The 67355-nt window shown below is 45.1% G+C and overlaps 1 protein-coding gene across 1 annotated transcript; it reads right to left on the bottom strand.

Moving 5' to 3' along the window:
• Positions 1-9039: 9039 nt before the first annotated feature.
• CASQ2 (calsequestrin 2) lies at positions 9040-49810 on the bottom strand. The gene is made up of 11 exons (XM_062595219.1): positions 49403-49810; positions 34250-34334; positions 32570-32670; positions 30030-30141; positions 28316-28389; positions 26336-26466; positions 22580-22625; positions 18991-19045; positions 17667-17767; positions 17211-17285; positions 9040-13202 (listed from the first exon to the last, which is right to left on the bottom strand). The coding sequence occupies exons 1-11, from the start codon at positions 49634-49636 to the stop codon at positions 13002-13004; spliced, it is 1215 nt and encodes a 404-aa protein (XP_062451203.1). The 5' UTR covers positions 49637-49810; the 3' UTR covers positions 9040-13001.
• Between the last annotated feature and the right edge of the window lie 17545 nt (positions 49811-67355).

The following is a 67355-nucleotide window of genomic DNA, read 5'->3' as shown; positions in this document are numbered from 1 at the left end:
CATCCTTTTGCATTCAGGCTGCTGCCTCAGATTGTGACCAAAAGTTGCTGTTTCTGCCAGCTGCCATTACTGGTGTGGATCTCCTTGGATTACTCTTCAGCCAGGTCCCCACAGCACCATTGGCACAATTGGTGTTACTTGGCTCTCTGCTTCCCTTTTGGAAAAAAAGACTATGTTTTTATTCCTGTAATGCAGGGAAACCCTCTGGGCAGCAGGCAGCCAGCCCTGCCGAGGAGGGAATCCTTCCCTCTGGCTGTGTCCTGGGCACCTTTCACCAGTGCTGAAATCGCTTGGGAGTGTCTCGCGCGTGCACACATGGATGCTGTGGTTCGCAACCTGCACAGATTTAACTGTGAAGGAATCTTATACTCTTCTGTGCCTGTTTCTTTAATTCAGTGTTGTTGTGTCTTGGGGAAGGGGATAGGAGCGAACTCCCCTCCCACACTCTTTTCTGATCACTGTGTAATACTCCTTTTTCTACACAAAGTGTGTATTGTAAGATGGGTTTTGCCAAGGTTTTCTAATTAATGGACACTAACTAGCATTTCTTTTTCTCTCTCTGCACATGTGACTTTAACTGCAGTGGTACATGATCTTTCTGTTCTTTTCTAATAGTGAACTTAAATAAGCAAATTCCTGGTGTCTGTGACATTAATGCACTGTGGGTCTAGCCTAGTAAATTGTTCTGTTCCAAGCTGGGTTCTCTTAAGTTATAGCTGAATGGATTTTTGTTGTTTTTAAACTGAAACATAAAACCATTTTACACTTTGCATATTTTGTACAGTAAAATTCTGGAAATAAACAGAAACCAGAAGTTCTGTTGTCCCACTCCTTCCTCTTATCCTTTCAAACAAAAATAAGTGTTTTTTCTGGCCTCTGAGCATTCCTTAGCTATGGCTGGGAGGGGCCCTGCAAACATACGGTTTCACCTTTTTGAGGCCAGCTCTGGCACCCTCATTCTAGACCTTTCTGATCTGCCCTGCCACAATAAAGTGAAAGCTCATTCATCACTCTTAAAGTAAGGCTAGGAGGTGAGTGCTTTGAACGCCCGAAATATCGAGTGATGGGGAGCAAATACAGCTGGTGAGGGTGTGGCGACAGGGCAGGAGTTGGAACAGGTTTTTCTACCTCCTGTATTCCTTCATAGTTTGCACACAAATTATGAAGTTCAGGATTAACTGCTGAATTCCTTATTTGGACCCGTTTTGGCGGGGGGAAGCAGGAGGAGTGGTGAGATGACGAAAAGTGAGCGCTTCTTGTTACTGTGGATTTGGGCCTGCGTTCTGTTAAAACAGCTTGAAGCGTTCACTCCTTGAAGGTGTTTGTGGGTTCTGCTTTTCCCCTCCGCAGCTGCTGTAACTAGAAAGTGGTGCCTCAGAGCAGCCGTGCCAGCCTGCTCCGCATCTGCCACTGGGCTGAGGAAGCCTTGGGAGCAGCCTTCCCTGGGCAGTCTTTGGTACTCACTCTTCAGGACTGCTGCAGGGCCTCATGCCCTTTTGATGGGAGTACCTCATTTCACAGCTCTGTCCTGCAAAGCAAGTCTCCTCCCTCGGTGGAGGGGAGCCCTCCGTGTCCTGGACTGCTGGAAAAATCCACAGGATGCTGCTGTGCAGTGAAAAATACAGTGCAACAGTTGGTGAGATAAGCAGTTCGTGCATAAACACTGCTGGAGAGAAACATCCAAATGACTAACTCTCAGCTTGGGAAATGAATGTATTTAGGCTAAAAAGCACTGAACTGAAGCCCGGTAGGAAGCAGGAAGGGTGGGATGGAGGTGTGCTCAGTCCTGCCTCCTGCCCTCCCTTGATCTCTTTCCTTTTGATCTATGTCCCTTATCCTGCTGTTCCTCTGGCGGTGCCCAGCGCTGCGGTCCTGCCCAGGGCTGCTTGTAGTGCAGCTCCTGGAGACTGAGCCTTTCCCTGGAGGGAAAGGAAACAACACTGCTACCACTCTCCGGTGCATGTGGTGGGTGTGTAGCCGTTGCTGGTACCCTCTTGCCCCACAGAAGACCTTACTTGCTGGACTGGAGCCCTGTAGGCAAAGACACTGTTGGAGCCAGTGGCAAGTGTGTCACAGAAAGGTATAAGAAACATGAATTTGGCACAAACAAAGCAACCAGCTCACCAACCTCAGTTTCATCCTAGGCTCTTAGCCTTGAGAATTCCATCTTTCCATTCAAGTTTGGCATGCTTCGTTTAATTTATGGCTTAATGGTGATGCCAAGTCAATACCTGAATCCCTGCTGCTGCTACTGTTCATAGTGCTTTCTCTTCTGCTGTGGGTTGTGGGAGCTGATGGAAAGAACAGGCTTTGCCAGAGGGACCAGTTCCTTGGCCTGTGGCTAGAGCTCAGGTATCTGCATTATAAGGGAACTGTAGCATGCAGCTCAGCAAAAGTAAGAGCTGAGGGTGCTGTTCTGGTTTGGCCAAATCTTCCGCAAGGGTCTTTGGGGCGTGGGGGAGCCTCAGGCACAATATTGTAACAGGATTAATTATTACTGACCCAGGCCTCTGACAAAATGAGAAAGGAGGCTTTGAGTAGTAACCAGCGCTTGGAGGAACTCATCATGCTGAACAAGAAGCAAGTGTCTTGCATTTGAGGGAGACAACAGACCAGGACCACTGGGGAAGCAGAAGCCTTGTCTATGATGCCTTCCCTGGCTATAAAGGCATAAGACTTTGGGGCTGCTCTGATGCAGGATAGAAACAATAGCTGAGGCAGAGAATTTGATGCTGAGCAGAGCTGACAGCTAAAGTATGGCTTAATACATAAGATCTATTGGCCACTGTTATGGAGGGTGAGAAAACATCAACTTAGAAGAATTTGGTGGGGAGGTATGGGGCAAAAGGGCTGCACACTGTCAATGTAGCAAATGAGTTGAGAAATGGATTTGTCACTTGTACAACTAGCACCAGAGCCTTGCAGGGGGAAGTAGTAATGCCTTGCCACCTCATAATGTTAGCTAAGCGAATAGTTTGATGAAACATCTAACTGGAGGTGAGCAGAACTTCAAATTCCCCAAACAACCTTTCAGCTTCTAGTGGTGCTGTGTATTGGCTCTGCTGTCCCAGCTCCAGATCTGGACCTGCAGGAGATGTGGGGTGTGATGGGACTCAAGGTCTCCAAGGGAGCAGCATGCAGCAAGCCAGGGGTGCAGGTGGGGTGGGTGCAGGGGGAATTGGATCTCTCAGCAGGACATGGTGCATCACAACAGCGTGAGAGAAGAGAAGACACATTGATAGATGGCCAAACTGAGCACTTTTTGATTTGTCTTTCGGCACCGCTTCTGAGTTTATTTTGGACCAGGAAGGTGGTGGGCTTAGGTTACAGTCCTTTCCTGTACTGACAGATAATCCACTGGTACAGGGGCATCTGTTCCCTTTTTACATGTGCATTCATGTGCCACCGAGTCAATAAGTGCTGAGAGAAGAGGGAGTAGTGAACATAACATGTTTGCAGAAGTTTGTAGGGATAGTTCGGTGTAGTGACTGCTTATGCATAACTAGAATAATCTTGTTCATAGATAATAATTTGCTTTGAAATGCTGTAGTTTTACAGCCCTGCTGTGAGCACATGGGTTGGTTTACACTGGCGTATTGCTAGTGAAATAGAGAAAGAGCACAGTTTTCCAAGTTTTCCTCATCCCCATGCCTGCTTCCACACTGCACTTGAAATGGATTGTCTCTGGACACTGTTGGTACAGTGATGCATGATCAGCTTGGGGCCTGCTGCAGATGGCCAGCTAACTCCAAAGCCCTGAGTTGATATTCTTTCTCCCAAAATTTAGAAGATGAATCTGATGGAGAAGCTCGCTTTTGTGCATGACTTGGGGCTTGCCTCAGTTTGAGCTCTACTAGTGTAAATAACCTGGGAAGCCAAGAACTGTCACATGACAGTCCCACTGCCAGCCTGCCTCTGAGAGCAAGCACGTGGGTTTTGCCCATGGGTGGAGCAGAACGATTGCTTCCTGGCAGGGCCGCAGCCAAGACAAAAGGTGCAATCATTCTTTGGCTTTCTTTGAGTAGCATTAAATATAGTTTAGAGGAAGAAGAAGGAATTTTTTAACTTTTGGGTGTGTATTTGGGTAGGTCAATGCAGCCACCTTACTCACGTATCAAAATATGGAGAAAGCAGCAAAACTAAGAGACAAAGATGATCACCAATGACTTTTCCAGAAATGCCACAGTTGGTTTAGATGAAGAGCTAGATGTAAAACTGTTCTCTGGCTTGCTAGGTTTGCTCTCTGCAAGGATCAGATGAAAGTTTTATGCAAAAGGTAATGATGAGAAAAGGAGGAGGCAATATTGAGTCAGTGAAAGAGACATGGGGGGTGGGGTTTTTTTGTTTGTTTTTGTTTTTGTTTTCAGAATCACTGAGGACTGTTTAGTCCAACTCTGCTGCAGCAGGGTCGGCTAAAGTAGGTTGCCCAGAACCATGTCCAGTTGGGTTTGGAACTTCTTCAAGGATGGAGACCACAGCCTCTGGGCCACCTATTCCCCTGTTTGACCACCCTCACAGTAAAACTTTTTTCTGATGTTTAAGTGGAGTTTCTTGCATTTCAGTTTGTACACATTGCCTTCATCCTGTTATTGAGCACCACTGAAAAGAATCTGGCCCTGTTCTCTCTACACCTTCCCTTCAGATATTCATCGATAAGATTCCCCTTCAGTCGTCTCTTTTCCAGGCTAAACAGTCCTAGCTCTCTCAGCCTCTCCTTATATGAGAGCTGCTCCAGTGTATTTATCATCTCTGTGAACCTTTTCTGGACTTACCCCAGTATGTCCATATCTGTCTTGTACTGAGGAACCCAGTATTGGGCACAGTTTTCCAGGTGTGAACTAACCAGGGTTGAGTAGAGGGGAAGGATCACCTGCCTTGACCTGCTGGCAATGCTCTCCCTGATGCAGCCCAGGGAGGCCTTCTCTGCCACAAGGGCAGATTGCTGGCCCATTTCAACTTATTGTCCAGCAGTGTTCCCAGGTCTTTCTTAGCAGAGCTGCTTTCCAGGAGGTCAGCCTCCAGCCTGTACTGTTCCATGGGGTTATTCCTTGTCAGATACAGGACTCTGTTCTTCCCTTTATTGAACTTCGTGAGGTTCCTCTCTGCCTGCTTCTTCAGCCTGTCAAGGCTGGAGCATCCTTAGCTACAGCATCCTTGGAAACATGAAGGCACAAAGATTTTTTAAAAAGTAAAAACATCATAGATTGCTCTAGGCATGAAGCTACTCTCTAAATTGCAATGCTTTAAATCTCTTTCCTAAAGGCAAAGAGCAGACTTCCAAATGCTTAGACTCCTGCAGTCTTGGTCTTCAGGTTTTTTCTACTAGAAAAGAAAATGTTCATGGAGAAAAGGAAGTGGAGTGAAATCATTTGATTCAACCTCTCTATAAGTTTTGAGAGAAAATCAAAGCTATTTAGCTGCTTAGAACTGTTTTCTTTGCAAGTCAGATGCTGTGGGTGCACTTCAAAAGAGGGAGTGAGAAGTGGTTATATCTGGCCCACAGATGTGAAGCAAATCTATAAATCTTCTAGCTCCTGTTTTGTTAAACTCATTTTTGAGTACTCATAATACCAGGATCCTACAGTTTATTATGATTTAGCTTTATAAGTGGTTGGGAGAAACTGGTTTAGTAATTCAGTAACTAGATTGTGGAAAGATATGAAAATTCTTTCAGTGATCTCGTTTTGTAGGCTAAAATATTCTTCAAACATTTAGGTTTTTTTGTCATTCAATAACTTCTTGCTCTTGTCACTAACAGAGACTAATTTTTGACATGTTGAATTCAAATTTAAAGCAAAAATCTATCAAGCAAATTTCAGGTCCACTCTGTGATTGAACATTGTTTTATTTCTAATTTTATTACTGAGGGAGGGATCTGATTCAAAAACCCAAGCAGAAGATGAAATGTTACCAAATCAGGCAGCCCATGGCAATTTAATTTGTTTGCCTGGCTTAAATCTGAAGAAGAGCTCAGTTAGGACAACCTTTCCTGTCTTTCCTGGCAGGTAGTTGGGTTTCCTACTGCTGTTCAAGTATGGGGTTATCCCTCCAGCGAAGTTAAGTTTGTTTAACCCTCTAGGCTTATTTCTTGTGTGTGAAGTTATGCTGCTTGTCCTGGGCTAGGCAGTGTGACATAATTGCTGGGGACAGTGGGGATTACTGGGAATGTTCTCTTTCTGCAGCAATGACCTAAATAACTGAGCCCAGCATTTCCCCATTCATACAGGGCTTGGTGGAAAGGTGATATTCATCATCTGGATTCTGGAACAACTGGAAAAGATGCCCACTCAAAAATCTCTTTTTTTTTTCCACAGAGTCCAGTCTGTAGTAGAGGCAACCCTCCTGAGAGTTTACATGGGAGAGGAGCAATAAAGGCCAACTAGCTCCAACCCGTATTGTACAGTCTATTTTAGGCTTGATTTGTGCTGCATTTCCCCTGATCTGAATGAGATTTCACAACGGGGCAAACTGAGCTGTTCCTTCCTCTAGCATGGAAATACTGCTCCTTATCGTGGGGGTGGAGAAAAGGAGCCATAGGTCCCAGTGGTCACACGAGATGGCTGCAGCAGGTCCCTGGGTGGAGGCGCAGAGGAGGCTGCAGTCCTTTCTGGGCAAGTCCCGGGTGGTGGCTGGGTGTTCGCCCTGGGGGATAAGCTCAAAGAGCAGAGGCAGGGGAGGGCCTTGTCCTTAAGACAGATTCGGCACCATATGCTAGGTGGCAGATTGAGGAGAAGAGAAAGATGGGCAAGGTAAACACACTTATATTAATATACAAAAAAAAGATGTTTCTCTTAAGGAGTTGAGTCAAGAGTCAGAACAAGTTCCAGTGAACAAATGCAGCAGTGGTTTTCTGAAAATCCTTGAGCAAAACTGTTATTCTGTACTTCATCTTTGAGTTGCATTTTTTATAAACATAACTATAATGCATAGCACAGTTTTGATTGGGGGTTTAAATGAGATTGTAGTTCTGTTAATATATGCACTTGGTCTTTCTGGAAGTGCAGTGGTGAAAGGTAAAAATGGAGGGTGCAAAAAGGGGAGCTGGTAAAGAACAGGAGGGTAATAGGTCGGGGGGGATAGAAAGAGGAAGAAAAGAAGATGAAAAAGCTGTATTTTCTTCTTGTTCTCTGTGGCATGGAGACCAAACCAGAAGTCCATTAACTACTCTGGTGGTGTCTTTCCTTACAGAGGCCTAGGTGAGGGAGGGCACGAGGAGGGGGCAGAAAAGGGCAGTGAGCACTAGAAGGATTTTTTGTTCCATCCCCAAAGTTCCTGGCAAAAGTTGCTTGCAATCTGACTCGACATGAGTCTTAAAGCTGCAGGGAAGCTCTGTAGCTTGGTTTATTTATTTTTTTTTCTTTTAGCATTTATTGCCTTTTAAACTTGACAGGGAGTGTTCTGCTGGAAGAGAGCTGGGCCAAAAGGGCTGGCTCTGCCCCTGCCCCGTGCTCTGAATTACTGCTAGACCTCTTCTGTCAAATGGATTTAAGGGTGATCACATTTCCAGCACTGGGTGGTGATGTTCAAGGCCTGCTTTGACCAGATGATGGTGGTACAAGGTGGGGGGAAAGGGGAGAAGGGGAAGAGGCAGGGGATGCTGCAGTGCAGTGAAGCACCCCACCTAGATACCTGCTTGTGTCGTGGATAGGGCACAGCCCTGTTGGCACAGCTTTGTAACCTAGGTTAATTAACCACCTCGCTCAACTCTATTGTGTCCAGCTTCTAGCAAATTAACGTTGTACTGCACAGCATAGACATACCTGAGATATAAAAGTAGCCAAGCACTGTGCCAGGAAGTAGTTCGCTTTGCCTCTAGAGGACCTTGGTGCTCGTTGCTTACTCTGATTTGCTCTTCGTCTACACACCCCCAAGATCTGAGGTGTCTGCACGCAAGTGCCACGTATTGGGCTTGTGCAGGCAGCCAAAGCTTTTATAGGTGATAGGGGAATCCAAACACAATTCTGGCCTGTTTTTGCAGGACTGCAAGGGGATCGATTGGTGGTAGGGAAGTGATACATTCCTGTCTAATTAATGATTTCCCTCAGAGTGAAAGACAACACTTTATGTTCTGTTTTGATGATGAATCAGTGAATCACTTCTTAGGTATGCTGTGCAGACAGACACAGACAAGCAGTCAGTATCCTTAGCTTTGTGTTCTTGTTGGCACCTTGCTGAGCAGCTCTGGTCTAGGATGGGAAATTGTTGAGATCTCTGGTGTTACTAAGTGGCTGTTTCTCCCCCTACTGTGCCTTAGGACATCACAACAGAGTCTCACCACCCCTACTCTCATAAACATCAGGAAAACTACTGAGCCTTAAAATAGGAAGTAATCTATGATTCACAGTGTGTTCCTTTGTCTCCCATTCTGGGGCTGTTTCTCGAAGGGTTCACAGAGCCTCTCCAGCAATGTCCTCAGGTCAGCTGCAAAGGGAAAAGCTTTCTCCTTCTTGCTTCTGTACAACAGCTATAAAACCAACCTGAAAGTATATGTTTCTTGGCACAGTACCCTTCCCCATGTTTGCTGAGTTAATAGTTAATGTCTGATTTAGCAGGGGAGTGATGAAAGGATAAAATTTGAACAACTGAGGAGTGGAGGGACAGCTTAAAACTTACAATTGTCTCACTGCAGCTGGAATAACTCAGGGAAAGGGAGAGTGGGAGCAGCCTCTTTTATGTCTGCTCTTACCTGAAAGTGTCAGGAGGTTTAACTGAGGATAATTCTGGTCTCCCGTGAATGGCATGGGATGGTGATGATCTTAAAGAATAGATGGAATCAGCCTGTGGTATGGCATGCCAAAGATTTCCTCTTCCTTGGCTCCCTGGCTGATGTCCGGGGACTGGGAGGAATATGAATTCACATTCTAGCAATGTGCCACTTGGGAGATGGGTCTTCACAGTCATCATGGGGCTGATAACACTAGATTTTTGGCTACTTCCTACTGAGCCTGAAGCAGTCTTAGATGGATGAGGGCAAAACATGATTCCATGTTTTTATTTATTTGTGTTAAGACCCACTTATTATGAATGCCTAATTAACACTTAAGATAAAAGAATTATTTATTAAGACCAGAAAAGTAGTAACAGACTTGCCTACAGAAACATTAAGTGCTCCCCACACATGCACACTTTTTAAAATAAAAAGTTATTTTGCTGGTTCCTCGTATAAATGTACTGACCTTTCACTCGTTGAATGAATTATAGGCAGGCTGACTTTGTTCTTCAGGGTGATCAGTGCCTTTCACTGCAGTTTGAAACTCTGGAGCCACTGCTGTCCCCCTTTGTGCCTGGTTTTGACAGAGGAACCCAGGGGGGCCCATGGCCTGGATCCTCCCAGCTCCTACCTTGGCCCCTGAGACCAACAGCAAAAGAGCCTTTTTTCTGGGAATAGGCAGGAGGGTGTCTCAGTCCATGTGAGCAACGTGTGATTCTGAACTTTGTATGTCCAACTAAGTCTGGACTCAGACTGTAAATGGAAAAGCACTGTGTCCCACCGGTAGCTCCCAAAGCGCTAGATATAGCAATGGTAAGACCGAAGATGCTAAGACTCATTAGTGCCTGTACAGAGCAACACAGTGGTTTTTATCAGTCACAACTCTGGATCCAGTGGTCCAGACCCAACTCTGATATCTCACTGGTCACATATTGAGAGATTATAACATAAAAGAAGAGAATGAAAGAAGACTGAGCATTTTTAGTCTTATAAGTAAAATATTTTAGCTTAATAGCTAAAGATAAAAAGATCTTATCCATGGACGGAGAACTAGAGGAAACTGTAATAGGGAAATGAGGGAAGGGAGAAAGGGGTTCTCATTGAAGGGCTGCGCTGGCACCATGGAGGAGTGGCAGCCGTGTGATTAGCCCTTTCTCCTATAATTCAAGAGAAACTTTCTACAAATCACTGACATCAGCCTGTCAGTCGCAGCAGGAGCTTAGACTCAGTGAGCCTCTGTGAGTTGGCCTAAGCATTACTGCCTTGATTTTTTTCCCCCTCAGATCGCTGTCACTTCCTACATTGAAATATATTTGTGCTTGTGAAATGCCTGTGCACTTGCACAGAGCTGTTGTGCCAGTTACTGAGTCTGTCTGTTCTGCTTGTGAGTGAGGCTACCAAGTGATGTCTCTCAGAGCACTTGGAGAGTGGCATATCAGGAAAAGACAGGAATCCAGAGCACAAGGGAAGCTATGCAGAAAGTACCCAGGCATTTGAGATGTGCAGAGATCCCACTGGGAAAGGCAGTAGAGCTTTGTTCATTTATTCTTCGTGTTTATAGAAATTCATGAGACTTGGAAATGACTGATCTTGGCCTACAGGGCCTATGCAGAATGCTAAGGAAGTTACTTATGCAGGGTTAAATCTTGCAAGTTTTACTCCTGGGAATAGCCCCAAGGTAAAGTTAAACAAATATCCTTCTCAGGGGAGTAACACAAGCAGTAATCATTACTTAACTCCAGCTGAGAGACTACTAAACTGCTAGTTTTGCCAGCTCACTCCTTAACCATTGTGCATAGATGAGGCCTTGAGTCTCCAGCTTGCTCTCCACACGGCACCCTGAGTCCTCCCTTTCTCCCAGAGCCAGAGGGCCTTCAGCAAGGAGGAAATGGCTGTAAAGAAAGAGCAAAAGGTCCTGTACACCCCTCCAACCAAGTGAGAGGGTTATGTGAAGGAAAGGAGAGGACTGCCAAGCTGAGAGCATGCTGCATCTTGAGCCTTCTGAAAATCTCCATGAGGTCCTCCAAGATGGAGGCCGAGCTGTTCATAATCCTAGTGCAAATATCCAGCCAGTGTCCCCAAACACACTTCATTCAAGTCTTCCACGCAGTGTTTATGCATCATAAAGAAGCAAGAAAGAGCAAATATATAAAAGATAATAGTTGACCTGGGGGCTTTGATGTCCTGATACAACCTGATCTTCTAAGAGCGTATGTCTGAAAAGTGCTGGTTAAACATTTGATATTCAAACTCCTCAAAGAGGAGCTACCATGGTCTATTGTCATATACCATATACCAGCCCTTTATGAACACAGTATTCATTTATGCACATACAGCTGCAGCGATATCTGCCTATGTTCATACCGGCACTTTCCACCAAAGGGTCATGACACAAGTAGAAGTATATCAGTACTTCAGCCTTTTTATACCAGTAGTCTTAAATTTATGCTTCAGTTATATGTAGAGACAAATAGACTGGCCAATAGGCAGAAAAAAAAAGATCTATAAAACTTTGCTTTGCATTTCATCCAATAAAGGAAATATATGGTGTATGTAAACCTTGTTTCTCATCAGGCTGATTCACATTCATACAGTAAGCTTTGATATTCCTGTCCCTTGCACTATTAATTCCACTAACATCACTTGTTATCTCTGACGTAAGCCAGTGTAAGAAAGACTAAAACAATGTTCCTTGTCTGTAGAAAGAGAAGACAAATATATCCTGCCTATGCTAACAAGTCTGAACAACTGGAAAAATGTATCTATAGATGTATTTATAGAGATAAAACTCTCTCCAAACTCTTCATTCATTGCACTATTGCCAAACTTAATAAGCTAAGACAATTGAAAGCTGCAGGCATAGGAACGCAAGGAGACCCAACACCGCTGAAGTGACTTGCGCGTGGATGGTGCTGCATTCACCAGGACTGAGTTGCTGATCCCTTGCATTATGAGTGACCCTTTTGACTGCAAACTAATGCCCTGAGCTCCTTTTCAGTTTGCAGTCAAAAGAGGCTTCTCACAGGCCACCATGGGACATCTGAGTCTCTAAGCAGGGACTAACTTTGCAGCTAAATACTTAAAAGCCAAACATCTTGAATCCTTTCTCTGCTCATTGTCCAGCTCACATTATCCAACATCTAATATGGTTGGATGGATATGCTGGTCATGGGAAAAGATGCAGTGTGAGATTTGGGTTAAAAGTCATCTAAAGCTGCAAGGTCATGTGGAATAGGATGACTTCAGGACAGGCCCCTGTGAATGTTTTCAGCAGCAGAGGTATGCACTCTTACATTTTCCTCTTCTACTATCTCATGCTCTCAGTGCACAACCTTTAATTTAGCTGGAGTTCACCTGAAAAAGGTAGGCCCAACTTAGATTTGGATGCAGATTGTTGGAACTGGGCTGGGATCTGGTCTGGTGCTTCTTGAAACTTTGGGGTTAAGAATCAACAGTTCACTTCAGCACAGTGATCTTCACCCTCAAGAATCTGGGCTTGGATCTGGATCTGCCTTTCCTGCAATTCAGGAACGTCCAAGCTGCAGTGTCCTATATCAGACTACACACTCTAACCCTATGTTTTGCCTGAGCTTTCAAGAAGACATTGTGCCAGATAGGCTCTATTTTTTTTTTGTTGTTTTTGTTTTGCACTGCTTTGCCAGACAAGAATATCCTGTTTTATAGAATAGCTGAAAATTTAATTAGTCTCTGTAAAGCCTTTGTCCCTTCCCAAACCTTTTTGCTACTTACAACATGGTAATGAGTAGCTATGGACTCCCACAGCAGAACTTTCAGGAGGATTCAGTGGTCTTGGCAGGGTAGCTGCAAAGCGTATTTTGTTTGATAAAAAGAACTAAACTTTACAGTGACCTTCTCTATGAATGAGATTTGGTCTTTGGATGTTAAGTAAGTGTTGGGCTGATGAGCATGGATAATATAAATTGGCTCAATGTGTTTCTCTGGCAGTGAGTGGGCAGGCACTTTTCCTCCCACCTTGGGGAGATTCGTGGGAGATTCCCTGCAAATTCTTACTGTCTGTATTAAGGAAGCATGATTTACAGTGGTGCTGGGTGCCTGCAGACGTCACCCACTGCAGGGGGCATCCTGGTCGCTCAAGCACCGCTGAGAATCAGGCTGTGGGGACTCCTAGCAAGGGCAAGGGAAGCAGGGCAGAGGGGGAAGGAGGAGCAGGGAGGTGCTTGCTGACACTCAAACACAGGTCTTCTGATGAAGTGACCTGCTGCAGTGGAGGCCTCTCAGCACCCACAAGTCAAACTGTACACAGTCAAAGCTAATCATCGTCATCATCGTCATCGTCATCGTCATCATCATCATCGTCGTCATTGTCATCATCATCATCGTTATCGTCATCATCATCGTCATCATCTTCAGTATTTATCTTCCCAGAAAGCACATCCTCTATCCAGTCTTCCAGCTCTTCAGCTGTGGGCAGGTCATCGTCATCTCTGATCTCCATCCAGACACTGTCAGCCTGGAAGGACAGGTGACAGAGGGGATTAGCCACGCTCAGAGACATGAGCCGTAGATCAGATTTGCTGCTATTGTGAAGGGAAGGAATGGACCTTGGGTGGGATGTGTGGATGGTGGTGGCTAGCTTACCTCTCTGACACTGCCTGGGGACAGGATCAGCCAAAATATCTCACCACCGCTGCTGGGTTCACCACTTGCCTCTAAAGTGCTGGTGTTTCTGAGGAGGAGCAGTGGGATGGGTTTATGCATCTATGGGAGCGTGTGGTGCTGTTTATCCCTATGGCCTGTGTATACGTTGCATTTTCCTCATCCTGTTTGACCAGTTCTGCTGACCCCAAATCTATACATAAAGGTTATGCCACTTTCCCTCGCATAGCCCCAGTACACAGCCTTTCCCTCTTCCACCTCATAGCCCTTCTTGGGTCTGTTCCTGTGGACCTGCTCACCCTGCCTCTTTGAATAGCAACTTTGCCTCAGAATAATGCTGTGGACTCTCTATATGTGCAGGTAGTTTCTTCACTTGTAAACCTTTCCCCATGTCATTTTAACCATGCTTTGCCTGAAGACTGGCTACAAACCTCTGTACCCTGGTCTATGGGGCCTCTCTGTTCTTTCTCTCCAGCCATCTGCACAAGGCAATGAGGGAGGTATTAATTCAGGAGCAAGATGCTATCTAAAATAATACAGTTAGCCATGGACAGAAAGCATTGCATAGTCTCTCTTATCTGAGACCTGGAGATGAAGGTTTTCTCTCTCCTTTGCTACAAGTTCCTTGGGTAAACCTCTGGGGAAGACCCTTTCTTTTCACTGGTGCCTTTCTGTAAAACAGGATCAGCATCCTATTTCACAGAGGTGCTGTGAGGTTATCTTGGGCAGCATTTGATGTTGCAAAACTAAGTGCTATTCCTATATCAGAAGATAACTATGGGCTTTACTATGGGCTTTGACAAACTCACGACATATCTTTCCCTGTCTTTGGTGCCTAATTCTCTCTCGTTTTCTTTCTTTCTTTTTTTTTTTTTTTTTTTTTTTTGGATGGTTTGCTAAAAAGCTAGGCCATATTTCTGCTCAAATGAAGAGCAGAAATTATGCTCTTATGTTTCCTCTTATGCCCCTTATGTTTCCTTTCTAAAACACAAAACTACAGCAAAAACAGGCATAGAAGGGCATAAAGCTCTTACTTCATGCAAATGATCCTGTGTTGACTGCAGGACAGTTTGTGTAGCAAAAAATGACACTTTTGAATAAGGGGAATAGGACTGGGCTCATTGCACAAAGAAAAGATGCTATGTGAATAAAGCAGCAATATTTTGCAATGTATCATGGCACTAGTCCTGAGCCACTACAATGTGATGGGCCAGTGGGAGGCCTCTGGGAGCTCAGTGGTATTTGCGTTGGCAGCTTTTTAGAGAAGCAATGGGGTCACAGAGGTTATGTCCACTGAAGCCAACAGGAGCGTTTATCTGTACACTGCTGTGTTAAGTCCCACTTTGTAACTGTCTACCTCAGCTGAATTCAGTGATGTAACACTGAAATAACAAAATGAGCTCAATGTTTGTTTTAGATATCACCAGTCAACCTACAACTTTCTTAGATCTCTCTCTTGAGGAATAAAAAGCAGCCTAAGAGGAAAGACAGAAAAACTACAAACATTATAATCAACAGCCTGAAACTTTTATTATATCAAATCTAGATAATCCATAAGTTTTTACAGGTCTCTCAGTGGTTGTTGGATAGTATGGCCTATGTTCATGTATAATATCTCTTTGTGTATGATTTTCCTACTACCTTCATTTGACTTCCATGAATTTCCATTCATAGCTATTCAATGTAACTTTGACATGACTTTAAGCATGGCCAGCTGCAGTAAATACAATGAAGAGAGATTACTAGCCATGGGCTAGTAATGACAGCAACAAGCTACAAGATTTGGGCTCTGTTTCTGGCTTGTCCATTCATCTCTTATACTATTTTAGGTGGTGCATGCTATCTTTTAGTCTCTCTTAACAATTCTGTTAACAAATCTTAACCCACTCAGTCCCCAGTCTCTAGGTATCTATCCAATTGTTTGATGGATGCTGGTCTATTATGTATGAAACACCAGCTACGTCCAGCCAGGTCTGTACCTACTCTGTAACTCCTGAGCGAACCGATGCTGTTCCCTTTCTCTGCACTCAAATGTGCCAAGCAGGATCCAGGGCCATCAATTTCTTAATAACACCATTACTTTGCCTTGCCTACCACATCTCACTTTTTATGGGCGCTATTGCTTCTGCTTTGTTGCCGTCCTGCAGCACTTGTCAAGTAATAGGACGTACAATCTCTACTACTTGTCCAACATACAGGAATTTCACTCTCCCTTTGTATGGGAACAAGGATGTGGATTACTCTGGGTCACAGAGCAGGGTCAGTGGCAGGGCCAGGACTAGCATCCAGCCCCTGCTCGTTGCCCCAACTCTGTCAAGTCCCTCCCTGCTCTCTCCTAATTGAATTATCTGTCTCTGTATCGATGAAATTTCACACATGAAGAAGTCAGTACCCTCAATACCAAATTAAGACTAATTCTGTGATGGAAACAATTCTAGTTCCAGAGACACTCTCCATTTCCAGATAGATTAATTTTAAGCCACAGTTTAAAGTATCCAATATTTAATCATTAAAAATAAACTAAAGTGGTAAATAAGCCAGGCTGGAGCACGTGTTACATGTGCTCTGATCAGCTTGGCAGTTACTGTCAGAAGGAGGAAAAATGGTTTTCTTTGCAGCAAAGCATAGCGGGATGTTGCTTGGTGGATGAACTGTACCTTCTGTGGTAATGTGGTAGCACAACTCAGAGCTGCCTGCCTGGGGGAAAATCCCAGATGCTGGGCAGGGGGCTGTGTTTTGGCTAGTGGTGGAGGCCAGAGCTGTGCTCTTGCCTGTGTTTGCATGGTGGGCTCCATGCAAGGGTGCGCAGGAACATCCCCATCCCCTCTTCCTGCTTCCTCCCTGTGGCCAAACATCATGTGGCACTGGCTTTGGTGTGGGCACAGGGAGGTGGGGCCCCCCCATCAAGTTAGTGCTGCTGAGGGGGTCAGAGCCTCTGATGATGCTGTTGGGTGATGTGAAGGGGAATTATGACTCAGGGCTGGCTGTAGGCTAGACTGTGTCTGCGAACCTTCCCAGCAGGGCCTACGAAGCACCGAGGAGCCTTGCACCTCCTTGCTGCCCTTGTCCAAGGTCTTCTGGTCCCCGAGCATGTTGGCAACCGACCTTTTATGTGGCAAGGAAGTAGCCTCAGTTTCAGGCTACAGGAGGTGCAGCTTGTGCAAGGGAAGTGGCAGCAGTGGTTCAATGGAATGAAAGCTTAGAAGATCCCCCAGCTACCCTCTTTGCCTCAGGACAATCCCTCAGTTTTGAGTTTATGCTGTCTTCTTATTAAGGCTGTTTATTTATTTATTTATTTATTTTAAATCTGTGCAGTTGCTCCTCGTCATCTGTTGGGACCATCTTTCACTCCTACACTCAAGCTGTGTCACTCTGCTTCTGCTGCAAAAACATCCTACTCCTTCTTGATTTTTCTTTCCCTAAATGCAACTCCCCCCCGCTACACACACACAAACACTTTCTTGCCTCAAACCCAACCAGGCTCCAGTTGAAGCAAACCCTTTCTGCGAGGCACAAAGGTGCACACCGAGTGAGGGTGTGGAAATGGGAGACTTTGAAATGAAAACCAGGCAAAGTTCTGAAGTTCAGACCACAGGGGCCAATATTGTCCTAGGCAGAAGAGTGGTTTGTGTGTGACTCAGCAGCAAAAACATGCTCAGACTGAAACCTTGAAGCCTGCTGTTGGAGATGTTTGCACATGGGAATGGTGAGCTCTTGATAATTTCCCCTGAGGAAAAAGCATGGTATACTTACACAGTAAAAATCCTAGTGACCTCAGTGGACTTGCTTTCTATCTTACACCCCATCCTTTCTAGCACTCTAATCTTACAATCACTGGATTTTCTGGGCTTGTGCTACTCACATCTGTGACGTTCACCACCCCAATCTGTGGTCTGAACAGGTCAATCTTGAAAGTCTTCTCCCAGTAAGTGATCAGCTGCAGTAATGAAAAACAAAGCTCAGGCAAGGATCTTTGCAAAACCTCTTTATATTCATTTACCCCGCCAGACTGTAGTGAAGAGACTGTGTATTGATTAAATCTGCAGGAGAGAGTCAGACCTCAAACTCGGGCTGCCTCACACAGCAGAGAAAAATACCACACCCTTGCCAAGACAGCCAAGTAGGAGAGCATCCTCTTTCTCCAGTGCTAGTGTGAAAAATGTGGCTGGGAGGCAGACTCTGCATGAGTAGCCCTCAGTTTGATCCCCTGAGACCCAGCTTCCCTTCCTTTATATTCTGTGCACAGCCTGGGGCAATGCTGGTGCTCTCACACATCCACACACAAACCCAAGAAAGGAAACAAGACTCTGCCACTCACCAGTGGAAAGTCATCGGGGTCAATCCACACAATGCTCAGATCGGGATTATCCGTGTTGTCCCTGGCAACCTGCTTCAGAATTTCCAGGAACTCAAAGCCATCTGAAATGATATATGAACTGCTTCATCCCTCTCCTAAAAATATGTTGGCATTTGCACTCCTGGGATTTTCAAAATCTCTCACAAAACAGGAATTGTTTAATTTAATTCAATTCTTTTTCTTCTGATCATTATGCTTTTAATTTCTAGCACCCTCCAAGGATACTGAAATTAGTTACACATGGATTAAGTCTCATAATCCTTCTACAAAGTGGAACAATGTCACTATTTTCTTTCAGCAAGGCAGGAAAGGAGTCCCTGAGAGGCTGAAGCATTTCCATGTCCTGGAGAGGATTTAGCAGCACCATTTCCCTTGCTTTTCAGGAATTGTTGCCCACAAGTTTTCTAAGTGCACACAAATCCAGCCCCAAGCACATTCCCGGAGCCACACAGCAGAGTCAAGGAGCAAATCTTGGCACTCGGGTCCCTGCTTCTTCACTCTGTGCCATAAAACGTATAACTTGCCATGCAGAATAAACCAAAGGTCTGCACTGGACACTGTTTCAGCAAAAGCTGGGGCTAGTACGAAAAGCTGCTAAGGAAATGCAGGGCAGTGATGAATTACTCCCTGGTGCCAGGCTGGGTTGGAAAGGGCTTTTCATTTTTTTTTTATTTTTTTTTCCAGCTGACCATCAATTTAAACCCCAAGCTGATGATTCTGCCCATGCATTTGACTCCTGAGCAATGCAACTGCAAGCGCAAACGATCCTGAGCAGCCTCACTTCCTGTCCTGGCAGGCGCTGGCTTCCCTTTCTATGCCAGGGCATAGGGTTCCTGGCAGGAGACAGGGCTGCCTGACTGGTCCAACAGGTTCCCAGCTGCTGGACTGGATTTGCTCTGGAAAGGGCATGTTAGGAGTGCTGAACAGAAAGGCAATAGGCAGCCTTCCATCTCAAAAGGCTTCCCCATGGCTGGGCTACCAGCAGAACAGCCTTCACATGGGAAAGACACAGTCCCTGGAAGGAGGAGTCAGGGCAGAGTCAGCAGTGGAGGATGAGATACCTGTGGGAGCACGAGGGATGTATTCATGAGGAAGGTAACTCACACATGGAGGAGCAAAGCAGGGAGAACATCATGTGAGCAGGGTCAAGAAGGGGAAATCTGGGGGGCTGCAAAAAGGACTTGTATGCAAGGTTCCCACTGAGCAGCCACAATGCAAATAAAGCCCATCAGACTGTGCTTCCCTTGAGTGACAGGGTCATGCAAGGAGGAAAATGGCCTCTTACCTGGATCATCTTCTTCAGCAAAGGCCACAATGTGGATTCCTTCCATGTCATCCTCCTGGAAGCAATAACATGATTACTGACAGGCCAGGAGAGAGAGGATAGGGGCCCAGCTGCTACTGGAGACCAGCAGAAGTGGGATACCTTCAGAAGAACTGTTTAGTCATAAAGGGAAGCTTGACTGGAGCCCCACTGAAACACCGAGAAAGATTGCTGAGGTAGGACTGAGCTGTAGAGGTAGCAGGTGCTGAACAGGGTGGTTTGGGTGGCATTGTTGAGTCCTGCAGCTCAAAACAAGTTGACACTGCAGCTGTGAAGGAGACAGAGCCTCTCATGGTGTGGTTGGGCAAAAGCTTGCTTCTGAAAGAGGCCACAAGACCTCCAGTTTGGGGGGGTATGGGCTCACCGCCATGGCTTGAGGCCATATATCCCCAGTTAACAGATGCTAGGAGCCAGTTCATAGGGAGACAAATATCTTCTACTTTGTTCAGACCCCAAACACGTTCCTTTAAGGTCAGTAAATGGGGTTTGCTCACCATACCAGAGGAGAGCTGGCTTACTTGAGCATCTTTGGAATGTGAAAGGTCTGGTCCAGGCAGGGGTCTCTGTGAGCAGTGAGGGGAATCGACTGGGAGAGGATGTCTCTGTGCAAATGCCATGGGGCTCAAGTGAGTGCAGGGAAGAGACAACAGCCTGGTGGCTCAGAGGAGCTGGACTGCTTTTCTCCATGAGCCACATGATTGTGGGCTGGGGTAATGATATTGGCAAAGGTCAATGGATCTGCCAGATGGGTTATCATCTGCCTGCTACGAATGTCATCACAGAATTATCCCACAGAACAGCTTCACATCCCACGTCCGCTGCTGGTCCCTGTTTCCATTTCAATTGGTTTTAACGTGAGAAAAAAATCCCATCTAAATGCTAATTTCTTTTCCCTTTTGAGCCCAGAGGTAACAAAGCCACCATCAAAAACAGAAAGGAAAAAAACCCTAAAGATTAAGTGGAAAACATTATCTTTAGAAACAACAGTGGATGTGGGGCCTTCACAGGTGTCTTTGGGAATACATTTTCACAGGGACATTATAGGCAAATTTACTCCAGGATTTAGATCACTTATAGCTGGCACAATCTATAGTTTTGCTTTTTCTCCATATTTGCCTGCAGCACTGTCAGACAGGAAAATACAAAACTGGGGCTAGATTCAGACCTCCAATGCAGCGGTTTAAATGCAGTGATGTCACCGGCGATATTCTCCATCTGCAGTGGGATTAGAATCAAACCTGCTGTCGGTTGTATGTAAGAATCTCCTGATCTTAATAGGACGATCCTTGTATTCTCAGAGTATTTGTTAAGCAAACACTCCATCATTCACAATTCATACTTTTCCTGAGGTTATTTTAGAATATATTTCGTATGAAATCAAAACCATTATGTGTATGAATTCTGGGTCCCACTGAAGCTCATGAAAAAAAATTTCAAGGACTTCAATGGATCTTGGAAGCCATCTTCTACATCGAAAATGTATTTCAAAATAAAATGAGAAAGCTATTGTGCCCAAGAAACTCTTAACTCCTGATTCAGTTGTATTAAAGATTCCCAAGGTTTGGGGGGCCTCTGAGGCCCACAGCATCTCAGGTTATGCAACGAGGCAACTGAATGCTATTAAAAATCTTGTACTGAGCTTTCTGGAGGAATAACTGCATCATCTTTAATGTCCTTAAAGCACCTGTTCAGTTTGTTTTTCAGCATTCTGCTGGCACTTGAAGAAGTTCTCTGACCTGCTGTTAACATTGTACTCATTTGCACTGAAGGAATTATTTGTAATACATGATTTTTCTTTAATTTTCACCTTTCCACTCTTTCCCTGCACTTGCAGACCAGGAGAACCTCTCATGATCTGTTCCAAATTGCTGATTAATTCTACAGAATCTCCAGCGTGTGGGTTGCTCACACTGTGAGAAGTGCAATCAATGCACCATTTGCTCCATAGTACATATAATTAATGGAATTGCCTGCCCTTGTTTGGATTTTGAATTGTACAATTGCTCCTGTACAGTTTCGATTAATCATCTGTTCAGTACAAGAACAATTACTCCCCCAGCACACAGGCTGCTGAAGTCACCCTACCACCAACTTGGATATTTCTGAGAAAATCCTTCCCAAAGATGCTGAACATAGTCACATAGTGGTTGCCAGACAGACTTAACAACAGATACATTTGGACCAGCTAGGGTAGTTACTTAATTGAGAATAGCTTCTCCTTTTCCATTGTTTGGAATAGCCAGTTCTTGGGAATCAGAGAATCACAGAATGGTTGAGGTTGGAAGGGACCTCTGGAGATCATCTAGTCCAACCTCCCTGCTCAAGCAGGGTCACCTAGAGAATGTTAGACAGGGTTGCATCCAGGTGGGCCTTGAATAGCTCCAGAGAAGGAGACTCCACAACCCCTCTGGGCAACCTGTGCCAGGGCTCTGTCACTCTCACAGTGAAGAATTTCCCCCTCACATTCAGGTAGAACTTCCTGTGCTTCAATTTCTGCCCATTGCCTCTTGTCCTGTCACATGCGACAACTGAAAAGAGTTTGTCCCCATCCCCTTGACACCCTCCCTTTAGGTACTTATACACATTGATAAGATCCCCCCTCAGTCTTCTCTTCCCCAGGCCCAGCTCTTGCAGCTGTTCCTCACAGGGCAGATGCTCCAGCCGTCTAATCATCTTTGTAGCCTTTCACGGGAGTCTCTCCAGTAGCTCCATGTCTCTCTTGTACTGGGGAGCCCAGAACTGGACGCAGTACCGATGTGTGGTACTGCATTGGTGAGATGAGGCCTCACCAGGGCTGAGTAGAGGGGCATGATCACCTCCCTTGACCTGCTGGCAACTCTTCCTAATGCACCCCAGGATACCATTGGCCTTCCTGTCCACAAGGGCACATTGCTGGCTCATGGTCAACTTGTCATCCACCAGCATTCCCAGGTCCTTCTCTGCAGAGCTGACTTCCAGCAGGTCAGCCCCCAACCTGTACTGGTGCATGGGGTTATTCCTCCCTAGTTGCAGGACCCTACACTAGCCCTTGTTGAACTTCCTGAGGTTCCTCTCTGCCCAGCTCTTCAGGTTGTCCAGATCTTTCTGAATGGCACACAGTCCTCAGGTGTATCAGCCACTCCTCCCAGTTTTGGAATTAGCACTGTTTATAGTGCTGGAAAATTACTTTTCTAACCTAATTCTTCCCTCTCCATTTCTGCCCACAGTTGGAAGTGAAATATGACTGCTGGGGTCACCTGGCATACTTTGCTAACTTTCAGTTCTCTCTGAGGAGCACCTAGGGTCCCGCTTAGCTGTCCGTTCTTGCTCAGCAAAGCATTTAAGCATATAGTTTGAATTCAGATGATGGACATCATAACCAAGGCTTTCCCTTCTTCCTAAAGCAGCCAGCGTGTCTATAATACTGCAGATGCTTTGTGAGGAAGAAAAGTTGGTGTTTCTGCCTAGTCAAGTGTTGGAGCTTTTATGAGGCAGTTTAGTAGCCAGAAAGGATTTGTGTCTTGTTATAAGTTTGCAAAAGACAAAAGGCTTCCCACCCTCATGTGCTTACCCAGGTCTCAAACATGTCTTCTGGGCGCAGCTTCCGCAAGGTGGCCCTAGAAAGAAGAAAGGACACATTTTGAGGATGTGGACAGGAATCCGCTGTGACAGGAAAAGGTCACTGTGGCACATTTGATTAGTGACTGGCGTCAGGTCCATAAGCCAGCACATTTTGAATACAAGCTTAGGGGCACACTAGATCAAAATAGTCTTTCATTTACAGTGATAAAACTCTGCCCTTGCCCCCACTAGAGCCATTGCAGCTGTTATTTGTGCCTCAGAAGATGAGATGGCCCTCTGTGCTAGAATATTTGGTGAATTATCCCCACAATTTGCAGTTTGTTCCACCATGTGGAGATGAGAGCATGAGATGGCCCATTCAGGCTGTGAGCAAGTAAAGTTTTGTATTGTAGTCCCTGGGCTATTCATGCTCTTGCTCGCCTGCTGGGCTTTGTTCTCTTTTCCTAGTTTTATCCCAGCATAATTCCACCTTAAAAAGCCTTCAAAATTCTGCTGAAACAAAGAAGGCAGAATAACCTCTGGCAGGAAAATTTAAATCATAAGGTTAGACAAAGCAAATTTTGGGGATCATTCACAAAAGGCAAAAGAAAAAAAAAGAAAGAAAGAAAGAAAAAAAAAAAGGAGTAGTAAATGTTTTCAACCACATCAGAAGCAGGAAGTCTGTCAGAGTCTGTCAGGCTGAGAGGTGTCTCAGGTGTTAAAGGAGCACCTAAGGAATAGAAGACCATAGCAGAAAAGAAAAAGTAACTCTTTGCATCTCTGCTTGCTGTAACACAAGGTGCCTGGGGAGGTTCCCCCACCAGAGCAGTTCTTCATAGCAGACAGGTCTAGAGAATTGTTGCAAAGAAAGACAAGTATCAGTAGATGAGGTTTCAGAACAAATTGGTAAAATGAACAGTAGTGAATTGCCAAGACCAGATGGCATTAACCCACGGGTTCCAACAGAAATCAAATATGAAACTGATGCTGTGATAAGGTGGTAATCTGTCGGCTCAGTATGCCTTGCTACCAGAAGGGCAGACACAAGGAATGCCGATCGCATTTTCAAAGGTTCCAAAAGGATGCGAGGAATCACAGACCAGGAAGGGTGACTTTCATGTGAGCAAACTGGTAGAAACTATCAGCAAGAATAGAATTAGTACAGATTTGAAGAAACATAAGAAGATAAAAGACTACGTGACCTTTTAGAGGAATGTCATGCTTCACAGATCCACCTAAGTTTTTGGAGCAAGTCAACCAGTGAATAAAGGTATTCTGGTCAACACAGTTTACTGCATTTAAAGAAGCATTTGACAAAGTCACTCACTAAAGGCTATTGAAGAAACTAAGTCGCAATGACATAAGAGGAGGGGCCCTCCTGTGGATTAATGACATTAGAAGATAGTAAATGAAAGATAGAAAAGAAAGGGCAGTTTTCACTGTGGAGAGTATTAACTAGTAAAAATTCATAGCATATGCTTCGGCATGATCATACGCACAACATATTCTTACATAGTCTGAAAAAGGTGGTGAATAGTAAGATGAAAAATTTGCTGATTGTACACAATTATTCAGATGGTCAGCAGCATCTTAAGAGTTGCAGAGGGATCTCCTCTGACTTGAGTATCTGCTTGATAGATAAACAAATAGAAAGTAATGCACATGGAAAAGACAACAACCTTGCTTATACATGTGCAACAGTGAGTTCTGAATTATTCTAATTTATATACCTGTAATTTATAGTTATCACCACTCAGGAAGGAGGTCCAGGTGTCACTATGGGTACTTTTAGGGAAACATCAGTTCAGAAGTTAAAAAGAATGCTAGAAATTGTTGCGAAATGACTAACGATTAGAACACAGCATATCCTTACGGCAATGGACTACTCCACTATGCACTCCATACTGCATACCTCTGTGGTTCTGATTATCCCATGTCAGAACCAATAATGAGACAGGGTGGAGGGCGAGGCGGTAAAGCCTGCCTGAGCAGTATAGTGGGGAGCCCTTTCAAAGGAGCTTCTTAAGGTGTGCAAAAGCAATTGGGTACTTCTGAATATGGGGAGCTTCCTTCAGTGATGTGATGGGGTAGGTCTGCTGTGTGAGGGAAAGGAGGCAAGTGGCCCTTATAGATCATCTTGCATTGGAGAAATTCCTTCCAAATTGTCTAAAGGGAAATAGCAGGCAGCAACTGCTGAAGTTACTTCTTTTTCTCTTTTTCTACATGCCTGATCATCTCTGTATCTGACTAATTGCACTTCCAAACTTTGGCTTAAGGTGTTTTACCAGCAGCAAGCTAAGAAGCAGCAATATTAATTGCTGGGAACATATTGCTGTGACCCAAAGTTTTATCCTCCTCTCATGACAGCACCTTGGCAGGTTTGGGATTTCACGCATCTGATTTCATGAGACTCCTTTTAATTTCCTTCTGCCTTGGCTGTTACAAAATAAAAGACACATTTCTCCAATCTTATCAAGTGCAAGATAGCATCTTGAAATATATGAGACACAGGGGGTTTCTACTGCAACTTTGTGCTGAAGGAGAGCTTGCCTTATTAGGCTAGCATTTATCTGACTGTGTGTAATCAGCCTTCTGATGCTGCTGTTTGACAGAAAGAATTCATGGAAAAAATGGGAAAAGCTGTGATCAGGAAGTGTAGGAGGTCACTAAAGTGACCTGAGTATATGGGAGATAGAAGACCCCTTCATATTTTAGAAAAAGTAGAGATCTGTTTCCAAGTCTGTCTTCTGAATCTGTATGTGACCAATCTCCTGTCTCTATGCCTAGCAATATGTTTAACCCTGTGTGTATGAGCAGAAATCTCCAGCTCAGTCCTATTTCTGATCCCCTAGTAGTATCCATATCCTTATTTTTGTTGAACTCTTTTCTCCCTTGAATGTCTTTCAAGAGACACAGTTACAGAAGCAGTAGATACCTGGTGTGATTATCCTGCATTGTATTTTTGAGAATGTAAAAATTTTTAAGGATATAAAATATAGGCATTTGTGCCTATATATTTAAGCCTGTGCATTGACACAGGATCAGGCTTTCCAATCACTTCCAGATTCCTGGGCTCCTCCAGTAGCCAAGTCCCTAAACAATTATGTCACACATCTGATTGCAAAAAGCATGGAACATCCACAGCTCCCACTGACTTGATCAAAAACTGTAGGTCCTCAGCGCTTTTCCAAATGAGGCCGAACACAGCTGTAACTGAAGGGGCTTACTTTGTGCACACACTCTGAGCAGAAATGTAGTGCTGTTGCTCTTAGTCCATTATGGTTCCTCTGACCTTAGTCTGAGCTCAGAGACTGTGCATAGACCTGTCTGACATTAGGAGAGGAGTAGAGCCATTAGTAAAGCTGTTTTGGAGAAGGACAGGGGTAGACAGAATTTGGTGTTCACTCCGTAGTCCAGGAGAAAATAATTTTCTGTACAATCCTAAATAAAAAGTATGGATAAGCAGGACAGGCTTACCACTCTTCACTGCCTGAAAGCTTCTCTTCTAGTTAAGAGAGATCTACCCCAGGAGGAAGCTGTGCTGTCACAGCTCCATGTGCTGATTGGCTCTGATTGTGGTACAGCTGCTTGAGTCTCAGGGATTAGGAAAAGACTCACCAAAATCTCAAACCTGGATCAGCAAACAGCCAAGAAGTGGTAGTCATCTTCACTTTTACTGAGACAGGCTGCCCTAGAGGGGCAAGCCTATGATGACAGACACCTTTACCTACTTCCCATGGCCAGGAACATCCTGCACTCTACGTACCTTTTGTGCTCCTTCACAAATTCAACCAATTCCTCCTCTGTGTAAGGCTTATCGGGGATGTGAACAGGTTCATCCATAAATGGTTCATAGAAATCCACTTCATTCATCTTCAGACCTAGTTTCTTGGCAACCTGTTGCAGTGGCAGAAGGTCACACGTAAATAAGTCTGACATACTTCTTTGCCTATCTAGGGTCTCTCCTGGTAGCAGAACAGAGGTTCATAGAATCATAGAATCAGTAAGGTTGGAAGAGACCTCTGGAGATCATCTAGTCCAACCTCCCTGCTCAAGCAGGGTCACCTAGAGAATGTTAGACAGGGTTGCATCCAGGCGGGCCTTGAATAGCTCCAGAGAAGGAGACTCCATAACCCCTCTGGGCAACCTGTGCCAGGGCTCTGTCACTCTCACAGTGAAGAATTTCCCCCTCACATTCAGGTAGAACTTCCTGTGCTTCAATTTCTGCCCATTGCCTCTTGTCCTGTCACATGCGACAACTGAAAAGAGTTTGCCCCTGTCCCCTTGACACCCTCCCTTCAGGTACTTATACATATTGATAAGATCCCCCCTCAGTCTTCTCTTCCCAAGGTTAAACAGACCCAGCTCTTGCAGCTGTTCCTCACAGGGCAGATGCTCCAGCCGTCTAATCATCTTTGTAGCCTTTCACGGGAGTCTCTCCAGTAGCTCCATGTCTCTCTTGTGCTGGGGAGCCCAGAACTGGATGCAGTACTTGAGATGGGGCCTCACCAGGGCTGAGTGGAGGGGCAGGATCACCTCCCTCAACTTGCTGGCAACACTCTTCCTAATGCACCCCAGGATAGTATTGGCTTTCCTGGCCACATGGGCACATTGCTGGCTCATGGTCAATCTGTCATCCACCAGATGACAAGTTCTCTGCAGAGCTGCTTTCCAGCAGGTCAGCCCCCAGCTTGTATTGGTGCCTAGGGTTATTGCTCCCTAGGTGCAGGACTCTGCACTTGCCCTTGTTGAACCTCATGAGGTTCCTCTCTGCCCAACTCTCCAGGCTGTCCAGGTCTCTCTGAATGGCAGCACAGCCCTCAGGTTGAGGAACTCTCTCTCTCAGAGAACGCATTATTAGAGGTGGCCATGAAGAACATGAATGAATCTGTCCTTGGTAAAGAAATGCTGATGTTTTCTACACTACTTGTCTCAAACACTGAGTCAGACCAAGGCCAGCATCAGGCACACATGACTCTGATGGTGCTGGTTTCCAAACCCAAACCACAGTCTGCCCCCAAGCTGCAAAAATGACCTTTTATCTTGCAACAAGACCAAATCCAAATGTGAACACGCATACTACTAGTTACAGAAGTGCTCGAAATGATAAACTGGAGCTGAGACCATCTTGATCTTCTGGAAAACATCATGTAAATAGTGGAGTCAGAAGTTATGGATAGAGTGAGATTTTGTGATAAACAATTTCCTTTTGCACCTTACAAATCTTTTGATCCTTGTGTCTCTATAACCTCTATTCAAGCATCCCCCATTTATTTCTCACAGACTAGTTCTTTGCATGTCTTCATGTTGTACATGCAGAACCTGAGGCAGGCATATGCCTGTCTCTTCCATTTGAGATTTGAGGGTCTCAAATAGCAAAGAAGGAAATGAAGCTCAATGGGGAAAAAGGAATCTGATTCTCATTTTTGTATGCCAGCCCTGCTCCATCTTCATGGTGATATGCCCATGAGGGCTGTGCAAGTGATGCAGCAACTCATGGGCTAGGAAGGCCCAAGTACTAGCTACAGATATGCAGTAAAGTGTGGCTGGGCACTGACAGCTGGCTGGATCCCTCAAATCTTTCATTCTTTTCACCAACCCAACCAAATCTCCACATCTGTAGAGTTTAGGAGAAGGCTTGTTCTTAACTTCTTACTTCAGAGCCCAAACCTTTCTAACTGAAAGACCCCCAAGCTGTTCAGAAAGGAGGCTGTGAGCTCTCACAGTGGAGTCCTTGCATGCTTACCCCTTTGTCAAAGGTGGCAAAAAATTTGATGTATGGCTGAAAGTGTTCAGCTGCCTCCTCAAATGCTTTGTAATCTGGAAGGAGAAAAGGAGAATGAAGAAAAGATTTCAGATACAGCTGATCATGCTCTGATCAGCACAGAAAGCACTAGAGAAGAGCAAATATATATTATTACAAAATATGGCAGATGACAGCATTATGTTTCTTCTAACCTTCTAGGGTCTACAAAGAGAAACCGTTTCAAATGGAGCAAATAGGATAGACTTTGTGCTGCCACACAGGGCTTAGGAAAACTACAGATCCCAGCCTGCCCCCACATAACTGGGGGCTCAAATCTGCAGCCTGGAGGTGCAGGTCCAGGTATTACACCACCAGCCTGCTAGTGAGGGTCCTTGCAGTTGCCCCTTAACACAAAGCAGTAGTTCAGACTGCTAGTTCAGACTGAGTGACTTTAGCATTAATGATTGCTGGGATTCCCTAAACATTCACCAAGCACCATGAGGTGTGCTCCTCCAGCTGGCAGAGGGAAAGGAAGGAGATACATTTTTACCCTTACTGACCTGAGGCCCTCAGCTGGGGTTGGGAAGGATACTCTCTATCTGGCAGCAGCTCTTTATTACTGGTATTTTCTACCTTTCTTCAAAACACCTGCTCCTGAGGAGGACTGGGGGGGAGGGGGGAGGGGGGAGGGGGGAGGGGGGAGGGGGGAGGGGGGAGGGGGGAGGGGGGAGGGGGGAGGTTAGGTGAGCCCCAGGTGCAGCTGGTTTGGAGCCAGCAGGGAGACCAAAGAGAGAGGAGAAGGGGTTGCTGTGTAGTGTAGTAGATCCTTTGAGGTGTTGCTTGTTCATGTAGGAGTATCTTTTTGACAAAGGAGCTTGTCTTCACATGGCTGTTAAGCCCTGTGGTGTGAAGTGTGGGGTATGTAGTGCCAGCATCTCCTGGTAAGCAGGGGCATGCATGGGGCTGGCTGAGGAGATTGCTGGGGGTTACCAGGAAAAGTTTTAGGGAAGGTTTCTCTAGGCCTATGAGAGTTGAGGATGTTTTTCCTGGGATGGCAGCAAGAGTTCCTGAGCCATATGTCCCTCAGGGTATGGGGCCAGCCTCCTCTCAGTGCTTGTTGCTTACCTTAGCTGTTCCTGGGCTCAGCAAGCAGACACAGATCAGAGCCTCTGCCAGGTTACCCTGGTGTCTTGCTTACTGCTGTTTTGTGTTTTCTGAGATGGTGTTGAATGTATGTTCCTCTCTTTCCCTTAATCTCCTTCTCTTCTTGTGTGTGTGTGCACACGCATGTGCTTTTTTTAAAAAGAAACAAAAAACAAACAAAAACAAAAGCTTTTGGGGCTCGCTGCCTGTGAGAGAGGGAGCATTGCTCCCTCTTGATGCTCTCTCAGCGTTACTGTAACCTCTTGTGGTTTGAGGTGAGGTAGAGTTACTCCTCTCAGTAGGAGTGCCTGGATTATCACCCCCTTCTCTTGCCAGTAGACACCTTGCAGAAGAGTTACTGCTGTTGACAGAAGAATGAGTTCATGCATAGCAGCAGCAGAAACCTCCCTGCAATTCCTCCTCACCTTCCACCTGCTGAATGCAACTTTGATGCTGCCATGGCCCACTGTATACCCGGCTCCCTTAACGTTCATGACCAAGAATCAATCTCTGCCTCCCCCAGCTCCCCTTCAAGGCTTCAAGCCCCATAAAAGGAAAATATTCATCTCACGTTCAGAGTCTTCTCCTTTGAAGTAGCCAATGAGTTTGATTTCCTCATCGATTTGATCAAAGGCCTGAAGTTCCAGCTTGCTGTTTATGATCTCCACAGGGTCTTCTAGCAGCTGCCATGAAGAATACATTGCATCATACAATGATTTGCAGCCCTAATCTATGACTGGCAGGCTATGTCGCTAGTGAGGAGCCACTGTGTGGGGAGAAAGAGGTCACCCAATTTCGCGGCTGTTGGAAATCCTACTTAATGCTTTCTGCCTTAAGATGAGGAACCTAGAGAAATAGGTCACCTTCAGAGGGAGCTGTCAGGGGGCACATTGCATAAGCTGAAGCATTAATAGGGAAGTGGAGAGAGGTTTAGGTAGTCCAGATGGATGCTGAGTAACCTGCTGTAGTGAGAGATAAGGAGGAGCAGTAACAGTTGGCTTTGGAGATGCTGAGAAAAAAAGGGGGGATAATTGAAAGGGGCTGGTATGGAGACTGTGTGAGCCTCTGTGGGTGGTGGATATATTTGTTCTCAAGTGTAATTTGCTGGAATAGGTCATTACAAAGAGGTTACTTCTGGAGAACAGCATTAAAAATGTCATGCTAGAGGATGGGCAAATGATGTTGTGGAGCAGTGGGAAGTATAGATGTATGTCTTCTGGGCTGATCATCCTATGTAAAATGGGTTAAAAACCTACACTTTGGACAGAGATATGTCATGGTTTTGATGAGGCATTTGGTTGCAGACCTATCTGCAGCTATAGTCTGTCTTTAGTACTCCCCCTCGCCGTTAACTACCTGCCTGTGAAAATATTTGGTCTAGTTTTGCCCAGTGCTACTGGCATAAATCTGGTGTGGTTGTACTAGGAAAAAATAATGCAGGCAGGCCACTGTAAAACCTGTAGAGGATGGGATCAGGCTGCCCAGGCACCACAGATGTTTGTTTTTATTTCTTTGCTTCGCTGGGTATTTTCCCTCTTGAGTGGAAAACATACAAACAGAAACCCTCACTTTCTTCCTTTTATTACTAAACGTATTTTATAGGCGGCACACCACAAAGTGCAGCAAATTGAGCATCACAAAATGATCTGAAAGTGATACTCAGGTATTTGGCTGTGCCTCTGCTGCTTTCTGCTGGGCTGAGCATGGCAAATGCCAAATCAGCACGTGTGCTCGTTCCAGTAGTGCCCTCTGGTGCTCAAGCCCTGGGAGTCGGGGATCCTGTGAAAGCCCTGGATCATGGCAAAACCTTGCTGGACTGATGTGGGTCTAAAAGGTGTGGGAACCCTTGGAGACAGGATGCACATGCTCTGGGCCTTGCTCTCAAAGGCTAATGAAATGAAATGAAATGGTAATGAAATCACATCCTGAACAGTGGCCCTTGCCATGGACGCTTTCCCTTCAATAATGCAGGTGACCGTCTAGGCTGAAGTCCTGCCAAACTGAGAAGCAAACTCTGTCTCTCTGTTGCTCCCCTTCCCAAAGGGAGACATCTCTTAACTGCATTATGGCAATAGATGTTCATAAAGGGAGCCTGATTTGAAAGTAAAGTCAAACGTGCAGGCCATGAAATTCCCTCAGCATTGAGGGAGAGAGTGTGCCTGTGGCTACTGCAAGCTGCCTTCGATTTTTATATTTTGCTGTTTCTGTTGGAGAGTTAAAGTTGTTGTAGTGTTCCTGTGTGCCTCAGTTTCTCCAGCTACAGAGCATAAATAATAATTATTGCTAAAGTTTGAGGGGCCATTTTGAGCTCTTCAGGCTGAAAAGCCTTGTACAGAACAGGCTAAAACTTTCACTACAAAATGAAGATGTCGTTTCTAGCCTGTTAGCCTTCCTAGGAATAGAATATAAAAGGAGAGAAATGCAAAAAGTTGAGAGAGGCAATATTCCTTTTGCATTTAGGCACAAGGATGAGTATGTAGTTTTACCTATGGACAAAATGACCTGAGAGGGCCAAGTCTAGGGCCATGTTCCCTTCGAAGTTAGGGTACTGCAGTTCCATAAGTTCTTGGAATTGGCAGTAGTACGCTACATTGTTTGTATGATTCTGTCTTGAAATGGGCAAATAGTTCACATATAGGCCCTATCGTATAGGCCCTACCCTCATGAGTTGAGCTCATATTAGTTTATTTTTTGGTGGGAGGGGGAACATGATACTTTTTGGATGCTTTTGGAAAAATTATATACATTTTTAAATAGGGTGAATGATTTTGCAAAAATGGTAATGTGTTTGCATACCAGCTTGCTAACTGAGGTGGATGACTAGCCACTAATTATGTGGGAATGTTTCTTACTCTCCAATAAAGCAATCAGACACCTAATAAGTAGGAAAGAGCAAAATATCCCTAAGGTATAAGTGGTTGGTGGCTTGTAAAGGTGTTGGCCTTCTTGAGAACTTGTAGTCAGACAAGTATTGAAGTAGGCAGTGTCATTTGTGTGCAGCAAGCAGATACGGAGTTGTAAATAAAGATAAGCTATGTTTTCTACTCAGGTGAATATTTGCAAGGTCTTCTCTGGGAAGTTTTATCTAGCTCTGGGCTTATCTGTACTTACATCCAAGAGGAATTCCACCAAGACATCTGTGGCCAGTTCCCCATCAAATTCAATCAATCTTTCCTCTTTAAAGACATAGAGGCTTCCTTCTTCAACTAAGCCTGAAAGAAGGAGACAGGAAACACAATATGGTCAATATATCACCAAAAGCATTGCTCTCTTTACCACTGAGCTTGAATTTCCATGTTATTCTAGGAACGTGTCTTGGGAAAATGCAATTGCCATTTCGCTTAGCCTGTCCGATTAGAAACAATCTAAACAATCTCCTGACCAGTGTTTCAGGGTGTGATGCGCAGACTTCAACTAGAACTTGTGTTAGATTCTTCTCAAACACTGGGAATTTCTCAGCTGAGTTACAGTTTGGGCTCAGCTGGAAGGATGCTGTATTAGGAACTTCTTAAGTTTGACTATCCATATTGCAGTAAATAATACTGGGATCTAACTGACATCATAAATTTGAACAGCCTGTCATTTTAGGAAAAATGGAATTGATGTAGGTCTGGATTTCAGGGTTGCTCTCTTTGCCTAGAGAAGACTGAACCACATGGATTTATGGGACCAGAAAGCCCAAGTGAACTTTAAACTCTCTGAGGCCTAGCTAGCTTTAGAAAAAGGATTAGAAACCTATGGTTGAGATGCCAAAGACAGCAGACTGGCACATCTGAATGACACATCACTGGCCTGAGGACTGAATGCCATGTCTTGATAGAGGATCCAGTATCAGCAGTATTGAGCTTTTGCAACGCATGATGGCAAGGTACCACTTGTAATATGGGTGGCAGTTTGTTGCCTCTTGGAGAGACAGAAAATTCACTCTGCTGAGTGTCCACCAACACACTTGACCTCTAACTTGGAAAAGCAAATTAGTCTGATATACAATGTTTGAAGTTACTGACCCTAAGCCTACTGGTATATTTATTTACCATTATTATAATTTGCTGTAGTATTTTTATGATCTTCGTGCACTCAGTTGTGAAGAAATTGCCAACCACTAGAATACAACTATTTTGAGGGGTGTCATAAGCCTTTCACCTTTATAGGAAGTTACCTTGTCTATTGTGGGGAGCAAACCACAAAACTGCATTTCTCTCTCCTGCCTCCAGCTGAGCTGTGGGGCAAAGGCAGCCCCTCCTGGCGAGAGTCCATGGACTCGAGAGGGAGAGTCAGGAAGCACAGTAGTGGGAAGAAAGGCTTAGTTGGAAAGGGTTGGCACCTGGCTACCATTGCCAGATGGTGGTTTTAGTGACTGGTGAATACCCTGTTAGGAGGCAAGGTGACATTTAGTGGGCTTCTATGATAGCTCTGTAGATTTCAGTTTTGCATCACTGTGTCAGACCTGTCCCTGTGCATGAAGAGTGTATTTACTCTAAGACATCTCTCTTATAGTTTCAGCTTAGCAAGCTGTGAGCCTCCACCATGTCATCACTACAGCATGAATTGGTTCTTTTTTGTTAGCTTTTCTTAACGCTCTCAAACAAGAAGCCTTTTGCTGGAAATGTCCCAGCTCACCCCTTTCTCCTACTTGATCCTCCCCAAGTTGGAGTGGGCAGATGATCAGGGTGTAATCACAACCCTCTGCCCTGGGGATAAGGATCTGACTGTCCTCTGTGGGGCTGGCAGTTTCATATCATTCCAGTATTCTTTCCATGCTATCCTAGAGATATTAAATGTAGTACTCACCTAGCTTTTTGGCAAGCTTGGCATCCTTCTTGGAGTCCACCATACCAAAGCCAATGCTCCGAGGTTCCAGGACCTGAGCTGCCAGCTGTGGGGAAACCCAGAGAGCTGAGAGTTAGTGGTATAGACACTACAGGATTTTTAAAGGATGTTATGCCATGCCAGGACGGCACAACAGAAACAAGTGACCCATATTCTACTTGTAGGTAGCACTGATGTGTGGGTCACATCACATGTTGCCTCCTTGCAGAGGTATACTGCCTGCAGGTCACAAGGACTGGATTTCTTTCTACTGTGTTGCAGCATGAGGTCACCTTGGGGTACCTTGGTTATACCAAGGAGTGGGCATGGCTGGGAGGAAGGTCTGCATTCACCAGCACAAGACAAAGAGCTCTCTCCTCCCTCATGCTCTAGTGGCTCTGGCTCCATTTGGAGGGGAATGGGACACCTGGTCATTGTGGATGTTTTAACTCTGTAAGTGTTCAATGCCAGACAACAGTGGCTGGAAAATAGAGGTGGTGGTTCTGCAGCTTCAGCTGCAATCAGCTGATGCTTTGTTTCTGGCACAAAAAACACACCCTCAGCAAAGTTAAAGGGAGGGCTGAAGAGGGACTCCTGGCCTTGCAAAAGTAGGGTTGTGTCTGTGCTGCCGGACACCCTTCTCCATACCTGCATCTCCTTTAGGCCCTATATTTTTCTTGTCTTTTCTTTCTTGCTTTTCTTATGTTTCTAAAAAGAAAGCCAAAGCCAGCAGCATTCAAATGCCCTGATTTGTGTTGACTTGAGACCCTGGGAGAGGAGGGGAAGTGGAAGTTGTTGTCTCTAGAGCCAAAGAGGGAGTGATGTCTCTTCAGTGAGTGGTGGAGAGGAGTTGGAGAGTAGCAGCACAATAATAACACAAATGAGTTAATATCTGAAGCAGTCCCTTTTCTTATAAAATGCTTTAAATAATGTTTTCTGCCCAGGCTTCAGTCACCTGCCAGTTCCTGGTCTCCTCTTTTGCCAGGTTTCCAAAGGAAATGAGGCTGATCCAGTCACACTCCTGGCTGTCTCCTTAACTTCTGAAACTGCTGCCCAATTTCCACCGTTTCTGATGAAGGGGCCTCTTGAAGCTATCACGTTCCTGCTTGTTTTGTGAAAATAGATATCCGAGGAAAGGAGAGACACTCTGTAAGTGCCTTGCTGTGGGAACGGCACCTTCTAGACCCTAGAAATTCCACACAGCCCCCTCAGAAATGCTGCGGCCCCAGAAAACTGGCTCTGTCACTCACCAGATGACTCGCTTAGCTCTGCCACAAAAATGCTTGAGACCCTCAAGGACTGAAATGATGTATGGACACCACAGCAGCTGTGAGATCCCCCTCCTTTTCCATCCCTCTCCACTCCAGGAATGCCTCTGATGCTGAAGGCTTCCTAGCTGTCCTCCCTGGAGCCCCTGCTGTGGGGTATGCCTGGGGGGATAGAGAGGGAGTGGAAACTAGCATGCGGGGGGTAGGACAAGGCAGCGGAGAGATCTGTGAGAAGGAGCAGAGGGGCTTGCAGGCCTCTGGGACAGCAGTGTCCCTAGTAGGACATAGCTACCTTTTCTTGTGCCCTTGCTGGCTCTTGGAGACTCAAGGGAGGCAGAAGAAAAGCTGCAGCCAGCTTGTGGCCTGATTTATGAAGAGTGTCTTCCTCCAGGCCCATTTCTGCACTTTCTTTCCCATTTTCTTTCCCTCCCTGGCAAAAGCTGGTTTGAATGTGGCCTAAGAACTTGGTGCCGCTGTGCCTGGGTACTTGTGGCCCCTAAGCTCCACTGCTATAAATAGCCTCTGCCTGCACCCAGCAGCTGCACAAGTGAATGGTGATTGAATGTAGCAAGGCCATTAGCCCTAGGGCAGTGCCTCCTCCGCTGTTGTACTCTAGGGGCATTGCAGGGCCAACCAGCCCCCCACATTGGCAACGCTCAGCCCTCTGCTAAAAGTTATCTCAGTTTTGGAAACATGATTGTCTTCTTCCGCCAAATACATGTTCCCAGACCTGTACCTAAGCCTTCCTAAAAGACATGTTCTTAATCAATCATCATACTGTTACAATCTCTTTTTCTGGATAATGTCATCTACAGTAATGTGTATCCAGACCTGCTCCAGCTTCCTGCATACCTTCATCAAGGAATAGCAAAACACAGAACTACTGTGAACTTAATTCTCCTGCAGCTACTCGGCCTGTTGTTTTTAGGAGAAACTACCACTGTGTGAAGCAAAAAGGTGCTACATGTTATGAAAGAAACATGCACTGTACTTCTCTATGGTGGTTCTACCTTCTGTTCTTTTCTTTTTCTTTGAAATAAAGGTGAGGCTGAACACTTAGGGCTCTTACTTGTTTACAGTGAATACTGCCAGAATGGAGTATTAGTCTTTATTTCCACATCTGTTTACATCAGAGCTAGTCTAGTGTCTCATCTTCTGGCTCAGGGCAATGCGATACATGTTAGAGCACCTGAGGGTAGCTGATACCTGATAATGCAATGAAAGATGCAGACCTCTCGTGAACTTTCTAGACATCTGCAAAGCAGATGGTAGTGGAAGAAGTTGTTTCCTGTCCCACATTATGAGGATCTGTTTGTGCCTTTACTAGGCCAAGGGATGGAGACTGTGGGATTATCAGCTCTTGGGGACATTATCAGAAAATCCCTGCATCAAGGCAGTTGTGTGGACCGGCAGCAGATTCCTCAGAGTCAACACTCGAGCCTCTGGCTGAACTGTGTCTGGAGGTAAAATACAGAATGCCTAAGGGAAGAAGGCTATTTGGTCTGTCTGTCAGGTAAATATACTTGGTCTAGCTATAAATTTACTGGCTATTTACTTGTAGCTATGTAGCCAGGTACTAGACAAAACCAAGGCAGTATAAGCCTGATCTTTCCTGATTCCTGCAAACATGAGATGGGCTAGAGTTTCTTGGGGGTGTTTCAAGGATCTCAGCAATGTGCCTTCATCATTTGAGGCTGGAGCACCTGCTACAGACATGTGGTTGGGTGTAAGCCAGGGGTGAAGGATATTTGCAAGAGAGGAGACTTTTATAGGGAATCAATGTATTGATCTCTGCTGATCATGGTGGGCCATACTTAAAATAATTTTGTTCACTAGGAGTGACTAGTTATTTTCAATCTTGTAGTGGTTAGAGGTATTTATTATTTTAAAAGTACTTCCATCATAATATTGGTTTCCTGTTGTTGATCTGACAGACCAAGTTGAATACTCCCTGTCTTCCTTGATATTTTCATATCAATGTCAATGAAAGGTAGCTCTTCAGCAGGATGTGTGTGTAGCTGTGAGTACGAGCAATTTGGGGAAAAATAAATGTATATAGAAAATGTGGGTGATGGATGAAAGGCTTAGTGTTATACTGGACTCAGAGTATGCTTTTCATTAGGGCTTGTGAGGCAAAAAATGTCATAGTAAGGCTGGAAGTGTGCTTCTCTGTGTGGCAGGATTTGTGACTTTGGAGAGCCTTGCAGAGTGGCAGCTGGATCTGGTAACACTAAAGTGTGTGGATATGTTTTGGCCAAACTTTGGAGGATGTGTATGTGCCAGTGGGTAGGAGTGTTTGGAGATCTTCCTCTGAAGAGGTTTGTCTTGAGAGAAAAATATCTGACAGTGTATTTATAGGTGAATATGTGTGTGTGTATGTACATGAGTCTGTGAGGCCGAGCTGTAAGTTATGCAGGAAGTCTGCTGCCTGTGCTGGAACTTTCACGCTAATAAAGTAATGTGAGGCATGCAATACAGCGTGTGCCCATCCACAGTGCCCTGAGGGTCCTGCAGAAGAGGAAAACTTTCTGCAATATGAGACGCTCGGGAGCTCTTTCTACTATATCAGTGCCTGAGGGTAGGGGATCTTTGCAGGGTTTTGGTACCTAGGGTGGCTTTTTCAAGTGCCAGCTACACAGAGGCTGTCTGTTGCCTGCTGCCCTTGCTTTCCAGTTGGGCAGGGGAGTCTGGCCGGTGTCTAGGTATGAAGTTGTTCCCATACATATATTTAAACCTCATCAAGCAGCAAAGTGTAGAGTATACCAGAGGCACAGCAGCTTGGATGGTTGCCCCCTGCTCATTACAGTATCAAGAATTTGTATATCCTCTTACAGTATTTTCTGATTCCATAATGCTAGTGGGATTTGAATGTAGATAATGTTTCTAATCTTGACAATCCTTTTGGCTCAGGACATTGGGACAGAGGAGGCTGTAATATAAGAACACAGCCCCTCTCCCTCCTCCCTTTAAATTCATATCGCTTGAAGTCTTGGCGAGCAAGAGCCCTTGTCATTGTGTCAGCCTCAACAGCAAGTAATTTAGCCTCAACAGCTGCATAGAGAGATGGAGGGGAGAAACTACCCTGGAAGAACTGGACCTAACTGGTGGTGCTGTGTTGTCCCTTAGGCATAAAAGGAGTTTTGGGCACACAGAACTGGCTTACAGTATGAACAAAGGCAGCAGTCTCCTGTGAGCTCACATCCCATAACATGTTGCAGCCTTTCTCTCACATATATGAAGTCTTTGTAATACACCTTTTTAGCCTGACAATCACAAGATATATCCTAAGCAGGCTTGAAAATAGGAGATCTCTTCCTGGGAGCACTCCTGTTTTCTCCCACTTCCCTTTAGGTAATATTCCTACTTGAACCTGGGCAACACAAGGGAGTGCCTGGCCCTCTGGGAACTGAGAGTTGTCAGCCAAAACTGAAGCTTCAGTACTGCCAAGTGCGCAAGCACCACCTCATCTCAGATGGTGTCAACTAGAAATCTGAATAATGAGGGTGGAAGGAAAACAACTACCTGCCAGAACATCTCAGCTTCATACCTACCATATTTATCTGAACTTGGTGTTGGGAAGCGTTGAGGCGATTTGGTAAGGGTTGTTCTGAACTCTTAGGTTATATAGCAGCAAAAGTGCCACCCGATTAAAGGAGAAGGGATGAAAGAGCTCTTCTGCTTATTAAAAAAGGTGATGGACCACCTGACCATGATTCTATTCCAGCTTCAGACAACAGTGATTGTACTGAACGTTTTATTTTGTGTCAGTTTTACTGTCAAATGGCACAAAATTCTGTAGAGAGGACTACAGCTTTGTGTGGAGTGACATTATGGCTTTCCGCCCTGGATTTTCTTCTTGCTTCACCAGCATCTGCCTGGAGCTCCCACAAACAATAAGGCTGATCTCATTGCCTACTAGTCTGAAAAGCTAGGAAAGACACATTTGAGTCTCTAAACTTCTCTTAAGCCCACCAAACTTTGTTTCCCTTTCTTTCCCACTGACAGCAGTAAAGGAATAAAATTCTAGTAATGCAAAGAGGACAACAGGAGTTGATGAGGGAACGTCAGTAAAGTGATGCCTTTTTCTTTCTGCTTCTCAACTATTTCTGTTCCACTGTCTTTTTTTTTTTTCAAAGCTGCAGTCTATGTTGATGTCAGAATCTGGCTGATATGCTAATAATTGCACATTATATCCCAAAACACTAGAGATTTTATTTTCAGAAATGGCAGGAGTAGATGGCAGTAGGCTACAATATGTCAGCAAAGGCTTTGAATCTTTATTCAGGGTACCTGCCATCACGCTATGGCTGGCTGCCCTGTTGCTTGAGAGATGGGCAGTCTTTTGGAAAGTAGAAGAGAATCTCACTCCTTTCCAATGCTGTGCTGTATGCTGTAGCATCCTCTTACATCTCCCACCATCAAGATTTCATGTTTTCATGTGATTCAGATTTCTGAATTATCGGTCCTGAAGCATCACAGTAGTCAAAGAAGTGGCAGAAGCCTGCTGAACAGCTGCCACTAGGGAAGCCACATTACTGGCAGTAGGACCTAGAGAGAGCTAGTTCAGCTCACTTTCTTGCCCTTTTCCACCACCTGAGCTCACTGGCAGAGGCTGTTTATTGCTGAACTTACTCCCTGAACCTCTCAGGGGGTCATTGCTCCTCAAACTAAAGGCAGGCCTCCAAATATGGAACACCCAAAGGTCACTTCTGCGGAGGCCCTGCACAGGAGGTGGCTTTTACAGGTAATGCTCCAAGAACACTGCCTGAGGGCATTTATTGGCACACAGTAGCTGAGCCCAATAAGACATATGATGTGCTCTTTGGCTGCCTTCCCCAAAGGTTTCACATAGTCAGGGCTGTATTTTTATCCGCACCAGGCATCCCTAATTTTAGCGAACTGTTAGCCAAAGTGCAGCCACCCTAGCCATGAGATGACAGGGGTAAATGCTGCACTACCAAGAGCTCATGGGGCACAGGACACCTGCTGTTGCTCTCTGCCAGTGCTTGCTGGCACTGCCTCACAGCCGTTTTGCCGACTCAGCTGGGCAACTTGGACACACAGGGCAGTGTGGCGTGCATGTATGTCGGTGAGCATCCCTCTCTATTAGTCAAGCTCTTGTTTTACTGGAGCTCTCTGCCCTGAGAGTAGAGGAAGAAAGGTTTCTCCAATGCCTGCAGGTCCTTCTTAGTACTGCCCAGGGCTGCTTTGTCCTAATGGGCCAGGCTGGGAACTCTCGTCACTAGATATGTATTTCCTTCGATCAGATTAGCTACATGCACCATAAGGTCTGACAGAGGGGTCAAGCAGACTGTGAGTGCAGTAATACCTTAACCTCAGCAGCACTAACCAGCTCCTTTCAGTAAGTGCTGGGGGAGGCAATGAGAAGTATGCTTAATATTCAACCCATTTTCCTTTCCTCACAAGCCTCAAGCTGTTCCTCCCTGTTATTCCTGCCCTTCCAGCTCCCAGGAGTTTCTCCCCTGGAAAAGCCAGGCTGGCTTTCTTCAGTCTTCTTGAGTCTCTGATGAAGTCAGTCAAAGCTAATGCATCTGAAACCCTGGAGAATCTGGGTCACTGTGAATGGGAGATGGGACCATGTACTCAGAATGAGTGCTGTCCTGAATTTGCAGGAAGAATTAATGTGGGGGACCCAGAGGAACAGAAGTGTCCTTGAGACAAGAAAGATGTTTTAAGATAGGAGTGGGTATTAAGAAACTGAGGAAACAAGAATTGAGGAAAGCTTTAAAAACAAGCAACCACCTTAAGTAGGATTTGAGATGTCAGGGATCTGTTAGCTGATGGAAGTCCATACCCTGCCAAGGTAGGGTAGAGTTCCTGGAAAGAGGATGTATCATGTATTACAGCTGATCTTAGCCAAAGCTGTGCCAGGCAGCACACAGGAATGAGCACAATCAGCACGGCCTTCGAGCACTAGTTGTCCCAAGACATCGGGAAGAGGAGGAAAAACACCTGTTTTGCAGTCACCTGCAGGAAATTTAGTTCAGTGATGCTGCTTGTTCTATTTCCTCGGGCAATTCATTCTGTCATATATGTAGGTAAATCCCAATGTGTAAAGGAAAAAAAAAAAAAAAAAAAAAAAAAAGAACTTTTGCTAAGTGACTGCTTCCTAGGTCATGGATTCCTTGTCTAGGTCCCTATATTTAGGCACAAAGGCCTCAAAAAGACATCTTTAGCCATCAAACCTGGGACTGTTTCATTTAATCTCTTTCATAACCTGGTCAAGCTCCACTTAAAACTCATTGAGTTGTTCTCCCCTTGACTTCTTTCTTTGCTAATGCTTAGGAACTTGCTAGTTTCTAGCTTTGGTTTATTCATAGCCCATTTGTCCTTAGGCTTTGTGCTTAAATAGCTCTTCTCCCTCTTGGGTGTTTAAAAAGAATTATCGTATTTCCTTTTCATTCTCCCCACAGATGAAGCTTGGGCATGGAAGAAAGACAGCTTTAGGCTTTGATTAGTTTGGTTTTAGATGAAGGGAACTGACAGACTAAGCTGTGGAGTAAGGTTGCTGTGAGCAAGTGCAGGATGGCTTGCTGTGTCTGATCTGCTTCACTTAACAACAGCTGCCCCAGCCTGTGGGCAGGCACCTTAGAAATGTCAAGGTCCAGGCAGAGAGCATGAAATGATAACAATAAACACCACAAATGTCCACTGCGTAGGCGAATGTGAACTCAAGTGCATCAGTTTCTCCTCCACCCCCGCCCCTCCTCCCAGTGCATGAGGCCCCCACTTGCCATTTCTAGGACAGGGGGAAACGCATGTCATTGTAAAAGAATGAGATCTTGTTTCCTGGGAATTAGCCCAACAGGAATGCAGTAGAAATGTTCACTACCAATTCTCTGGGAACCTGACTCATGTGGCAGAATGGCTGTGACCAAAGAGGATGGACTTTTTAAAATTTTTCTTCATTTCTTGGGCACTTACAGTGCTGAATGGTAGAGCAACACAGAGGAGTGTCTATGTGGCTTGAAGTCTTGCATGACATCTACAGAGGCTTTCTGCTCTCCAGCTGGACGGTGTGAACAGCTCATTGCCCCAGGGCTGAAGAAGTCTGCAAATCCCAAGCAGACTTTGCTTTGCATTGTGTCATCAGTGATCCCAAGCTCACAGGGATCTGCCATGTCTCCAGGTGACATTCACATAACAGTAGGTTTTTGGATGAAACCAACTTAATTTTCTTTAGATCTTGGGATTACAGCTGTTTTCTGCCCATAGAATTGCTGTCAGCACACTCCACTCCAGTTGCATTTCAGCTGACACAAACAGTGCCTTTTAAAGAGAAGTGCTGCAGCAAAACTGGGGTCCTATGTGAAAAGCAGCTCCTGCCACCAGTTCAAACTGTTTGCTGGGGGACTGAGAGAGGGATTTTAAAGAAAGATGGTAGACAATAACAGGCAGGGCAGTCCTAGAAATTGTTTCTACTACTGTTACACAGTATGGCAAAATCATATACTTGTTCCTGGATCTCAATGTCCCCATCTAGAAAATGGGAGCTTTCTGTAACTCACTTTTGTCAGTGGGTGAAATCTTCCTATTGCTACTGCTAAAAGTCAGTGTTTTTTCTCTGCTGGCTGCTGATGAATTGAGACCTACTTACAGAGTCTCAAAGGACAAGTAGTCAGTGCACATTTTTTCCTCTTCTTTTCTCCTCTCCTTTCTTATTTTTGCATTAACTTAGCTGAAGTAGCAGTTACTGCTTTAGTGGCCATGGAAACTAGAGCTCCTCTTTTACTACAGGTATGTACAAGGCCATTGCATGGTTGGCTTCTACACATTCCCTTCCAGGTGTGCCTCCTCTCTTACCCTGAGGGCTTACTCTCTAGGGACTTGGAGACCTGATGATTTCCATGGCATGTTTCATCTCTGGCACCACTTGTTCATGCTTTTTGTCCCTATCAATGAATATGTTTTGTGCACATGGCTACCTAGCCCAAGAAATTTTATTGAGACACTCTCATATGAATATTTCAAAGAAAAAGACTGAAATTTGAGTCTGTGAAACAGACAGACATAGGTGATTAAAGAAAGTGCTTGCTTTTATGTTCTCCTGTACGCTGTCTAGAGATGGGGATAAACTAGAATCTTGGCTCCTGACTCCTATGAATTTCTGGGATTATCTGGTTTTAACTGCACAGATCTAAGCTTGTAGATTTGTTTTCATGTTGGATCAGAAACAGAGAAGTCTTGTTTTCTCGATGTTGCGTGGCTCCGAACTCTCACAGGAACCACCTGCTCTCAAGAGATTTCAAGACCATATGGGTAGAACTACCCAAGAAACAGCTATCTTACACTAGTTTTTCCATCCTGAGCTGGAACCTCATGAGAGGAGCTGTAGAGGTTTGAACTCCTGAAAATAAATCCTTATTCTCAAGTGAACTGGGAGCTAGACTTTTATCCACACTTTAACCCTGTTCTTTTACTAAATTGAAAATATGTCTTTCCTCCTTCTATTACAAGTAGCTACCGACTGTGCTCTAGACACTAGAAGGGAGATGCAATGTGATCTCATGGGCTCATATCCCCAGATATGTAGGAGGAATTTTTCCATGTGTAGTTTATTATAGAATTGGACAAATATGTTGCGGAGTTTCATATTGTCTGTCCCTTATTGCTAGAGGCCAACCTCTGATCTTGGAGCTGATTGGGAAAGGACCACCATGTTCTTCCTCTCTAACATCTAATCAAACTGGTTTGTGCTATGACAGCTCTCCATGAAATTTCAGCCCAGGAACACTGTTGCATTAAAGGACCTAAAATGATTGGGCCTTTTTTTTTCTTTTCTTTCTTTCTTTTCTTTTTTTTTTTTCTTTTTTTTTTTTTTTTTTTTTTTTGGTGGCTATTGCATGTACCCTCACATGGGAAGGGAAGAATGAAAGGTGAACCAGGGCTGAGAGAGTTTAAGCATAGGGGAGAGAAATGGAGACCACGATTGCACTGCAAGCAGCCTGCTCTGTTAGTGAGACAACCTCAGTAGCTCGAGAGAGCTTCCCACGTTCAACAGTAAAGCCTCTAATCCCACTGGTCATTATTCTTATTCTGTGGTTCCTAAAGGCAGGGGGTGGTTCTCTGGATGGAGAAAACTATTCCAGTAACTGGGAAGAGTTTGCAGATGAGAGGAGAAGGTCTGAAAAGCAATGGCATGAGACAAGAGGAAATGTAGTAGGAGAGCTAGGAAGCACAGGAGAAGCTGAACAGACACTTCTCAGCTTCACTGATCTGGTCTCATCTTTTGCCCTTTTTCAATTAAAGCTGAGACTTCTTCAGGACAAGAAGCTTTTTTTTTTTTTTTTTTTTTTTTTTCTTTTTCTTTAAATTGCCTCTTAGATCACAGAATCACAGAATAGGAGGTATGTAGTATAAATAGTAAATATGTATTGCAGACTTGTGTCTGGCTGTATCATCTGCTGCTTCATTGTGTTCACTTTGCAGGGTGTGTAGGGCCCTTGTAAACATTGCCACAAAGTAGGAATAGCTACTGTTAGCTCCAGGACCGCCTGGTTCAACCTCTTGCATTGCCCTGTGGGGAGACCTTTCCCAGTTCAATCTGTGGGTGTTATTCAGTAGTTGGGGGGGCAGAGTGGAGGACTGGGAGAAGGGAGAGCAAAGGAAAAGTGCCCTTTCATCTGAGCTGTGCAGTAGCCCCTACTTGTGTAGGCCACACTCTGTCCTGGAGTTGCTGTCATTTTACAGTGTCTCCCCATGCTGGCCAGTGGGCAGTTGCATCTCCAAACATTGCTTTGACTCTTTTCCTGACCAGCTAACTCGATAGCCCCTGACTTTCCAGCCTGCCACCTGAGGGGCTGGCACTGCCATCGTTGGAGCTGTTGCTATGCACAAAGGTTGACACCAAGAAGCTGCTGTCACTGCTCACATAGGGGCTCAGTTGTCCCAGGGCCTTGTCCTCACCTGGTGGCAGATAGCAGAGGCAGTGGTGGGAGCTGCTGGAGTGCTCCCTGCCACTCTTTACCTGAGAGGAAGGCTCGTTGCCTCAGTAAGAGTTATTCCCTTTCTAAACTGGAAAGGTGCCCTAGATTGTGTGGGAATCTAATGATGGATGCCAGTATGCATGGGTGTGGGGAGCTGAAGACTCAGCGAGCTGTCCTATTATTATGTCAGGTTAATGATAGCATCCCTTTACTGGGGATCTCTGGTGTCCAGTGTGTGCTTTTGACAGTGGCAGTCCAGCAGCCTGGACTTCTGTTGTGAGAAGGATTTGGAGGAAATTTTTGCCGTTTTAACAAAAGATTGGAGTGCTCAGGCTTGGGCACATGCTTTTCTTAAGCAAGTCTCTCACAGGCCTGAAGCTCATCATGTCAGGCCTGTGTGTCGTCAGGCTGTGGCAGGTCTTCACGAAAGCTGAGCTATGGCTTCTGGGGAAAACATTATTTCTCCTCATACTGCTTTTTGTAGTTCCAATTTGACAAAGTCCTTAAATACGTGCTTAATTTTACTGATGTGCTTCTGGTTTTCAGCCTGATTTCCTAAGGAAATGAGGCCCTTGTTATTCTACTCTTTTGCATGCTCTCTCTCTCTCTCCCCCTCCCCCTCTCTCTAGTCTGTCTATTATCTCCCCTAATAAGTTTTCAAGCTATTGGTTCATTTCAGCCAAACCTTACAGAGGCAGGAGTCTCAAATATAATTAAGTTCTTGCAAGCTTCATGAACAGCAGAAACTTGGAAAGGAAGGGACTAAAGTGTTCTGCATGAAGGAAATGTTGCCACATGAGCTCAACCATTGTCAGACACCAGAGAACTGTCATAAGGACCTCATGGGTTTCTCAGTCATGGGATAAGCTCCAACCAGAGCTTGTGAGCAACATACATTTCAGGGGAAACTATGCTCACAGTCAAGGGACAATTTGTTCATGGAGTGGAGGAGTATCTGTCCGAGTCTATTTTGCCTTTCTTGAGTGCTTTGTAACTGTGGCTTCTCTGATGTGCTGAAGCCTAAACCAGTGGCTGTATCTGGAGTCAAACTGGCAGGAACTGTTGGGACTTTTGCTTGCTTCTGCAGTATGTCATGCCATCTACTATCTGAGCACATCTAGGAGTTTCTATTAGCAAATTTGCAGGAGCTCTGTTCTTTTCTTGGTATCTATGATGCTTCTTGAGGCCTTTGGTGTTCTATATTTACAATTATAAATTATTTATAAGGTACTTAATGACTTGGGATGCATGTGGGAGAAACAGAAAGGGTGGATTATTTGGGGGCTTTCTGGACTCTAACATCCATTAAGCTCATTCCCCTCTGTGCATGCATTCACTCACATTCATCCAGAGATAAGCAGTGACAACCCTCAATACCCAGTTCAGATCTTTGCCTAGCTCCACACCCAGCTGGGTTTTGGTTGAAGGCTCCCTACTATTCCTAAAGAGGGAAGTCAGTACTACTTGATGGAAGGGAAATCAAGGATATGATGTTTTCCAGGCTGTGAAAGCAGCATATTCTATTGTGAGCAGGAAAATTCTCTGTGCAGTAAGATGGAAAAATATTAGATGCTCCAAAAAGTCATCTTACCACAGCCAGCTCCCAAGTCAGTTGGCAAGAAATACCAAAGGCTTGAGTGTTTGCCTCTTAGACACCTTATTCCAGGCTTAAGGACCTTTCTTAATTGAGCATTCAAGACTCTGAACTCTTTCTTAAAACCAGACACATAAAGCATTCCTGAGTGAGGGGCACCAGCCAACTTTTCCTAAATGTGGCTGGAAGGAAAGGTTCTGTCCCTATTACTGTGCATACTTAGTAGCACCGTATTCATAGTATTTGCTTAAATCATGGGAGACCTATGTTCAGTTCCTTACTGCCTCCAGGGAGATTGATCCAAGGTATTTCATCTCCCATATGAATGACCTCATGCCTCAGCCACAGAGCCACTGAAGCCATTTCTTCCCCTCTCACTGGTCTGGTGAATATGTATGAAGTCACACAACTGGATGAGCTCCAGTAGGAGAGATGAGAGTGATCCCCACTGCACAGTAATGTTATGGCTTGATTGTCCAGCTGTCTGCTGGGAGATGAGCCTTTGAACTCCATCTTGAGAAGGATTCATTTAAAACTTGGCTTGCCCACACCTTTCATGAATGCTCTGGTGGCTGAGTTAACCCAGAAACTGGGAGCTCCAGCACCTTTCTGGGCTGTGTCCTATCTAGGATTTTGTCTCTTAGGTGCCTTCTGAGACCCTTTTGCAGTCCAATTCCCTTGGATGACAGAGGCAAAGGAGTGCAGTCTGTAGACTGCTGTTGTGCTTGGGCTATGAAATTGCTGCTGTGATTCTCAGTCCAAGGAAGACTGAGAAACTTTGAGACGTGCCCTGAATCAGCAGTGCAAGTGCTTGGGAAATTCTGAGGTTCCATTCTGGTTCCATTCCATTACTGGGTTGGAGCATTACAATTATGTAAAATCTGCTGTGGATCTAATCAATAATCTCTTGTCCAAGGTCATGCAAGAAGTCTATGGCAGAGAGGCAATTGGAAACTAAATCTCGAGTCCTAAGCTAATGCATTCACTGTAGAATCAAACCCTACAAAACAAAGACTTTAACTCTTATTGTAATACAATCATTGCACCCTTGATATGGTTAATTGTTAGCATGGATATATTTGTCATGAGTATAATGTATAGGATGCAACATACCTGTTGGTATGTTGTCAGGTTTCTATAAATATGTATTTAGTAACTACTTGCCATCTATATAGCACAAAATAACTACCCTGTTAAATAATAATGCAATTATATGATCAAGCATAAACACTTCATCTGGAGTTCTAGGATTATCTTTTCTTTTCTTTGCCAAATGCTAGCTGATCATTTACCTGCAGCAATTTACTGTTTCCTGATGGGTGAATAAAATCTGATTAGTTCCTGAATCTTTCTTATTTTTAATCTTTCTGAGGGGGTCAGCAGATTTTGAACGTGGCATCGGGCTTTTCTAAGTCCTAGCCCTAAACAAGAATATTTTTGAATTCACAGTTGCTGTTCTCATAGGAGTGCAATGCATTCTTTCCCTCGATCAGAAAAATAAAGTTTGTGTTTCTTTTACAGTTTTCTCTCTCTTTCCAAATAGGTCTTTCAGTTAAGAGGGAATATTCCTAAGCTTTTGGTAGGAAATGAACCCCTAATAATTCAGGCTTTCTGGTGTGTGAGCCCCTAGATTGCAGCTACAATATAAGAAAGAATGCTATAAATCTACTATATAGTCTTTACTATGATTTATTTTACTGAGGATTACTTAATCATTCTTTCAGCAAAGAATTAACAATACTCTGGCACCGAAGTGAATGATTGCATTAACAAGCAGCTACAGACTGATTCCGAACAGGCGACTGAGTGCCAGGAAAAAAAAAGAGGATTTAGTACTGCATCAATTTTTGAGAAGGGGAGCTAGGATGCCCTTTTACAGCAGAATTTAGTAAGGACTTTTTGACTGATTGCTCCTAGCAGGACAGAAAATGGGACTGAATTTGGAATACAAGAAGGGAACTGACTTGCACAAAATAAGAAGGAATCTAAAAATTTCAAGCTCCAAATGCAGATCTGTGTGGAGATTTAGAAAAACGCAGCTGAGCTGAGTTCATATTGCTGAGATTTAAAGGTTACTTGGTTTTAAGTGGGATTCTAACCTACAATCTGGAGGGACTATCTCCCTGCAAACAATTCACAGCAGTGCAATAAAGGCCCTTTGCTTGGATTTCACAGAACCCAAGGGCTAATTCAAATTCAGGTAAACACCCAGACCTTTGGGTGCCTTCCTGCATTATCCTTTGACTGTCTTTTCCCATGGCTCCTCTCCACAGCTTCAAAGGGTGCTGTTGTATTGACCCCAACTGAGACATGCACTGGTGCTTACCTCCAGGACCATCTCTGTCATCTGGAACTGCTTCTGGGAGACCTTGTCGGAGCTCACAGGCTCATGGAAGAGCAAGCATAGCATGTCATACTTCTTCAGGGCTTGCTTATAGTTCTTTTCGTTCAAGTCAATCACTCGGTCTTTCCCATCGTAAGTGGGGAAATGTAGTCCCTCTTCTGCTTTGCAGCAGAAAAGCAGGTAAAAACCTGCCAGAATCCAGCAAGTTGCCTTCATAGGGAAACCTCTGGAGTGGAGTGGAAGGCAGGTGAATGTCTCCTTTCTTCTCTGTTTGGAAAGAGAGGGAGACCAAAGACACTGATGAAGTTTGAACAGTTTCTCTTTCTTCTGCCTTCCTAATGATCAGTCCAAACTCTGCAAGGCTGGTGGGAAGCAGCAAACTTTGCAGTCCTGGGCTCAAAACAAAGAGACAGACAGGAGAAGCTGTCAGGCCAAGCCCCAGATACCTTACATAGCTGTGTCCGGCTCCCGTGTCATTAGGAACTCCATTTTTAGGAAGCAGTTGTTTCAGGCTAAAAATAAACCCTGCAATGAATAAAAAAGGACAGATATGACACTATTGAGGGACTTGCTGGCACTCTGCAGCATCTGAGTGAGAGGCAGTGAGTGAGTGGAGATGTTGATGCTGGGAATATGCAGGCAGGTTTTACAAAGGGACAGGCTTCGTTTGTACAGAAAATTAAGGCACAATCTGCCCTACTAGGACTTAACAAAAATAGAAAATATTTACTATGTTTTATAATAAGGGTGTCTTTCTTTGTAACCACTTGGGCATCACAGTGATTAGGCTTGGATAACAGATCTTGGATTAAAAGATTTAAGAGACTGCACCACTAGAGGCAAAGTCACATTTCCTCAGGCAGCAAAGGACGTGAGAGCTCATGGGACTCCCTTCTCCGGGGGCATCAGCCAGAACTGCTTGCTTAAATGCAAGTTGTTTTCTGAATCACTCTCTCTGTTTGCGAGGTACCAGGAGAATTTCTGGCATTTGAATTTGCTTCTCCCAGATGTAATCCCAAAGCAGATTGAAGCTTCCACTGCAAACTCCTATGCCCAGAGCAGTTACAAAGCCCCCAGCTTTATATGCAAGTAGTTAAAGCTTTATCATGCTAAAGGCAAGAGGGGCAGGAGGCAGTGGCACAAACCCCCTGCTACCCCTTGGGGCAGCAGGCAGGAATCTCCTCAGGACGATGGAGAGATGCTGCCATCCCTGTGGGCCTCTCAGCCTGTGACCTGCCTTATAGTCCTGAGATTTTGTCACGCAGTTCTGTTGAGGTTACTAGCAAGCTGTTCCTCATATCCCCTCCTCTTCATTTCCCAAGAATGATGATCAATAAATTTCTCATTTTCCTTGGGACCGCTGTCTCAGGATCTCCCTCTACTTCCCCAGGGACTCAACTCTAATTACCACTTTCCTTCTTCACCTACATCAAGCTGCTGAGGGAGAACAGTTCGATAGCAGTGTCTTTCATGACTTGCTCTCCTCTGACATGAGTGTCACCACTGCCCCATGACTGGCAGCAATGGGAATGTGGAGGCAGGCCAGCTGGCTACAGGTCAGCACTGACAAAGCGAGGTGACATTGATCTGCGGGAGAAAGTATTCTGAGGAGCTGGCAAAACACAGTTTGACAAGGGGTACAAGTGTCCCCCGTGCCAAAGTGAGGTGCAAACACATGGGTTTACTAGGCCTCCTTATGCCCGTAACAGCTTTGCAGTTGCTCCATAACAGCTTTGCTCTGTCTGCTCTGAAAAAAGAGATGATCTTTCTTCTTGGTGCATACAGCTCTTGTCCAATCCAGCTCTTCCCACTAATTGCACAGCTGGAAGATTCCTGTATTTGTCTGGGAAAAAAAGATGAGTACTACTGAGCACTTATAGCTCTCTTCTGGGTGATGTAGGAACACATATCCCCCTTAGCTTCCACTCCCAATGTGACCAGCCCACAACATGTTGACTGAAACTCAATGCAAAAAGTTCAACACCTGACTTGTTTTCAAAACCCCTTTACAATTTCTGGCTATGCTTTTTCATAGGCTTAACGTATTTCTGTGACTTGATATCCTAATGATGAAGTTTGAGGAAGCTGAGGCACCCTTTAGGAGTGGTTATTTTTAGAGGAGATGGGAGGAGGAAAAATCTGATTTGTTTTAGTGGGAGCTGCAAGACACTTGTCACGATGGGTGACAATGACTGGACAGACTTTCGGTGAATGGCATGGAAATGAGATTGTGGGATGATCCGGTGTACATCAGGTTGGTTGCTTTTCTTTGAAGAACTTAATGCATTCAGGTGCAGGAATAAGCCTCCATTGGCATCATAGTGTTTGAAAGCAGGCACACATCAGGCAGTGCTTTAAAACTGAAACATTCACAGCTAATTCAAAATCAGCTTCCCAGGCTCCTGCCCTCCTTTTATTTTTGTAGATCTTTAGCAATTGCTCCACTTTCATGTCACTTCAGCTATTTTTAATGTGCTATCTCCAGTCTTTTTAATCTACCTTAAAATAGACATAACCTAATTTTCATTTTCTCCTCCTTTTGCTATCAGAAAAGCAGCAAAAGAGTTTTTTCATTGACAAGAAGTGTTGATTTTCTTAGCCCCAGACCATCTCTTTTATCTGTCTGTGGCATCAACAGTGAAAATCTCTTGCTGTTAGACTTCACTTATGCCCTGAGGGGAATTCCTCTAGCAGGATGACGTTGGATGTCATGGTCAACAGAGAGTCCATCTCTTTGCCTGTCTATTCAGAACCTCAGTGGGACTGTTTGTGCTAATTCCAGTGGATGTTTTCTGCAGTCTTTTAGTTTTATCTGCATTCAGTTGAAGCTCAGGATAGCTTGTTCCCTAGTTAGAAGTGCCTGCATGTCTGTGTGCTTCTCAGGAGGTAGAGTTTACATGTTTGACTTAGAAACGAATGAGCTTGTAAAGAGAATCAAGATAAATTCCTCATAATGTGAACAACAGTCTCAATCATCTTAATTTCTTAATTCTTATGAAGTGGAGCTTTAATCAAAGTGGATTTTCTCCTTGTAATCTTACAGATATATGTTTGAATTGAAATCTCAGATTCATGTATTTTGGGATGTTTAGAACAGAAGTACTTGGGTCTGATACACAGCTCCTTATTTTGCCCAGAAGCCGATAGGATGCCAAGGGCAGAGCTAGGTCTGAAACAGAATCTCCCATACTCTGGCAAAGGCCCCAAGTATTGTTTTTTTTTCTATCTATCTGACCTTTCTGGGTCCCAACAGCAGCACACTGAATCATGTTCGTCTCAGCCTCAAAAGCAAAGCTCTTTGGGAGTTCAAAGCTGTCTATCTGTATTCAAATAGTGTTTTAGACTAGGAATTTTGGGACGGACTTGCTGTCAAGAAAAGGACAGAGTGTAGACTTCATGGATCTGGGGAACCAGGATTTTGTTCAAGGCCCATTTCTATAGGACACTGACATAATGTTTCTCTGTATGACAGATCGTTCCTTGCAAGGCAGGAGTAATAGCAGTTCCCCATGGGAGGGGAGGATAGAGTGGAACAAACAGCTCCTCTGTGAAGTCTTGGATTTTGCATTCACAGGATCATTAAAAATGCTTCATACTATCCTTCTGCATAGTTCAAGGCTTTTCTGTGCCCACAGCTGCCCATAGTTGCAATACTTTAAGTTCTGTGGCCAGTGACAAGTAAGCAAATGGTATTGTCAGCACTGTCTCTCACGATGCTTGTCTCCCAGCTCAGATAGCTCATCTTCTGGCAAAGCTGGAGTCCAGTAGTCTCTGACGTAAGTTGACTGCAAGTCTCAGCCTCCTGACTCTTACTTCTTAACCAAAACACTTCAATTATTCTGTTCCTGCATTTCTTAGTTTCACATCCTGCTTCCAGAAACTGAAACAATGCTCTCCCCCAGCTAACCATCTCAGAGCCTTCCACCTGGAAGCTCTCTTAGTAAAAGGCAGGGTGGGGTGTGGGAGGGGGAAGAGAATTAAGGGAGAAACTTAATATGATTTTATCCACTGTTCTAGGTTTCTGGGGGGCATATTCATTGAAAAAAATCCTGGCTCCGTGGAACTTGGTTGGAAAACTTTCGCTGAGAGTTGAGATAGATTTTTTTTGAGGTAGGATTTTATTTTGTTTCTTTGAAATTTTTTGATGATATGTAGCAGGTAGCCAGTGATAGTTATAGAGCAGGAGTTCTCAAAATAGGACAATCTCAGCCTTTCACCTTAGACTTGCAGAAATGCAAGGTGCCTGACGGGGAAGTAGAATAAATAATAATCTCCTCCTTATTGATTTTTTTCCTGCTTATATTAGACATTGAGGATATACTTTGGCTGCTCCTCCCTCCTTGCTGCCCCAGCCACACTCTGCACTGCTGTTCTCACCTTTGTTGTCCTCTTTAGCCCACGCAGAAAAAGAGCTCCCCAGCCACCACTGATCCAAATACTATGGTGAACCTTTTTCCATGGCTCCAGGATTAAGGTTTTGCTTATGCTAATCTCTTTTCAAGCTTCTAAGACCTTGCATGTTTTGCAAGATAGGAATATTCAGAAAATATGCCTTTTACAAGCAGCTGGACTCATTACTAGGACTCTAGCTTGCCAAGCAAGGTCACAGTTTGTAAGAACTTGTGGAGTATTGCTGTCATTAAGGCAGGAGAGTCAGAGAAACACAGCTTTTCTGAGGAGACTGAGAGATTCATTATCATCTCAGAGAAAGTTCTGCATTGCAAGAAAACCTCTCGCTTCTCTTCAGCCCTACTGAAAGCACCATGCCTTTCATGGTGCTTTACACTGCCTGCGCTCTGATGCAGTCATATCAGTGATGGCAAATACAAGACAGAAAAGCAATTGGATCATTTGCATTCCTTCCTTTTTTTTTCTGTTTTAAATTGCCAGAGATCTTTGCAAATAGTGCTTCATGACACTTTGTGTATTCTGACTGAGGTGTCCTGGGACCTATTATGTGATGAGAAGATGCTATAACCCCTCCTGTTTTTGACATGTAGACATGTTTATGGATGAGGAAATAAAATGCAGTGCAGTCAAAAGCACTTATACAAAATTATATAGAAATTGCAAAGGGAAGGTCAACAAGATGTTAGAGGAGTCCTGGCTCACACTGGGCCACACAGGATCGCTACTTATTGATATTTTAAAGTTGTTGTGTCTCTTTTAGACATCTTGTCCCACAGAGTGAAGTTGTCTTGTGCTACTATATAGGGATTGTTTTGTTTCTCTGTCTCTGTGAGCTGGTTTGGGACCAGCATCTATTATGCAGGTCAAAAAGTAGTTTAGAAGGTGTCTTGGTCAAAACCAGGGCTGTCCTAGTTGGGATTGGGATTGTTGTCTCCTAATGGGCTTATAACTCTTACAGAGCAACATGGGTTTTATCTCAGATACCACCTGGAGCCAAATGGAAATGGATCCAGTGGCATGGATGAAAACAGGTGGGAAGAAGAGCAATAAAGTGAAAAGGAAAAGCGTATGGAGAAATGCTGGAAAGCAGAAAAGGCTCAATCTTCATGGAAAGACCTGGAGAGGCCTTATGTTTGGTATGAGTGCAGGGCTACAGGTAGGTGTCCGTTTGCTCCCTGTGCACTTCTGTGTACAAGAATTCCCCTCTTCTGGGTGGAGTAACTAGCACTCTGCCTAAGGAAGCTGGACCCAAATTTATTCACCATGTCACCAACAGAGCAGGGCTTATATCACTTTAGAGCCTATTCCCTCTGTTTGTAGCTTGTTGCCTCTGTGGGAGTGGAAACAGCTTAAGGAAGCTATGTTTGTGCCAGTGTTGATTCAATTAAGCAGTGATTTTTTGGATCCGCAGGAAGGCAGACTTGCTGGGGCAAATTACTTGGGTTTGTAAAAAACTTTTGAGCAGGCACCTGGCCTTCTGTCTCTTTCTAAATTGCAAAAGGAGACATTTGACTTAGCCACAGCCTGCTTAGTAAAATCCTCCTCTCACTTGTAATCACAGTGTGCTGGGGTCCTACAAATGTTTTACAAAGCTCTGTTAATCACATTGCACAAAATTAGCCCAACAAGAGACCCAGCCCATGCTGCTGCCAGGAATGGCTTCTTTATCCGCTTTCTCTTCTGCAGGACCTGGGAGTAAGGAAGACGTGTGGCATGTATTTAGGGCTGAGGCTTTCAACTTTTTTTGATTTATGAACTCTTAATGTCATTCCAATCTCAGTGCAGATCCCTGCATAATAAATTTGACTGACGAGAGACCTTTTCTTTTCAGATACCTGACACACCCTACTTCAGAAAAACTCCTGTGCCACAAGCTGAAAAGCTCTCATCTAGACAATTAACTTGGCAATGGGAACACAGCATGCTTGTTCCACAAAAATCCTGTTAAATTACTTGTGATTATCTTGAGTAGTGTACAGTTTACCTCTCTGATTTATCTACCTCCATTGCCCCTCTTCTTTCTCCTTCCTCTGTCTCTCCCTTCCCAACCCCACCCCTTCTTGTGTCAACTTCCTGGGGTGTGATACAACATTTAAAGAGTTAAAGCAGCAACTTGTACAGAAGACAGGCAGGACCAGAATCTTCCTTCCAGGGGAAAGGCACCAGCCTGAGACCTAGCAGGAAGGTGCTTCAGCAATGAGGGAAAATGCCTGAGGGTAGGAGATGGTCATTCAAGTTTTCCACTGCCACAGGCTTCCCACATGACTTTGAAAATGTTCCTCTGTGTCTCAGTACTCCATGCAGATAGCATGGCCCTGCACGGTAGGGTCAGGTGAAGGTAACTTGTTTCAAGATGCTTGGACAGTAGATTGCTAGAGGTTATTGCCATAGGCAGGCCTAGAGCATGGGCCAAATCTAGGCTCCTGAAAGATTTGGTATGTCAGAGAGCTGGTGGAGGGAAAGAAACATAGAATCAGAGAATCATTAAGGTTGGAAGGGACCTCTGGAGATCATCTAGTCCAACCCCCCTACTCAAGCAGGATCACCTAGAGCACGTTAGACAGGGTTGCATCCAGGCGGGCTTTGAGTATCTCCAGAGAAGGAGACTCCACAACCTCTCTGGGAAACCTGTGCCAGTGCTCTGTCAATCTCACAGTAAAGAAATTCCCCCTCACATTCAGGCGGAGCTTCCTGTGCTTCAATTTCTGCCCATTGCCTCTTGTCCTGTCACATGCGACAACTGAAAAGAGTTTGTCCCCATCCCCTTGACACCCTCCCTTCAGGTATTTATACACATTGATAAGATCCCCCCTCAGTCTTCTCTTCCCAAGGCTAAACAGACCCAGCTTTCGCAGCCGTTCTTCACAGGGCAGATACTCCAGCCCTCTGATCATCCTTGTAGCCCTGCACTGCACTCTCTCCAGTAGCTCCATGTCTCTCTTGTACTGGGGAGCCCAGAACTGGACACAGTACTCGAGATGAGGCCTCACCAGGGCTGAGTAGAGGGGCAGGATCACTCCTTTGACCTGCTGACAGCACTCTTCTTAATGCACCCCAGGATACCATTGGCTTTCTTGGCCACATGGACACATTGCTGGCTCATGGTCAACCTCTCATCCACCAGCACTCCCAGGTCCTTCTCTGCAGAGCTGCTTTCCAGCAGGTCAGCCCCCAACCTGTACTGGTGCATGGGGTTATTCCTCCGTAGGCACCGGACCCCTACACTTGCCCTTGTTGAACCTCATGAGGTTCCTCTTCGCCCAGCTCTCCAGCCTGTCCAGGTCTCTCTGAATGGCACACAGCCCTCAGGTGTATCAGCCACTCCTCCCAGCTTGGTATCATCAGCAAACTTGCTGAGGAGGCACTCTGTCCCCTCATCCAGGTCATTGATGAACAAGCTGAACAGGATGGGACCCAGCACTGAGCCCTGGGGGATGCCACTAGCCACAGGCCTCCAACTGGACTCCATGCCACTGATGACAACCCTCTGAGCTCTGCCTTTCACTATCCACTTGTCTAACTCACACCTCCTGAGCTTATCTAGGAGGATGCTATGGGAGATAATGTCAAAAGCTTTGCTGAAGTCAAGGTACCCAACGTCCACTTCTCTCCCTTCATCTGCCCAGCCAGTCATTCCATCACAGAAGGCTATCAGATTGGTGAAGCAGGATTTCCCCTTGGTGAATCCATGCTGACTACTCCTGATCATCTTCTTCTCCTCCATATGTCTAGAGATGACATCCAGAATGAGCTGTTCTATCACTTTTCCAGGGATGGAGGTGAGGTTGACTGGCCTATAGTTAGGATGGCCTATATATAGGAAGCAACTGCTGCTGGCTATGTTTCCAGCACAGCTTGTTCAGAAATCTGGCCACCCTTATTATCATCAGAGACGCTGATAGCTGAGCCCTGGGGGATTGCAGCAAAACCCAAGTGCTGAAAAACCAAGCCCTTAACCTGCCTGAAGTCTAGGCCCAAAGCTGGTCCCCTGAGAGCAAGGGTCTGAGTGGATTTAGACTGAGCTCTGGCCCAAGGACCCAAGGAATTTCTAAAACTGGCTTGTGCCAGACCTTAAGAAACAGCCACATGGTTTAATATAGTGTGATCCCTCCTAGAAACCCTTAAGCCTAACATAGTCCTATCTAGCCATTTCCCTCTGGTTCTCTGCCTTTTTCTTGGAGGAGTGGGAATCATTGGACTCATGCCTAGCTTTGCTCCTGGCTGTGCTCAGAACAGCAGAAGAAGGCAATGGGGTGAGTTAATGCACATGTTATCCACCAGCACTGCTTCAAAGCAGCCCTCCAGTGGCAGGGTCTAAAATGATGATCCTGCACTCAGCAGTGCCGAGCTGGCCTGGTCCGGGATGCCATTCTCACCTTGGGTTTCTCTATGTTCCCCCAGCCACAAAAGTGCCAATATATTTAATACAGTTCTGATAATCAGATGGGACAGTGGGGTTTTAATTTAGCAGCACAGATTTTTCTGCTGCTGACAGAGCTGTGCCAAGCAGATTTACACCTGTCGCGCTGCAATCGCAGCTCTGCTCTCGTTCACTCCCCTGCTCCCAACCTCCAGTGCTGCCTTTTTAAATCACCCTTCCCCCTTTCCTGGAGTGGCCTAGGACCATGACTTCTGCCAGGTTTTGCTGGGCGCAGCTGGCAGGGTCAGGGAAGCGTTGGAGAGATCTCACTGTGTCACCAGGAATTTCATTCCTGTTTGATGATGAGTTGCCCAAGCTTAGCGTTCTCTTTAATATGACAGAAAGGATTTGCTGCTCTTGAATTTCTGCTCTGTTCGGACCTGTCTCTTCTCTAACTGAAATTTGTACTGTCTGGGGTAGCCTTGAATCTCTCTAAAAAGTGTATCAGCACCTGTTAGGCATGCATATTTCTAGGGTGAATAGCTTTCCAAGTAGTTTTTTTTTGTCTTGCAGGTGGGGCTTTTTGCAGTAAGGACTCTGGCCTGAAACAAATGCAGGCATACTTTTTTTTGTGTTCGGTAATTTTTTACTTCAAATTCTTCTGTGTGAATAAGCCCTCCTGACAGAAACCCACCAAAGATACTGGTAGGATACAGTTACACAACATTTCCAAGGATTCAGAAGTAATGACTCAGGTATCCCCTTCCCTCAGATCAGTAAGTCAGCCTAGAAATCAGGAGATCTGAGAAGTGTCTAGCTTGTGATTTTTTTTTCTTTTCCTAATGTGGCAGCTCTGGGGCTCCTGTGCTCAAGTTTTTTTTTTGGCAGCCACAAAAAACAGAAAAAAAGCTTCTCTGTTTTAAATGGAAGCTGAAATGCTTGAGTAGTAGCATGAATCCTGTAGCCAAGAACAAAGTAAGACTCTGATAATCACAAGCTATATGATTGGTGAAAGATAGCAATGAGGTGGAGACCCTGCCCTTCTCCTTAGGGATGGCTGAAAACTGATGTTGCATTTGATGGGCATGTCTCTGTCCTACTGAAAATGAGCTGCTGCCAGTAGTTGAGGGTGGTTAACAGCCTTCTAGCTAGAAGATACATTTCACTATGCCTTTTGAATCTTTTTGCAGCTCTCCTTAAATACTGCCACATACACTTGAAGCAACACTGATGTGTGTTGCCCAGGTGTCTCTTCATACTGGGATACTGTTTCTGAGTTTCATGATTTTGTTGCAAGTCACAGTGTTCACATTGCCGGCAGGTTACTCTGCAGGTGCAGAAACCCTGCCAGGATCTAGAGCACCCTGGAAGTGGAAAACACCTGAATCTACCATGGAGACAGAAGCTGAGAGGACTCATGGTGTGTGCGTATCCATCCAGCTTCCTCAGTTCCTTTTGTAGACCCTCAGGTCCTGGAAACCAACTCCATCTGTACTCTACCATGCTGGCTGTGCTTGAGCTGTGGGTGAGATGGGGGCCTTGGCAGGCACCCTGGCCACAGCCCAGCCACATGACAGGCCATCTTCCTGCTAAGCTGTTTTTGCTTGCAGGGCAGGCAGGAAAGGGGGTGTGCAAAGGATGTGAGGATGCTCCTGTTGGCCCCCAAGTCTGGGTGACCATAGAGCCTACTGCAAACTGTGCCATATAGACAGTGTAATTAGTGATAGCTGTTGACCCACACAAGTCAGGACTCACGTACTAGGCAAGAAGCCTATGTAGTTGTTTCCTGCCTCTGCTGCCTTACAGCTTAACTTGCACTTCAAACACTTGCAAGGCTGTTCCCTGGCCTCTCTTGCCAGCTGTGATCCTGCCTGCCTGGTCTGTTGGCCCTGTTTGCTGTGGGAGGCTGGGAAGTGGAGGAAACTTTACAGGACTGAATGCCTGAAGGAGTCCTGCTAGAAGGAAGAGACCCTAGCAGCAGCTCCCTGCCCCAGCCCTTCCCTGTGACACCAAGAGAAACCAAAAGGAAGAGATCAGGCAGCTAGTGCTTTATAGGAGAAAAAGCAGTAGCTGTGTCTCTTTAAGTCTGGCACTAGGAGGACGTTGTGCTGGAGCGTGGCTTTACTTTTCCTTCTAACTGGAGGTCTCTCGCTGAGCACTGTTTGGCAGCAGCCCTGAAATGCAGCTTCAGCCATGGTGTCCATAACAGGCTCCTAGGTTCATCTGTATTTATAACACTTGCATTCGCTGCAGTGCACCAGCTAGCAGAGGTCAGCTATCTGCTGGGCGCAGGGGAGTCATTCCACACACGGCACAGGGTGTTCTGCTATTTCCATCCTTGTGTGCCAAGCAGCCTCCCCCCTGTCAACAGATCTGCCTAGAGATCGCTGTGTTGGGGGCACGGCAGAGTGGGCCAGTAGGGAAAGGGCGACAGGTTGAAGAGAGTACACAGAAGAGTAGGTTTTTGGCTTCTAGTGTAAGCTCTGGCAGGTGTGTGGCTCTTTCTAGTAGCACAGGGAAAGTGTGAGCCATCACATCCCTGTGGGAGACAGTTTATCCCCAGGCAGGAGAAGGGTCTTCTCTTTCAGGTGCATGTTAGTTGGCACTTCTGATAAGGAGGAACTCAAAACCTGGAACCTGGCTCCTCCAGTAAATATAGCTGGACTCTTCTCTAAGTCCATCAATGATGGCTTTGGACTTGTGAGTACAGCTTCTCTCCAAGAGAAGCTGCACTGAAGAGGATATTAGACCACTGGATGCCAGCCTGTGGCCAATGTTCCAATATTGTTTGTAGTTTGACAGGCATAGCAAAGTATGGCATTGCTGCCAACATGTTCCTTATAGAGTGCGGTAGCCTGAGGGTTAGTGAACGTTGAGGACCTCTGTGTTAGGATATTCCAGTGTGCAGGAGATAGAGATGAGGTGGGAGGGAATGATGGGTTTTAGGTAAGAAGTGAGGTTATACCCAGATGGTGGTTCTTCAGTCTCTTTGGTCTCACAGCATATATATACTGTCTTGGGGACCAGCACTGCAAACTTCACTCTTCCAGCTCTCTCTGGAGCCATAAGTTGTGGCTGTGTGTGTGGGTCATTTACTCACTGAGGGCTACAACTAAGCTCCTATAGTTTGCATGTGTGGATATCCAGGACAGCGATGAAGTAATTTGAACTGGAGTTAGTGTCAGTTACTGCAGCTAGGCAAATGTCATATGTGAAAAGAGAATCTAAAATGATCTAGCATAAGAGCTTATTCTCAGTTCTTACCAGTCAGTAGGAAGAAACAATGGTAATTCTGAATTAGTGAATATAACTGATCCCCATTCTTCCTCAGTCAAGTTCTTTTTCTTTCAGTCCCTTCTCCTTATTTTTTTCTTTTTTTTTTTTTTTTTTCCATTTCAAGAAATCCTGGGAAGAAGCTTCCAAGGAGGATTAAATAGCTTTCCTAGTACTCATGCTATCTGGGGTATTTTGACAATGATACAAATATCTGGTTTGCTATCAGGGCTACTTATATTACTATTTTGGGCTACTTATATTACTATTTTGTCTGAGTTAAAACCTGTAGATTTATGAGTACAGTGCAAATTTTAAGATCAGTTTCAGGATGCAATAATTTCTGGGTCACTATTTCATTGGCAGGGGAGCAGATTTTCAGAGCTTAATCAGGCAATTAGATATTTAAGGCTGGATTTGTGAAGATGCAAGATTTTTATTTATTTGCTGCACATATGTTTCTTTCTGATTACTGTTTGTCCAGATTAGATCTGCAAAGCGAAAATTTAAACACCAGAATGATTCAGGCCTGATTCAATGATGCATTTAATATACATTGAATCTGCTGAAGGCCCTACTTAAGTCCTCTTGACTTCAAAGCATTGTGAACATGCACAGAAGAGTGTGGCTGAATGAGATCATGTACCCCTATGGTGTGAACTTGAAAAACTGCAAGTGCCAGAAAATGGAGACCAACTGAAAATCGCTTCAGGCAGATCCTCAATAACATTAACTGAAGTGCTAGGTGAAAAATATCCATCCAGAACACTTTACTAATGGAAAGCACAGATCCTGTGACATAAGGGATTCTACAACTGCAGTTTAATTTGACAAAATTCAGATAAACCAATCAAAATATTTTGAAATGCAACATTTTTATTTTTATCTGAAATTTCCTTCCTGTACTTAAACTGTGTCTCAGAAGATAGTTGGGAGACCACCACTTGAAAATCAGGCCCTAAAACACCCTGTCCACTGGGGAGCACTATGAAGGAAACCGAATGAGCCTGGAGCCCAGGGGAGGAGTGCAGGAGTGGATAAGTGAGCCTATAGTCCTGATGCTCTGGGAGATGTTTACCTAATTGAACTCTTCTGAAGCAAATATTGTGGCCAGCTATTATCTATAGCTACCCAGTGAGAAGCTGGCTTTTTTTTTTTTTTTTTTTCCTGTAAAATACTGGACACAGATGGGAGTTTTTTAGCATACGTAAAAATTAGGAAGCAGCACTCCCAGCTGATGCTGACATACTGCACAGTGTTGATCTTCTCTGAAGAATCTGCTTGTTTGAACCTGAATGAAGCAAAGCACTTAGGCTGTGCCTAATTTTGCTTCCTCTCAGGCCTGCCCTTGTCCTACAGGTTAAATACATGGATCATTGTTTTCCTGGATCACAGCTTAACTTCTGAAGTTCCTTCAAGATTTGACTAGGTAGAGCTTGTCAAATGATACAGTGAAATTAATATAATAGGTTTCTGGTCTCTTTTCTATTAATAACTTATTTATTATGTGTGGGCTGTGCTGGTCAGAAGTGTACATCCAGTCATCAACAGTTTCTCACAAACTCTGCTTTAGCTGTAAACACATCAGCAATTTCTAATTAATGCAGTTTCTTCTGGGATGCCTTTTTGTAGTTCATCAAAACTGTATCTTCTTACAGATCCAGTGCCCACTTACAGAGGTCTGAATTAGGACCCAAAGTTTGAAACTTGAAAGTGACTCCGCTTCAGCCCAGGGTTGTCAGAAGGCTGAGAGCAGCCACTGGAGGGAAACCAGGTTGTCAAACCGAGCTGAGGTCCCTTTACCATCTGTGCTTTTAGATATAACACCCTGCATCACCTGTGTGATGGTATGTTTGCCACTGCTGTCTAAAAGCTTCCTAGATGGGGAGGCAAAATCAAAAAGGATGAGTTCAAAGCAAGTCATTGTGTTGGGCTACAGTTGGAGGAGAGGCATAGCCATGGGTCCCCCCATTGCAGTAACCAATATCCTCCAGCAGTAGGGGGTTGGCCAGGATGTGTGTGGGCAGGTAACAAGGACTGATCTCTCCATCTCTTCTGGCACAGGCAAGTAGGTGACAGGATGACTGTGTCCTCTGGTTGCCCTATTACTCCCTGCAGCCTGCCATCCTTGGCTTCTCTGTATTCAGCCTGCTCCTAAAGTCACCCTTAAGAGTCTTCTTGCCTCTTAGGTAGGAATGCAGTAAGCAGTAAGCAGTTATCTCTTATTTATATTCCCAGAGCACTTAGGAGTCCCAGCTGGAGAGCAGAAATACGTGGTGCCAGGTGCTGTACAAACACGAAACAAAGATAGTTGCTGCCTTATTTAGTTGTTAAAGTAAATGGTGAGAGATGCACAGGGGATGACGAAGAACTAGTGTTGCTGGTCAGCATAAAAATAGACATCAATTTCTCATGGGACAATGTAAACAAAAGACTGCTCCTTGATGATGTTTATCCAAATTCACATTTTGGTGTAGTCTATCTCATGTCAAATAAGGTCTGAGCTCACACTGCAGTCTGTGGGCAGTAATACCATTTCTACCTCTACCCAGCCACCTTTTTTCATGAAGCTTGTGGACATTTCATGTTTTTGAGACCCTCCCCTATTCATCAGTTTTGGATGAAGTCGCATAACTAGTTCAAAAGTCACCCGGGACATCTGCATAGGAAGCTGTTGCGTGTATAATGTACACGGGCATGTTTCACTCGGAAAACGCTGTTAAAGAGCAAGGCGCGATCCGAGTTTCTCGGCCGGGCCGGGCCGGGCGCTGCCCTGCGCTGCGCCGCAGCCGCCGCCAGGTGGCGCCGCTGCCCCGCGCTTCGCGCCGCTCCGCAGCCCGCGGGGTAAGCGCCCGGGACGTAATCGTAACACGAGCCGGGGACTCTTTGGTGGTGTGTGGTTGCTGTGGCAGCGCAGCATTTCTGAGCAAAACGCAGGCCGGTAGTGTGGCGGGGCATGCCGTTTTTTTTCCTCACCAGCGCAGAAGCTCTTGTCCTGCAGTTCCTTTTGTCTCACAGGTGCTCCCTCTGCTGTGCTAACAACTATTCGTGGGATAAACTGCAATCCAGATCAGGGAACGGATCTAGTGCAAGGAAGACCTTCCTTTCATTTGATAGGGATCAAATGCAGGATCTTAACCAAGATCTTTACAAAGGTCTGGATTTCAGTGTAGCCCCCACAAACTGCTTTTGCACAGCTGAAGGAGTGGCTGCAAGGTGAGAATGAGTTGCTGAGAGTTAGAGGACTTTGGAGGTGGTCGCTATAGTGAAATTAGGGTCTTGTGTTTTCAGTTTTAAAACCTAGGGTTGTTCCCCCCACACCCTTGACAGCTACAGAGGACCACTGGAAGCCATGAGTCATGAGAGGGTTTTAAAGTTTCAGAACCAAGAATAGAAAAAGCCATCCCGCACCAAGAACACACAAAACTCTTTTTTTTTTGTTAATATAAATCTTGTGATTTAAAGACAGTCATGTAACTTTGAGGGCTGTGATTTTTGAACATGTAGGGATGAGTCTGCTGAGGTTGAGAGGTGTAGTGGAACTCTTTCAAGGTTGAATCCAACAGCAGGCGGAGTCTTATCTTTGCCCATTGTGGGATATTGCACAGTCTTTCAGCACTGATGGAAACAAGGTTGCTTGGCCAGTTGGGCCCCAGGTTTGGTCTAGTTTGCCAGGCCTATGTTTTGCACTAGCTCAGCCTGGCATCACCACCTCATTTAGTAGGTGGAGAAATGGAGAGAGCAGTCAGTACGACTGCCCTCTGCATCCCCACCAAGAGTGGTGAGGGCCAGGGTTGAACCCACATCCCTTGTGTGTGCGGCAGTGTCCTTAGATGCTTCTCCCCGAACATTTACAGTCACAGATGGCGTTATTTCCCCACCTGGGACCACATGGTGCTCCCAGCTATGCTGGTGAGCAGCTAAGCAAGGCTCTCTGAATTTGCATGGGCCCTCAGCACACCAGGTGCTGGCTATTTGAATGACAATAGAGCAGGAGGCAGGCTAGGTGAAGAGATTCTTCCCTGTGTGCATGGGCTGCTGCTAGCAGCTGCAGTCCAGCAGCTATCCTCTCTTCCCCTATCAATATCCTTTCCCCTGAGCTGGAAGGACTAAGGGATAATTTAGTCTTTATGCTAGTTTGGACTTTGCCTGATTACCAGCTGAGCCTGATTACACAGGCCTGTGTGTTCCCTTCTGGGAAATCGGACAGACAGCACTGAAGGCTGCTGCTCCTGTGACCAGTGCTGCTAGTGCCGAGCCCTCTTCTTTCATTCTGGGTTACAAGCTGGGCTGCTCACTCTCCCCACTGGCCTCCCTTTGCACCTACCATCCAGTACTGAAGGACCAGGGTTTTCCCAAGGACCCTAAATTGCATTCACTTGCAAGGCTTAAATGAAAATGCATGGAGCCAGCTGCTGGGGAGCAGCACTCTTGTGACTTCTGGTGACATGGGGCTGGACCCTGGAGCAAGGATTGATATGGAGCTTGCTTTCAGCTGGCCATCATAACCCACCTCAGTTTCCCTTCTCTGCTCCGTATCTTGGTGCCTAAGCCCCAGTGTGCTGCCAGTTCATGCCGTAGCAATGCTCTGTGCCTTGGTTTCCCATGTAACCAGGAGCAAGGGCTAGCTTTCAAGTACAAACTGGTTAAAGCTGCAAACCCATCCAAGCTAAAGGTCTCAGCATCAACTCCTTCATTGACAGCAGAGTGAGTGGCAGGTTGGTAGATACAATGGGAACTGGCTGCAGCTAGCAATTGCAGTGAAGCAGGCATCCTATCCCCTTCTGTCAGGAGGGAATTGTCCCTTAAGAACACTTGGATCACACAGACACAAGATTCAGATCTACCTCCATATTGGCCGCTCTCCAGAGTCCAGATGAAGGGAAGTTTTGGCTTTGGGCTTGTGTAATTATTCCAAAGCTAATTAACATATTATGCTTTACTTGTTGTCTCCAGCCCCTTTGTATTAGCTGTGATCCAAGTTTAAACACTGTACATAAGCTCAGAATGGTTGTGGTTTCATATTCACTTGGATGAGAATTGTGAAGGGAGGAAGAGATGTGAGGGGATGGAGGAAAATAATGCAAAAGTAGGACTGATTTAAGAGCATCCTTGCATAGCTGAGATATTTCTGGAGCAGCTTCTGTTGGACAGAGAAGTTATCACAACTTGTAAAGCTGAATGAAAGCACTTGACCTTTGACTTGAACTGAGACCTCTGGCTACTGATCCCAGGAAAACTTAGGGGAGCTCTAGGAGCGAGAGCAGTCAAATTCTGCCTGCAGCAGGCTCTGGTCCGTGAATGGCTCAGTCTCTTTTCAAGAGCTGTCATATTGAGCACTCCCTCCAGCCTCTCAATTCAGTCTCCCTTGCTTGTGGGGAGGCCTCTGGGCTGTGTGCGCACAGTTAAACCCAGGTCAGAGTCAGCTCTCAAGATCAGCTTTGTCTTCCAAGTGCACTGTTTTAGGCAGTGTGCTCAGGCCCAAACTCTGAAGCTTTCTGGGGCGAAGTAGCACAGAGTAGTGACACTGCTCATTGAGATCACAGAAATGCTGATTGGTAGGGATTTCTGGAAATCACATTGCTCATCCTCTGCTCAAAGTAGGTCTATCACCAACACTAGATTATGTTGCTGTGGCTTTGTGTGGCCAGGTGTTAAAACTCTTCAAGGATAGAGTGTACACCCCTCCCTGGGTCCCTGCTGTGGTGCTGTATCACCCTTGCAGTGATTTTTTTTTCCTAAAATTCAAACCAAACCTGTGACAATGGCATTTTTGCAATGAGGCACACTGCTGGCTCACATTCTACTTGGCCTCCGCTGTAACCCTTGGTCTTTTTCAACAGACACTGCTGCATGTGTGTCAATGGGTACATCTACACTGAAAAATTGAAG

This window comes from Rhea pennata, chromosome 1 (assembly GCF_028389875.1).
Source record: "Rhea pennata isolate bPtePen1 chromosome 1, bPtePen1.pri, whole genome shotgun sequence".
NCBI classification, from domain to species: Eukaryota; Metazoa; Chordata; class Aves; order Rheiformes; family Rheidae; genus Rhea; species Rhea pennata.
Note: the sequence above shows the minus strand (reverse complement) of the source record. Positions and strands in the feature narration are given on the sequence as shown.

Excerpts from the sequence above, each read along its gene's own strand:
- CASQ2 (XM_062595219.1), bottom strand. The coding sequence starts at position 49,636 with ATGAAGGCAACTTGCTGGATTCTGGCAGGTTTTTACCTGCTTTTCTGC. Across the intron at positions 30,142-32,569 it reads TGGTGGAATTCCTCTTGGAT|CTGCTAGAAGACCCTGTGGA; the intron begins GTAAGTACAGAT and ends TCTTCATGGCAG. Across the intron at positions 13,203-17,210 it reads GGGTGGTGAACGTCACAGAT|GCTGACAGTGTCTGGATGGA; the intron begins GTGAGTAGCACA and ends CTGTCCTTCCAG.